The following is a 59598-nucleotide window of genomic DNA, read 5'->3' as shown; positions in this document are numbered from 1 at the left end:
TTTAAATTTGTTCTAATGGTCCCTCAGCTAATTTTTTCAAAATCTCCTCAAGAAAAGGAAGAACTGTAGTTTCTTCATACAAGATATTAGTAAATATTTACATTTCCAATGTCTTTGTCCGAGATAAAATTACAAATTGTAAAAATACTTTATTTCTACATAAATCTACTGGTTCATCGATAGGCGCGGTTAAAAAAAATCACGTGCGGGGCGGGACAAATAGAGACAGAAGCGGGGCTATTAGCACGGGAATTTGCAGAATCAGGAGCATGTAAATACAAGGAATAACTGTCAGATTTTTTGGATTCATGACGATGATCAATCGATTGGCTTGCGTGATAATTTTATGCATAAACGCCTTTGGCGTTTATGCAAATTATCACGCAAGCCACTCGATTGATCACATCATGAATCCAAAAATTAGACAGTTATTCCTTAAATAAACACCCATAGTGCATACATGGTGAAGATTTGTGGGATAACTCTTGCTCTTTTATAAAGACAGCAAATTCCACTGAAAATCTTGAAATATGCTGAAAAACCAGTTGACTGATGAGACAAGATGAATTGGTTGAACTTTGATAACCTAGAAGAACAAGAAACATTTCAGATTACTTATTTATTTTACTTGATAAAAAGGATAATGACATATTCTTGAGTCTATACATTTGCATCTGATTCTTTTCGAATAACAGGAATCGACAAAAAGCTATATGTTTACAAAGTTACAAGTATTTATTTATTCTGTTGATTTTTAATCAGAAAGTGATAAGCAGATATATGTACCTACAATATATACATACTTCTCCTAATCAGGTGAAAAACGTTTTCTTTACAACTCTAAATATGGTGATATTGTTCATTAAATAATTACTTTAAAATTAATTTATATCACATTAAATTTCATGAAGTAATTCATTAGGAGCTAGATATAGTATTTAATACAATTAAACATTTCAGAGGAAAGTAAACATTCAGATGATTGATTCAAATTTCATTTACATACTTGTAAATAAATTGTAGGTAAGTTGATTATACTTCATACATTCAAACTCTTCAAAGAGGCTATAGTACTAGCTTAAAAATTGAATTTAAAGTATAATATTAACTGTTAAAAGTGACAAAAATATGACACATACAGACCAAAAACATTATCTACAGCATCTATTTATATACATAGACCATGTCCTTAACTTAATCAGGCCAAAATCTGAAGGGAGAGTATCATTAATTTGAAAGACAGTAATTCAGAGTTTTATGTCCATGGCAACTCTTCTGTCAAACTTATACATTATACTGATGTAAGTGATTTCTATATTAAACATAGACATCACTTACATCAGTATAATGTATAGCTCAGGTGAGTTAAAAAGTAGTTTCTATCTACAAAAATATAAACACAAATATACATCTCTATTCAAGGTATTTAATTTTCTTAACCTTTCCTCCCCACTCACTAACAAACAATATTTATTCACGCATACACCGTATGGATACTTCAAATCACAGTTATCTATATAACAGAGGAACTACCCATCTTGGTCTAGGATATGGATACAGTTGTTATGAAAGTCTGCTGTCAAGATCTGACTCTGCCTGTCTGTTGTGATGCCATAGGGTTTAAATGGGTTAATCTTTGTAGTAGAAGGATGACCAGTGTATCTATATCGGAGTTTACCAGTCTGGTTGACCACAACTACAGCACCAGCTCCACAGTCAGCCACACAGATATCCAGGTTTCTGTTCTCACTGATGTATTTAATTTTGGCAATTCCTGAATACAGAGATTTGCCCTCATCATCAAACTGGATTGTTTGTTTCTCTGTGGAGCCTGAGTAACGGACAACTTTAGATTGTGTTTTATCATCATCATACATGGTAACCAGGAGATCACCAGAGGAGGTGACACAGAGATTGCCAGGTACCCAGCCCTGAAGTCTGATCACCTCCTCTGTCTTTCCATTCTTTACTTTATTAACAGTCCTTGTTTTCCAGTCAGCATACACTAGACCCCCATCACTTGTTACTGCTATATCATATGGCCATTTCCCTGATTTTGTTTTGATTGCCTTGATAAGTGAGCTTCTAATGTTAAAGCATTTCATACATGTATTACTGACTTCATATCCACTTGTCCAGATTTCCTCTTCATTAATACAGGTAACACTACGGAGTTTTTCATACCCAGTATGTATAGTAGTGATAAGTTCTGGTTCTTCCAGTTGTTCTCTGGTTAGTGTCTCTGGTGTCTTCAGTGTGTAGCCATTTTCTTCTGTTGTGGTAGATAATGGTGAAAGAGATCCAAACAACTTGTAAATTTGTTCTCTATCTACTGGTTTTGGACTAAACATGGGCAGTGACACCTGAACTTTGGGAGGAAGTTTGCACCGCCAGAATTCTGTGTTTCTGGAGCTGTATTTCATGGTCATGGACACTTCATTGGATTCTTCAATTTTCTTCAGGCTCAGCAGAGTTTGTTCAGTAAGGGACTGCATTTGTTTGGCATCCTCTGCATGTTTCTTCAGAATGTTAATGTGTTTTATTTTAAATTCTACTACGATTATTGCCGAGATCAAAGAAATGCCGCGGACATTATTCTCCAATAAATCACGAACGTCATCAAAAAATTATCAGATCAGAAACACATGTCAAATCTGTACAGTTGAAATAAATATTTCACTGTATAATCTAATACTTATTTAGACCACATCGATGTGTCGTCTTCCGCAGTCTAAAAGTGTGTATTGCCTGCACAGCTGATAAATATCCGTTTTTATAGCCAAGTGGGGCTGTTCTACGGACCTCCCCACAACATTTACACTCCCGTGATTTTACTGATAAAGCAATGAAATAGACAGCTGGTTTTGTTATTTTTCACTCATAAAAATTAATCAATATATGTTACAAGCAAATTTATAAATAATTAAAGGATATTTTTAATCCAACAAAAGCTGAAATCGTCTGCATTTTATGCAATCGATTGACCCTCTGGTGTTAAATGGAACAGCGAAATTGCGACATGGTGACCTAATTCGTTTCTCTATAGAGAAAACGATCAACTGTATTTTAGAGCCGTTAGTAGAATAGAAATAAAGTCCTTGTTGTCGTGAATGATGCAGGATAACCTCCTCGGTCTCGAAATGTTGTCTGAAATATTAAAGCCTCGGCTAACGCCTCGGCTTTTATATTTCAGACAACATTTCTCGACCTCGGAGGTTATCCTGCAACATTCACGATAACGCGGACTTTATTTCTTAAATCATCAATTTCTTTTTTCATGGCATTGATGACATTATCAATTTCTCTGTGCCATTGTTCTCCATGTTCTGTCACCGCTGTTGTAAGTTTCTCATATTCTCCATCCAACTTAGCTATCTGTGTTTCTATGTCTTTGGTGATTTCTTTATATGCTGGACAGATAATAATTTGTAATTCTTCTTTATCTTTTGCGATAACTTTTTTCTTTGAGTTGTAAACTTCTGAGAGGACTGCAAATTTATGCCCTTCGTGCTGTTTTGATGCAGAGCATAAGGCGCAAACAGGAATGTCACATTCCTTGCATTGTAATTCACAAGTTTTGGTAGGATGTGTTGCACACTTTGGATAGATCAAGGTTGACTTTCTTTGATCGAATGGGACAATTTTATGCTTGTCATATTCATCAGCAATGTGTTCTCCAATACAGTGTTTACAAAGGTTGACATGACAGAAATCACAGTACATCTGTACTAGAGCTGTCTCACATAGGTCACATCTGATCACATCCTGGGCACTGAGGCGGGGGTCCATGGTTTCTGTAGAAGTTCTATAAATAAAAAAAAGAATTGTTTTGACATTGAAATTAAACGTCCATTTAGTGAATTATGATAAATACTTTTTGTTTGAATAGTGAATTAATACTGACTAACATAATATTACTTCCTTGTTCAAAAAGTTTTTACATTTATTTTTCAACATGCACATGTTACTTAAAAAACATTTGTTTTTAATACATCACAGTTAATTTGGAAAGTTTTTTGCTTAAATGAACTTTAATACGCCGTATTCAATTGGAATGACCTTGTGATAAATCATAAATACAACTAACTGAAAGTAAAATTGCCACAAAAGTTTTCTATTTTATGATAATGAATTTTCAGGATTTTCTACCGAGGTAGGAAACTTGCCTTACAGTGATGGAATGACTTCATCAGTCTTCTTTTGTTTATTCTTTTTTTATTCTGTTAGACCATGTCTCACAACAGAGTGCTCGCAAGTAGCACAGTTCAGCGTTTGTTGTCGTTCTTAAAATTAGAGTTATCTCTCTTGCATCAGTGCATAGCTATGCACTCATGCATTGTATCTAAGTGTATCAGTATGAAAGCCTTTTAGGATCAATCTATGAAGAAAAAAAAATTAAAAGGCGTTATAACACCTTCGAAAAAGCGTTATTAGGCCTTTTCAAAAGGCGTTATTAGGCCTTTCCAAAAGGCGTTATTATACCTTTTGAAGAGCCATTATTATGCCTTTGACAGGCCTTTGCTTTTGAAAGGGGAGAGGGGGCAACCTTCCAAAGAATTGACGAGCAAACAAAAAACGAAACACCCTCCCCCGAAAAAATACTACTAAACTGCCTAAACTTGAGGGGATCTTTTTACAAGTTTTCGGTAAAACTTTTTTAAATGCAATGATTCGCTAGAGTTTAAACACACTGCAACAAAGTGTTCAGGGAGCAAGCAGCCATGCAAAAAAGTAATTTTTATATTTAAACTATAGCATGACTATTCCTTCAAAAAGTGGAGTGAGGGAGCGCCCCCCCCCCCTTTGCACTCGTACTACCGGCCTGTTTGGAAAGGCGTTATATCCAAAAATGGAAATGCGTTATTTTATATAAATGGATACTTGAAAGATTGAATCAAAGCCATCTTTATTTATGCAATATTTAAAAGTATTTTCTTTATTCCTGCACATCTCACAGACAATTGTTTACATGCGTGTTAAGAGAAGTCAACACTCTACTTGTGGAAATCCAGGATAAAGGCAGACTCAGATTAATTGGGACTTTGCTTGCCATGTCTTAAAAATTCATGTCAATTTTGAAAATATTTTTCTCTCCTCTTGGAAAAAAGCAGGCAAACTATTTGCATGGGTATAATGAGCAATTAGCCTTCAACCAAATTTGTGAAATCCATGACCCTTGGTAGAGGTGTCTGGCATCAGAGAAGGACTAAGTTGGTTTAACACTGAAAAAAAACATTACACATTTAAAATTTTTTTTTTTTCTGGAAATCTAACTACAATATGTTTAAATTACTTTTTTTTTTAAAAAGTAGCCCTTTCTTTAATTGTGAAATTCATGTCCCGAAGGTAAGATTTCAGCCCCCGGAGTGGGCTAAGTTAGTCATATATTGAAAATAAAAGGCGTAATAGCCGTTTGGAAAGGCGTAATAACGCCTTTTGAAGAGACGTAATAACGCCTTTTGAAAGGCGTAATTACGCCTTTTGAAAAGGCGTAATAACGCTTTTTTTTTTGCCTTATTACGCCTTTTTGAAAGGCGTTATTACGCCTTTTTGAAAGGCGTTATTACGCCTTTTTGAAAGGCGTTATAACGCTTTTTAAATTTTTTTCTCCATAGATTGATCCTAATAGGCTTTCGTATATCAGAATAGATAGCAATATCATAACTGTAATATACTAGAACAATAAAATGCTTTCTTTGGTTGGTAGTACGGGAATTAATGTTGCAGCTGTTGCAGAAAAAATACATAACCCTCTTACGCGGCAACGTTAATAATTCCAGTACTAGGCATAACAACCAAATAGAGACATTTTATTGTTTATATTCATATCTGTACAAATAATCATGTAAAGTAGGATTAAGTAGGTTAAATATTGTACTGTATTATTGATATGTACATCATTGTAATTTTCATACAGGCGCGGATCCGGGAATTTTCTCCAAGTGGGGGGGGGGGGGGGTCCACCCCCGTCAAAAAAAATTTCCAACCCAGTAATTTCTTGACAATTAAAAAAAATCTTTTTTCCCTTCCCAAACGTATTGAATCAAGAAAATTTCTTGACAAGCAAAAAAAAAAAAAATCATTTTTTTATTTGATTCAGTACATACTTTTAATAACTCTGTAAATTCCAGCCCCCCCCCCCCCCCCCCAGATCCGGGCATGTCTTTGATGGAAGAGCCCTTAAGAAATAAAGGAGATAACATTTAGTGGATGTAAATATATAAAAGTAACTAACACAAAAACTGAATAAAATTTACTTCATTTCATAAAATTACAAGCCTTGAGGATGGTGTATTTTGTGTATTTCTATGTCCGTCTAAACATACTGGCTGTCATTCTTAATGACTACGTAATGAAGCCCCCTTTCCCTCATTAAAGTTGAGGAAATTAATAAAGGCTTTAAATAATGCACAGACTCATTCATTATAAAAGATTATGATCAGTTTAATGAAGCTTTAATCATTCATTAAATATTGATACAACCGAATCCTGATAATAAACATAGGTTAATCAGAGATTACAGAGCTAACCTCAACGAATGTTGTCTTTAAGTAAGGTAAAGTCCCACATTAAACTAATAATCTAGTAGTGTATATCTCAAGATGCAACATTTATGCAATTTTGATCAAATAAGGCTTGCAGTGACTTGGTAATAGAGGTATCCAAAAACTTTGAACTAGTCACTCATTCAGAAAATGTAAATCAAATCCAGCATCTGAAGCAAGTTTGAGAGTGTTCATCCCTTGATGCATCATCTATGCAAATTTGGTGCAGATGGGCCTTATAGTTTCTTAGTAATAGACCTGCATCCAAAGCTTTAACCTGGTCCATTATCTGGAAAATGTATGTCAGATCCAGCATCTGAAGCAAGTCCATTAGTGTGCATCCTTAGATGTATCATCCATGCAAGTTTAATCAACATAGGCTCTATAGTTAATTTAGAATGAAGCTGCTCAAAAAACTTTTACCTGTTCACTCATCCAGAAAATGTAGGTCATATCCAGCATCCGAAGCAAGCCTGGTAGTTTGCATCCTTAGATGTATCATTTATGCAAGTTTGGTCAACATATTCCTTATAGTTACTTGAAAAAGAGACCTGTACCAAAAACTTTAACCTGCACCAAAAACTCAAACCTGCTCTAAAAATATTAACTTGGTCATTCCTTAGCTGAAATTGAAGCATCTGAAACCTTGATTGGTACAATGAAACACACTAGAAGCATCTTCTATGCATCTCTGATTAATGAAGGGCATAGAAGTATTTAAAAAGAAAACTGCACCCAAAACTTTATTCTGGGATGCTGACACCGACGCCGAGGGTATCACATAAGTTCCCCCCAACTTCGTTGATGTGAGCTAATAAAAATCGGAAAATCACTGAAATTGGCGGTTCAAAAAACTCGCATTTCAAACGTACATAAAAAAATATCGAGCTGTAGTACTGAGCTGTCTGTCCAAGAGCTTGTTTGGACCCTTAGTGACTGTGTATCTGTTGAAAAGAATGTTTTCTAGTCAATACATTATGACGTCATGAAATGTGTCATTTTTCCAATATTTACTGAAAATCCCTTCAAAAAGGGCCAAGTTTTAATATTTTTCAATATTTCATATAGAGCACCTCTGATCTGAAATATGCAAAATTCTGAAGGTTATAATAAAAACATTTCATTTTTTTTTTATCAAAGGGTATGCTCATATTTTATTTCTTTGCTGAAGGTACTTAAATACGCCTGTTTTCCACCAAATTCAAAAACATTGCGATCACAAAGCCTGTTTTCCAATACCTGAACTCTCGAAAGAAACTTTGTTATAGGAAATGAAAGCACTAAGTCTCTACTTTATTTTGCTGTAAGAAACGGGACAAAGAGTGATATAAGGACAGGGCTATTTTATGCAAAAGGTGAACCTAGCTCTTTCTAAAAGGAATATGCATGGAACAAGGATTTTAACAAAACTATCTGTCAAAAAGAAGGTCTAATCATAGCCATGATGTTCTTCAACATCAGATTTTTTTCTCGTGTATTTTCATCTCCCATTGTGGCCCCATCCTATCCCTGAGAACCATGATTCAAACTACCTTGAATCTACACTAATCTATGTAAAGAATATTTCCCATGTTTCATCTCTTGATTGTGTTAATTTTTACGAAGTTTTTAATGATTCAACCAAATTTTCAGAAATTCTTTATTATCTCCCCTTGAAAAAGGATGTGGCCCTCTATTTGAATCACCTTTACCAAAGAATACTGTGTGCCAAGTTTGGTTGAATTTGGTCCATTGGTTCAGGAGAAATCAAATACATGTATGTGAAAAGTTAACAGTCACACAGAGGCCAAACAATATGTGATTGAAAAGATCACTTAAGATTTCAGCTCAGGTGAGCTAAGAAAGGTAATTATGCATATGTTGATGTTGTGTACTAGTGTGCCTGGTTACTAAAAGCAGTAAAAAATTGTAGTAGGAGTAGCATTTTGGAATGTTGTTCACAGGCAAGCACAGAAGGGATAAATTCTTCTCATCCTCAAACAGCAGAGCCAAAATTTAGCATTCTACATCAATATGGGCAGCTTTCTAAGGTAGTGGTACTAGTTCTTTGCCAAACAATGGATGGATTGTAACCTCGCATCTTTTCCAAGTTCAATTTATTAAACATACAGGGTACTTTGAAGAAAGTGTGGTCAAGTGGTAAAATTCAGATGACAATGAACAAAATGCTGACATATTCTTTCTCATTGGACCTATTTACTTTAAAGGTAAGAAATGATAAAAGAAAAAATTGTAATGAATTAAACACATTTGAAAATGCTTACCTAATAAATTTTATTGAAACATTTCTCAATAAAACACTTCACAGTATGATGCATACTGGCAATAATTATGTGTAAAATTTACATTCAAGATTGTACAGCCAAGATTCAATCAACATGTTTGATTTAAAATTAATGACAAAGTACTACATATTAAGAAAACTTCGGTATACTGTGTACATTGTAATACTTGAGGTTTACTCCTCTCTGTATTAATAAATAAATCTTCCTTTTATACATTTACCAATATCTCCAGAAATAAAACTTAGAAGACTGGAACACAACATACACTTTTAAATGTTTGCAAACAAAAAAAAATCAATTATTGCACAATCAAGATTACATATATCGTATTCCTAGTGTGTAAAACTTACTTTAAAGTTACTATCAGTAAACAGCAGTTTTGTACATATTGTGTCTGATATCCTACTGTCCTACTCCATTTTGATATCTCATACTCCACACAACAGACAAAAACAGGAATTCATGTATTGATTGTGATATACTAATCCTAGCTCAATAAGCTTATTCTTGTGGGATAACTTTGAGGCATTTGCACTGAAATATAACAACAGGGAATGCTTTTTTTCGGAAACACACAAGCAGTCAAGCCAGATGAATTCCCTAAGTTAGTTGTGCAAGTGAATAAAACAACACAATCATCACATTTATGAAGTAAAGTTATATAAAAATCCATTATACATACATTTTTGAATGATAAAATTATTCTTTTGTATACATTTGTACAGTTTTGTTCAGTTTATTCAGAACTATTCTTCTAAAGTTTTGATGTAAAGTACTTCCTCACAAAATATGGAATGAACATCTTCTTCTAATATTGAGGTCAACTGGAATATGGAGCCTCACATATCACAATAGGGAAATCCATATGAAGTCGCGGAATGGGAAGTTTGACTTCACCCTGAAAAAAAATGTCCAAAACATGGATTGAAACAAATTACTATAGTTATAGATTGAACGTCATCATGCCCTATTTTTGGAGTGTTCTGCTATAAATACTGTAGACAAGTGGTGTAATGATATATACTGGTAATTCACAAAAAGCTGTACTTTATCAAGGTATAAAAACATATACCTGTGTATCACAATATATAACATTTTAAGCAATTTATGCTATTTCTTTTTAAGTTAACCTAATAAAGGTGGGTTTTTTTTTCTTATTTTTAATTATGTGTTTATTGTGTTCAGAGCTTATTAAATGTTATATAATGTATTTGTGAACTGAGAAATAATCATCACCTTTTATCCTTTCACATTATGACAGAGCATTTCTCATTTTAGAACATAGACACACAAATTGAATAAAACATATATATGTGAGTCGCCACGACAAATTACTATTTATGTCTTCATTTTTTAATTTTCTTATAAAATTAGCCGAATTCCCATTATGGCTAAATTTTGAGATTTTGTAAATAAAATATATCATTTTTGCATCATCATAACTTGTGGATTAAAAGGAGATTGACTCAAACATTTTGTATTTTTACTTTTCATACTATAGCTACCTGAAAATGCAAAAATATCAATTTCATGAAAAAAAAATCAATAAACCTGGTTTTCTTGCGGCTTATCACATATATGAAAGGTGAAATATCGTGATACAGTCACAGTGTATCATGATATACTACGATATACTTAAGCCGTATCTTTACACTCCTACTAGACATCTTTTTCCATGTGGGATTAATTTACGCTGTGCACATTGTCACAGATTTTCCACGGAAATTTGCCACAGCATACTTAAGTTCACTTAAGATATACAATGGCAATCCAAGAAACCCGGCTAATATTCTAACCGCTGATTGAACAGAAATTCTGATTTCGTCATGAAGAATTGAACACATACATTATATATTTTACATCTACAAACCGCAGCACAGTTAAGGCTGCAATAAGGAGGCGGGGCCTAATTTTTACGGGAAATGCTTACTATGACATCACACAAAAATACATGTTCTTCAAATTACCACAAAATGAAATGATACGCTATTTTAAACTGTTGGATAGCTTGAAACTACATCAATACTTACTATTGCATGCATTTTTGTCGTTGGATAAATCCCACACAGCAATATATAAACAATTCACTGATCCAAATGCACTTGTCAATGTGACGTCATATCATAAAATTTGACGCAGTTTGTATGCAGTGAGAGGCGGATCAAGTTGTATTTCATACAATGAAAAATGTGTTTTGTAATTAAATAAAATATTATTTGCGGATATATAAGAGGCCTTTAACTTGGATGCGATGTCTATTTTATGATTTTATTCATATACTTCCCGTACATTCCTTAGACAAGTGAAACTGCCGTACATTTGTATGCAGATTCATTGAAGGACCGTAACAGAAGGGTCGTAATAAATCGATCTATTGCAAGGGCATACCCTCAACGAATTACGACAAGCTTTTACACATAAACTTAAGAGGTATGAAGATATTTGAAAAGTCCTGCGAACCTGATGAAATCTTGCAAATGAATTAATTATATCTATATTTAATGTACTTGACCAGCAAAATATTCAACATACGGTCTAACAAATGTAATTTTAGCAATTATATAGTAGAATCTATATAGGTTCGCAGCACTTTTCACAAACTACAAAGAGTGTTGAAAATAATTATAAATTAAACTTACATTTTTAACTTGGTTATGCCCTTGCAATATTGGAATTTATAGATGACCTCAATACTGCAGGTATATTTGCTAATAAAAATCACTTGACTGCCACATTACGTGACAAATCTAAATAAGAAATCTAAACGTCTTCAACATGTAGTTTTCAGCCACATTACATTTGTCCGATAATAGTAAAGGCCTGAAAAGAATCGCCCATCCTTGTAAAGAATGTATTTTCTGTCTAAAAAATTCGCCGGTATTTCCATTTGGCACTGTAGTAGTTTATCAGCCCTGATACAAATGTTTGACTGAGATTATATGCTTCATCCTGTAACCAGACACTGTATTGCTCTTATTTCTCTTGACCAACTTTCTATGAAAGTGTTAAAGTAACATATAACTCCCAACTACATGTATGTTTTCAATCTTTGATAACACAATGTACTTTTGTTATATATTATATATTTTGATATGCTTCTCAATAAATGTATAGAGAGAACCTAGGCATTCACAGAGCCATATCGAACCACACTTATAATGCCTCGGGATTATTTTTGTGTGTGATATCACAATGTATTTTCCCATCTCTCTATTCTTAATGACATTGCAATATATATATTTAACGTAACAAATAATCTGTTGCACTGGCAGATTATTCTCAATACAAAGATAGCCTTGACTAGGAGTTTTGTTCTAACCCTCAACCAAGGTCATGTTGTAAAATATGAAGGTGATAATTAAAGATTTTGCAGAAATTGTATTTTTTCTGCCAAACCAAAGCAATGGACTCAACCAGAATCATTTGATCAAAGAGAAGTGTGAAGTTCTCATGTGCAGGATATGATACACTGTCTTTCCAACTTGCTATTGAGTGTGCTGAGAGCTTTTGATTTTCGCAAGATAGAAGTTTTATCTACTTGTCTCTTAGATTTTCGACTTTAAGCTTGTGTATAACTTACAATGAAAACATCAGAAAGACTTCACATTTTTTGAGATTGTAACATATGATTTGAGTGTTACTCTTGACCTTGAACCAAAAATCATGAGAACAACGGCGGCAAGGCCATGGTTATATTGTAAGTGTATATAGCCATATTCAAGGACGTTCATGTTTCACAAACACAATTATCATGTTACCATTACCATGCATGTGTTATTTTGAGATGGGTTTATTTAACATAAAAATAATAATCTGATTTGTTTAAATTGTCAGGATAGTAAATAACACAAAAAGGGACAATACAGGTCCCTCAAGGTCACTGCTGGGTGGAGGGGGATAATGCAAGGATGAATGAAGATAGCAACAAGTTTGGACCAGTAAATACATTTACATAGCCTCATATGTTGCAAAACAAGAGCCTATTCTGTTATTGTATTTATTTATAAAGGAGAAGGAATATATATGATATGCCTGCTGCCTTATACATTTATGTATTACACATCATAAAATATATATAAAAAGAGGCAATTAATTCCATTAAGTTTTAAAGTGAAAACCTGCAGATGATAAAATCATTAGGTTCAGTATTCTGTCCCTGTATAAGAGCACCGTTTCATTGAAATTATAAATTCCTCTGAGAATATTATGTCATGGTATTGATATATTCTACTCACTTGAAAAAATAAAAATATGAACAAATTTATCATGTTTATACCTAACAAAATGAAACATTTCAATTTTTTTTTTTTTTACAAAAGAGGCGCAATAAAAAAAAATACTAAGAAGTCATGGATCTTGAATAAATATATATAGGCCAAAATCTGAAGGGAGAGTATCATTAATTTGAAAGACAGTAATTCAGAGTTTTATGTCCATGGTGACTCTTCTGTCAAACATAGAAATCACCTACATCAGTATATTGTATAGCTCAGGTGAGTTAAAAAGTAGTTTCAATCTACAAAAAAATATACACAAACATATATCTCTATTCAAGGTATTTAATTTTCTTAACCTTTCCTCCCCACTCAGCAACCAACAAATAATTTTTATTCACGCATACACCGTATGGATACTTCAGATCACAGTTATTTATATAACAGAGGAACTGTCCATCCTGGTCTAGGATGTGGATACAGTGGTTATCACTGTCTGCTGTCAGGATCTGACTCTGCCTGTCTGTTGTGATGCCGCGGGGTTTAAATGGGTTAATCTTTGTAGTAGAAGGATGACCAGTGTATCTAAATCGGAGTTTTCCTGTCTGGTTGACCACAACTACAGCACCAGCTCCACTGTCAGCCACACAGATATCCAGGTTTCTGTTCTCACTGATGTATTTAATTCTGTTATTTCCTGAATACAGAGGTTTACCCTCATCATCAAACTGGATTGTTTGTTTCTCTGTGGAGCCTGAGTATTGTACAACTTTGGATTGTGTTTCATCATCACTGTACATGGTAACCAGGAGATCACCAGAAGAGGTGATGCAGAGATTGATAGGTCTCCAGCCCTGTAATCTGATAACGTCCTCTGTCTGTCCATTCTTTACTTTATTCACAGTCCCTGTTATCCCACCAGAGTACATTAGATCCCCATCACTTGTCACTGCTATATCACTTGGTAATCCCCCTGATTTTGGTTTGATTGCTTTGATAAGTGAGCCTTGAATATTGAAGCATTTCATATCACTGACTAGTGCACATGTCCAGATTTTTTCTTCATTAATACATGTAACACTGCGGAGTGCATTATACCCAGTATTTATAGTAGTGGTAAGTACTGGTTCTTTCAGCAGTTCTCTGGGTGATATCTCTAGTGTCTTCATTGTGTAGCTCTTTTCTTTTGTTGTGGTAGATAATGGGGAAAGAGAACCAAACAACTTGTATATTTGTTCTCTATCTACTGGTTTACGATTGAAAGTGGGCAGTGATACCTGAACTTTGGGAGGAAGTTTGCTGAATTCTGTGTTTCTGGAGCTGTATTCCATGGTTATGGACACTTCATTTGATTCTTCAATTTCCTTCAGGTTGGACAGAGCTTGTTCAATAAAAGACTGTATTTGTTTGACATCCTCTGCATGTTTCTTCAGAATGTTAATGTGTTTTATTTTAAAATCATCAATTTCTTTTTTCATGGCATTGATGACATTATCAATTTCTCTGTGCCATTGTTCTCCATGTTCTGTCACCGCTGTTGTAAGTTTCTCATATTCTCCATCCAACTTAGCTATCTGTGTTTCTATGTCTTTGGTGATTTCTTTATATGCTGGACAGATAATAATTTGTAATTCTTCTTTATCTTTTGCGATAACTTTTTTCTTTGAGTTGTAAACTTCTGAGAGGACTGCAAATTTATGCCCTTCGTGCTGTTTTGATGCAGAGCATAAGGCGCAAACAGGAATGTCACATTCCTTGCATTGTAATTCACAAGTTTTGGTAGGATGTGTTGCACACTTTGGATAGATCAAGGTTGACTTTCTTTGATCGAATGGGACAATTTTATGCTTGTCATATTCATCAGCAATGTGTTCTCCAATACAGTGTTTACAAAGGTTGACATGACAGAAATCACAGTACATCTGTACTAGAGCTGTCTCACATAGGTCACATCTGATCACATCCTGGGCACTGAGGCGGGGGTCCATGGTTTCTGTAGAAGTTCTATAAATAAAAAAAAGAATTGTTTTGACATTGAAATTAAACGTCCATTTAGTGAATTATGATAAATACTTTTTGTTTGAATAGTGAATTAATACTGACTAACATAATATTACTTCCTTGTTCAAAAAGTTTTTACATTTATTTTTCAACATGCACATGTTACTTAAAAAACATTTGTTTTTAATACATCACAGTTAATTTGGAAAGTTTTTTGCTTAAATGAACTTTAATACGCCGTATTCAATTGGAATGACCTTGTGATAAATCATAAATACAACTAACTGAAAGTAAAATTGCCACAAAAGTTTTCTATTTTATGATAATGAATTTTCAGGATTTTCTACCGAGGTAGGAAACTTGCCTTACAGTGATGGAATGACATTCATCAGTCTCCTTCTGTTTATTCTTTTTTTATTCTGTTAGACCATGTCTCGCAAGTAGCACAGTTCAGCGTTTGCTGTCGTTCTCAAAATTAGAGTTATCTCTCTTTCATCAGTGCATAGCTATGTATGGCACGCTAAATTCACAAAAATTAGATAAACATAGTTTAACTTTGTCGATTGTAAACTATAGTTTACGAACTGTAAACAATAGTTAGCGAATCGTTAACGATAGTTTCATCTGTAAACTATATTTAACGGTTGTAAAGTGTATAGTTTACGAATGCTAATCTAAGTTTATCTAGCTGTGTGTAAATAAACGTTAACAGAAGATTTTACTGATAAATATGGCACGCCAATTTCACAAAAATTAGCGAAACTTAGTTTCACAGTTGATAAACTAGGTTTATCGACTGTAAACTATAGTTTACAAACCGTGAACTATAGTTAACGATTCGTTAACTATAGTTTTCATCTGTAAAACTATATTTAACGGTTGTTAACTATAGTTTACGAATGCTAATCTAAGTTTATCTGTCTGTAATTAAACGTTAACAATAGATTTTGTTGATAAACATAGATTCACATCTGTAAACTATAATTTACAATCGTGAACTATAGTTAAGAGTTGTTAATCATAGTTTCACAAATCGTGAAACTAGATTTATCACATCGTCGCAAGCCACGGGTTTTGTGTCCATTCTATTTCCACAAACCCGTGGCTGCCTCCTACCAAATTCTCTCGTTCTCGCGACTGAATCATTGAATATTTATCAAGTGACGCCAGATTTACCTTGACCAATGAAATCACTCTGTAGCAATTTTTGGTACGCTTAAATGGCGGCGCCCATAATGAAATCATGTTTGCTATGCGTGGCATTTTTATTGAAAAAAATACGATAGATCCTGAAGAACAGAGGTGGGTAACGTATATTCTAAAATACTTACAAGGTTTTACATTAAAATACAGGGTTTCGAATGTAGACGTTGTATGAAAACGCTGAATAGCGTTACTGGTTCTGACATGAAGCGTCAGATGTTATTCCATTGGTTGAATGTATGTTATTAATATTCATAAGAACGAGAGAAATTTGTAGGAGGCAGCCACGGGTTTGTGGAAATAGAATGGACACAAAACTCGTGGCTTGCGACGATGGGTTTATCAGATAAACTATGTTTTACATTCGTTAACCATAGATTTCGGTTGTAAACTATAGTTAAATGTCATTTATACTCACAAACTATATTTAACAGACGTAAACTATACTTATCGATCGTAAACTATAGTTTTGAGAGCTAAACTATGATTCACATTTGCCAATCATAGTTTATCGTAATAAACTATAATTCACACTCGTAAACTATAGTTAAGAGTTGTTAAATATAGTTTATGAATCTAAACACCTGTTAACTGTTAACGATAGTTTTCAATTCGAAATTTCGCGGCACCAATCGCGAGAAGCAGTAATGGGGTATAGGTTTTATCAGTGCGGAGAATATTAAGGACACGTGTTGGGCATTATCTAAAGCAAAGACCGAGTTATATATAATCAATATTACTTTCTCTATTTAAACGGGATTAATTGTATTTGTTTTAAAATGCCGTTTATATATACATTTCCTATGGGGAAATTTTTAGAAATATTATAAATTTTAATTTTTTAAAAGACAGAATATTACGAGATTTTTGCTCAAGCAGAGGAGGGTGAAGCGCGTTTTACAATGTGCCAAGCATTTTCCCGCCACATCTCATCACCAAAACAAAGAAACTGAAAGAGAGGAATTGCAGTGGCGGATATAGATAGGGTTGTGGGGGTTTCAACGTCCTCCTTTGAATTTAAGAGAGAGAGAATGAGAGAGAAGTCCCAAATATTTGTTGTGTTTGTTCCGTGAAAGGCCACTTTTATTTATGTATGAAGAAAATTCGGTTGTTGAAAAATAAATTCCGCGCCTGCAATGTTACATGTACTGTGTTATGTCTTTATTTACAGATGAATATAAGATATACATGTATTTTATTAATGACAGATCACGCATTTCGGTCTCTATTTTTCTCTTTTAAATCAAAAAAAAAAAAAAAATTAATCAATAATTTCCCATGCAGTCATTCTTCTTTTTATTTCCAACTAGATTTGCTTTAAAATAATAGAACATTTACTTATAACGCCAACAAGAAATATACATGCATATATATTTAACAACAATTGTCGTTACATAGCAAAATCTTATAATGCTGTAACTAGGATTAGCCGATCTATAATTTACAAAAAAAACTATTGTTAACTATAGTTTTGATCGTAAACTATGGATTAGAGTCGTGAAATCTAGTTTCACAGAAAATTGTGCATCTCCGATACAAAATAAGAGATTCTGTTCCTAAACTGTGTTTCTCAAGTGTAAAACTATGTTTACCGCATTTTTGTGAATTTGGCGCTTTATATGTCTGTAAAGTATACTTTACAAAGCCTAAACTATAATTTACATTTGTTAAGTATAGTTTAGAGTTGTAAATCATAGTTTACAAATCGTGAAACTATATTTATCAGATAAACTATATTTTGCAGTAGCAAATGATTGTTTTCCGTGTTAATTATAGTTTACGCTTGTGAAACATAGATTATCGTGTAAACTATAGTTTACATATGTGAAATATAGATTATCATCGTTAACTATAGTTTACGGTCTGTAAACTATAGTTTACAGTCGATAAACCTAGTTTATCAACTGTGAAACTATGATTAGCTCATTTTTGTGAATTTGGCGTGCCATAGATAAATATAGATTCTCATTTGTAAACCATAATTTACATTCGTTGACCATAGTTAAGAGTTGTTTATCATAGTTTTACAAATCGTGAAACTATATTTATCAGATAAACTATGTTTTACATTCGATAATTATAGATTTAACTAGATCGTAAACCATCTAGTTATCTGTCATTAATATACGTACTCATAAACTGTATTTAACGAGGTTGGATCCTGATATTTAAAGTCTTAAACTTTTTTGTGAAGTATATTTTTAGTTTCTACACACATAGCTTAATTAAAAATCAAAACCAAAATTGAGGGTCAATATGCTTCTTTTGGCGCTACAGTACATTTAATATGACCTTTTTGTACTGAAAATTGTGTCTTAATCAAAAATCACATCTTCGACGTTTTCCCTCCAACGTTTTTATCCAAATAAATCATGGGACAAAAAAACTATTAGTCTATTTAAAATAAGACACATTAAAGTTGTGACTAAGAAAAAGTTTCAAATTGCTTCGCATAATCAATTATTTGACCTTTCTGCACTCACAAAATGTGATTTTTCTGGCATTAAAAATTTCACCACCGAGAAAATTATTTTAAAGTCTTAAACTTTTGCTGAATTTAAGCAGATTGATCAAAGTTATCTTATATATTCAGAAAAGAAAAACAAAAGTGGGGGTCTATGATCTAAATTTTTAGATATTACTAAAAAAGTGTTAATTTTACGTTAAAATTGGCTCAATTTTTTCCTCGACTTTCAGAATATATTTACTATATTTGTCACAATATAATGAAAGAATTCATAAGAAATAATCTAATAGATATTTCAGAACCAGCATAAAACATTTCATTGCAAAAAACAGCTCTATTTGCAACCAGCATGGAAAAATAGGAATCTAAACTTAACAGTATTGTATATATTTCAAAAGGGAAAAAATGATCATTTTCTTCTAAAAAAAACCTTCCGCCACAAAATATAGTTCCTGGCTCAATCCTATTTGAATGGAATTTAAACGCGGTTTTTTCATTGGATATAGTTTAATTTGCATTGTAGAATCCAGATTTAATGTTACAACTTATAAATGACGCAGAATTTTAGAAATAAAGGTCCAGACCAAAATCTGCTCAAATGCTCAGGATCGAACCTCCTTAACAGACGTAAACTATTCTTAACGATCGTAAACTATAGTTTTGAGAGATAAACTATGATTCACATTTGTCAATCATAGTTTATTGTCTTAAACTATAATTCACACTCGTAAACTATAGTTAAGAGTTGTTAAATATAGTTTATGAATCAATTAACCTGTTAACTGTTAACGATAGTTTTCCAATCAAAACCTCGCGGCACCAATCGCTAGAGAAAATACTGAATGTGTGTCATTGCCGTAAGTTCTATATAAAACGAAACAAATAAACAGAATTACTTGAGTAATTTCTCTTGTTGATAATCTTAAATGTATGTCAAGCTTTCAGCACCTATTTTGATACCAGCAATGCTCTGTCATTTTTGTTTGATCAGCGCAAAAGGATGCAAAGACGACAATGATAATTCCGTTGCTGCTGAAGAAAAATTAGATTAAAAACCGTCAAAATGCATTTTTCCCATCTTTCACTTTTGAATGAAACATAAATTTTAATCAATAATTTTCCTGTCATTTTCTTTTTATTTCCAACTAGATTTGCTTTAAAATAAAAGAACATTTACTTTTAATGTCAACAAGAAATATATATATTTAACAAACAATGAAAATAATCGTATAGCTAAATCTTATCATGCTGTAACTAGAATTAACCTATCTATAATTTACGGACAAAACTATTGTTAACTATAGTTTTGATCGTAAACTATACTTTAGAGTCGTGAAATATAGTTTTACAGAAAAATGTGCATCTCCATACAAAATCAGAGATTCTGGAATTAAACTGTGTTTATCAACTGTAAAACTATATTTATCATAATTTTGCGAATTTGGCGCCTCAAATATCTGTAAACTATATAGTTTACAACCGTAAATTGTAATTAACATGTACGTTAACTATAGTTTAGAATTGTAAACCATACTTTACAAATCTTGAAACCGTATTTATAAGATAAACTACGTTTTTCAATCGCAAATGATTGTTTTCGGTGTTAAGTATAGCTTACATTTGTGATTTAGAAATGTGAAAATAGGTAGCAATATCATAACTGTAATATATAAATGTAACTTACACAAAAACTGAATAAAATTTACTTCATTTCATAAAATTACAAGCCTTGAGGATGGTATATTTTGTGTATTGTGTTTATTTCTATGTCTGTCTAAACATACTGGCTGTCATTCTTAATGACCACTTAATGAAGCCCCCTTACCCTAATCAAAGTTATTTTGATTAGGGTAAGGGGGCATAGAAGTACTTAAAAAAGAAAACTGCACCAAAAACTTTAACCTGGGACGCCGACACCGAGGGTATCGCATAAGCTCCCCCCAACTTCGTTGAGGTGAGCTAATAAAAATCAGAAATCACTGAAATTCGCAGTTTTAAAAAAATCGCATTTCAAATGTACATAAAAAAAATTTTGATTAGGGTAAGGGGGCATAGAAGTACTTAAAAAAGAAAACTGCACCAAAAACTTTAACCTGGGACGCCGACACCGAGGGTATCGCATAAGCTCCCCCCAACTTCGTTGAGGTGAGCTAATAAAAATCAGAAATCACTGAAATTCGCAGTTTTAAAAAAATCGCATTTCAAATGTACATAAAAAAAATATCAAGCTGTAGTACTGAGCTGTTTGTCCAAGAGCTTGTTCGGACCCTTAGCGACTGTGTATCTGTTGAAAATGAAGTTTTCTAGTCAATGCATTATGACGTCATGAAATGCGTCATTTTTCCAATATTTACTGAAAATCCCTTCAAAAAGGGCCAAGTTTTAATATTTTTCGACATTTCATGTAGAGTACCTCTGATCCGAAATACGCAAAATTCTGAAGGTTATTATAATCAAAATGTTTCTTTTTTTTATCAAGGGGTATGCTCATATTTTATTTCTTTGCTGAAGGTACTCAAATACGCCTGTTTTCCACCAAATTCAAAAACATTGCAATTTCACAAAGCCTGTTTTCCAATACCTGAACTCTCGAAAGAAACTTTGTTTTAGGAAATAAAAGCACCAAGTCTCTACTTTATTTTGATGTAAGAAATGGGACAAAGAGTGATATAAGGACGGGGCTATTTTATGCCTAAAGTGAACCTAGCTCTTTCTAAAAGGAAAAGAAAGCACTATACTTACAGTTAATAAAAAATGATATGCATGGAACAAGGATTTTAACAAAACTATCTGTCAAAGAGAAGGTCTAATCATGACCACAATGTTCTTCATTATCAGATTTTTAAAGATTTTTTTCTCATCTATTTTCATATCCCATTGTGGCCCCATCCTATCCCTGAGAACCATGATTCGAACAAACTTGAATCAACACTAATCTATGTAAAGACTATTTCACATGTTTTCATCTCTTGATTGTGTTAATTCTTACGAAGAGTTTTTAATGATACCACCAAATTTTCAGAAATTCTTTATTATCTCCCCTTGAAAAAGGATGTGGCCCTTCATTTGAATCACCTTTACCAAAGAATACTGTGTGCAAAGTTTGGTTGAATTTGGCCAATTGGTTCAGGAGAAATCAAATACATGTATGTGAAAAGATAACGGTCACACAGAGGCCAAACAATATGTGATTGAAAAACTCACTTAAGATTTCAGCTCAGGTGAGCTAAGAAAGGTAATTATGCATATGTTGATGTTGTGTACTAGTGTGCCTGGTTACTAAAAGCAGTAAAAAATTGTAGTAGGAGTAGCATTTTGAATGTTGTTCACAGGCAAGCAGAGAAGGGATAAATTCTTCTCATCCTTAAACAGCAGAGCCTAAATTTAGCATTCTACATCAATATGAGCAGCTTTCTAAGGTAGTGGTACTAGTTCTTTGCCAAACAATGGATGGATTGTAACCTCGCATCTTTTCCAAGTTCAATTTATTAAACATACAGGGTACTTTGAAGAAAGTGTGGTCAAGTGGTAAAATTCAGATGACAATGAACAAAATGCTGACATATTCTTTCTCATTGGACCTATTTACTTTAAAGGTAAGAAATGATAAAAGAAAAATTTGTAATGAATTAAACACATTTAAAAATGCTTACCTAATAAATTTTATTGAAACATTTCTCAATAAAACACTTCAGAGTATGATGCATACTGGTAATAATTATATGTAAAATTTACATTCAAAATTGTACAGCCAAGATTCAATCAACATGTTTGATTTAAAATTAATGATAAAGTACTACATATTAAGAAAACTTCGGTATACTGTGTACATTGTAATACTTGAGGTTTACTCCTCTCTGTATTAATAAATAAATCTTCCTTTTATACATTTACCAATATCTCCAGAAATAAAACTTAGAAGACTGGAACACAACATACACTTTTAAATGTTTGCAAACAAAAAAAAATCAATTATTGCACAATCAAGATTACATATATCGTATTCCTAGTGTGTAAAACTTACTTTAAAGTTACTATCAGTAAACAGCAGTTTTGTACATATTGTGTCTGATATCCTACTGTCCTACTCCATTTTGATATCTCATACTCCACACAACAGACAAAAACAGGAATTCATGTATTGATTGTGATATACTAATCCTAGCTCAATAAGCTTATTCTTGTGGGATAACTTTGAGGCATTTGCACTGAAATATAACAACAGGGAATGCTTTTTTTCGGAAACACACAAGCAGTCAAGCCAGATGAATTCCCTAAGTTAGTTGTGCAAGTGAATAAAACAACACAATCATCACATTTATGAAGTAAAGTTATATAAAAATCCATTATACATACATTTTTGAATGATAAAATGTAGACAAGTGGTGTAATGATATATACTGGTAATTCACATAAAGCTGTACTTTATCAAGGTATAAAAACATATACCTGTGTATCACAATATATAACATTTTAAGCAATTTATGCTATTTCTTTTTAAGTTAACCTAATAAAGGTGGGGTTTTTTTTCTTATTTTTAATTATGTGTTTATTGTGTTCAGAGCTTATTAAATGTTATATAATGTATTTGTGAACTGAGAAATAATCATCACCTTTTATCCTTTCACATTATGACAGAGCATTTCTCATTTTAGAACATAGACACACAAATTGAATAAAACATATATATGTGAGTCGCCACGACAAATTACTATTTATGTCTTCATTTTTTAATTTTCTTATAAAATTAGCCGAATTCCCATTATGGCTAAATTTTGAGATTTTGTAAATAAAATATATCATTTTTGCATCATCATAACTTGTGAATTAAAAGGAGATTGACTCAAACATTTTGTATTTTTACTTTTCATACTATAGCTACCTGAAAATGCAAAAATATCAATTTCATGAAAAAAAAAATCAATAAACCTGGTTTTCTTGCGGCTTATCACATATATGAAAGGTGAAATATCGTGATACAGTCACAGTGTATCATGATATACTACGATATACTTAAGCCGTATCTTTACACTCCTACTAGACATCTTTTTCCATGTGGGATTAATTTACGCTGTGCACATTGTCACAGATTTTCCACGGAAATTTGCCACAGCATACTTAAGTTCACTTAAGATATACAATGGCAATCCAAGAAACCCGGCTAATATTCTAACCGCTGATTGAACAGAAATTCTGATTTCGTCATGAAGAATTGAACACATACATTATATATTTTACATCTACAAACCGCAGCACAGTTAAGGCTGCAATAAGGAGGCGGGGCCTAATTTTTACGGGAAATGCTTACTATGACATCACACAAAAATACATGTTCTTCAAATTACCACAAAATGAAATGATACGCTATTTTAAACTGTTGGATAGCTTGAAACTACATCAATACTTACTATTGCATGCATTTTTGTCGTTGGATAAATCCCACACAGCAATATATAAACAATTCACTGATCCAAATGCACTTGTCAATGTGACGTCATATCATAAAATTTGACGCAGTTTGTATGCAGTGAGAGGCGGATCAAGTTGTATTTCATACAATGAAAAATGTGTTTTGTAATTAAATAAAATATTATTTGCGGATATATAAGAGGCCATTAACTTGGATGCGATGTCTATTTTATGATTTTATTCATATACTTCCCGTACATTCCTTAGACAAGTGAAACTGCCGTACATTTGTATGCAGATTCATTGAAGGACCGTAACAGAAGGGTCGTAATAAATCGATCTATTGCAAGGGCATACCCTCAACGAATTACGACAAGCTTTTACACATAAACTTAAGAGGTATGAAGATATTTGAAAAGTCCTGCGAACCTGATGAAATCTTGCAAATGAATTAATTATATCTATATTTAATGTACTTGACCAGCAAAATATTCAACATACGGTCTAACAAATGTAATTTTAGCAATTATATAGTAGAATCTATATAGGTTCGCAGCACTTTTCACAAACTACAAAGAGTGTTGAAAATAATTATAAATTAAACTTACATTTTTAACTTGGTTATGCCCTTGCAATATTGGAATTTATAGATGACCACAATACTGCAGGTATATTTGCTAAAATCACTTGACTGCCACATTACGTGACAAATCTAAATAAGAAATCTAAACGTCTTCAACATGTAGTTTTCAGCCACATTACATTTGTCCGATAATAGTAAAGGCCTGAAAAGAATCGCCCATCCTTGTAAAGAATGTATTTTCTGTCTAAAAAATTCGCCGGTATTTCCATTTGGCACCTAACTGTACTGCGACTGTAGTAGTTTATCAGCCCTAATACAAATGTTTGACTGAGATTATATGCTTCATCCTGTAACCAGACACTGTATTGCTCTTATTTCTCTTGACCAACTTTCTATGAAAGTGTTAAAGTAACATATAACTCCCAACTACATGTATGTTTTCAATCTTTGATAACACAATGTACTTTTGTTATATATTATATATTTTGATATACTTATCAATAAATGTATAGAGAGAACCTAGGCATTTACAGAGCCATATCGGACCACACTTATAATGCCTCGGGATTATTTTTGTGTGTGATATCACAATGTATTTTCCCATCTCTCTATTCTTAATGACATTGCAATATATATATTTAACGTAACAAATAATATGTTGCACTGGCAGATTATTCTCAATACAAAGATAGCCTTGACTAGGAGTTTTGTTCTAACCCTCAACCAAGGTCATGTTGTAAAATATGAAGGTGATAATTAAAGATTTTGCAGAAATTGTATTTTTTTCTGCCAAACCAAAGCAATGGACTCAACCAGAATCATTTGATCAAAGAGAAGTGTGAAGTTCTCATGTGCAGGATATGATACACTGTCTTTCCAACTTGCTATTGAGTGTGCTAAGAGCTTTTGATTTTCGCAAGATAGAAGTTTTATCTACTTGTCTCTTAGATTTTCGACTTTAAGCTTGTGTATAACTTACAATGAAAACATCAGAAAGACTTCACATTTTTTGAGATTGTAACATATGATTTGAGTGTTACTCTTGACCTTGAACCAAAAATCATGAGAACAACGGCGGCAAGGCCATGGTTATATTGTAAGTGTATATAGCCATATTCAGGGACGTTCATGTTTCACAAACACAATTATCATGTTACCATTACCATGCATGTGTTATTTTGAGATGGGTTTATTTAACATAAAAATAATAATCTGATTTGTTTAAATTGTCAGGATAGTAAATAACACAAAAAGGGACAATACAGGTCCCTCAAGGTCACTGCTGGGTGGAGGGGGATAATGCAAGGATGAATGAAGATAGCAACAAGTTTGGACCAGTAAATACATTTACATAGCCTCATATGTTGCAAAACAAGAGCCTAGTATTCTGTTATTGTATTTATTTATAAAGGAGAAGGAATATATATGATATGCCTGCTGCCTTATACATTTATGTATTACACATCATAAAATATATATAAAAAGAGGCAATTAATTCCATTAAGTTTTAAAGTGAAAACCTGCAGATGATAAAATCATTAGGTTCAGTATTCTGTCCCTGTATAAGAGCACCGTTTCATTGAAATTATAAATTCCTCTGAGAATATTATGTCATGGTATTGATATATTCTACTCACTTGAAAAAATAAAAATATGAACAAATTTATCATGTTTATACCTAACAAAATGAAACATTTCAATTTTTTTTTTTTACAAAAGAGGCGCAATAAAAAAAATACTAAGAAGTCATGGATCTTGAATAAATATATATAGGCCAAAATCTGAAGGGAGAGTATCATTAATTTGAAAGACAGTAATTCAGAGTTTTATGTCCATGGTGACTCTTCTGTCAAACATAGAAATCACCTACATCAGTATATTGTATAGCTCAGGTGAGTTAAAAAGTAGTTTCAATCTACAAAAAAATATACACAAACATATATCTCTATTCAAGGTATTTAATTTTCTTAACCTTTCCTCCCCACTCAGCAACCAACAAATAATTTTTATTCACGCATACACCGTATGGATACTTCAGATCACAGTTATTTATATAACAGAGGAACTGTCCATCCTGGTCTAGGATGTGGATACAGTGGTTATCACTGTCTGCTGTCAGGATCTGACTCTGCCTGTCTGTTGTGATGCCGCGGGGTTTAAATGGGTTAATCTTTGTAGTAGAAGGATGACCAGTGTATCTAAATCGGAGTTTTCCTGTCTGGTTGACCACAACTACAGCACCAGCTCCACTGTCAGCCACACAGATATCCAGGTTTCTGTTCTCACTGATGTATTTAATTCTGTTATTTCCTGAATACAGAGGTTTACCCTCATCATCAAACTGGATTGTTTGTTTCTCTGTGGAGCCTGAGTATTGTACAACTTTGGATTGTGTTTCATCATCACTGTACATGGTAACCAGGAGATCACCAGAAGAGGTGATGCAGAGATTGATAGGTCTCCAGCCCTGTAATCTGATAACGTCCTCTGTCTGTCCATTCTTTACTTTATTCACAGTCCCTGTTATCCCACCAGAGTACATTAGATCCCCATCACTTGTCACTGCTATATCACTTGGTAATCCCCCTGATTTTGGTTTGATTGCTTTGATAAGTGAGCCTTGAATATTGAAGCATTTCATATCACTGACTAGTGCACATGTCCAGATTTCTTCTTCACTGAGACAGGTAACACTGCGAAGTGTTTCATACCCAGTGTTTATAGAAGTGATAAGTTCTGGTTCTTCCAGAAATTCTCTGGTTGATGTCTTTGGTTTCTTCAGTTTGTAGCCATTTTCTTCTGTTGTCATAGATAATGGTTCAAAAGATCCAAACAAATTGTAAAGCTGTTCTCTATCTACTGGTTTAGGATTTAAAGTGGGCAGTGATACCTTAACTTTGGGAGGAAGTTTGCTGAATTCTGTACTTCTGGAGCTATATTCCATGGTCATAGACACTTCATTTGATTCTTCAATTTTCTTCAGGCTCAGCAAAATTTGTTCAATAAGGGACTCTATTTGTTTAACTTCCTCTGCATGTTTCTTCAGAATGTCAAGGTGTTTTATTTTAAAATTATCAATTTCTTTTTTCATGGCATTGATCACGTTGTCAATTTCTCTGTGCCATTGTTCTCCATGTTCTGTCACTGCTGTTGTAAGTTTCTCATATTCTCTATCCAAGTTAGCTATCTGTGTTTCTATGTCTTTTGTGATTTCTTTATATGCTGGAGAGATAATGTTTTGTAATTCCTCTGTATCTTTTGCAATGTCATTTTTCTTTGAGTTGTAAATTTCTGAAAGGTCTGAAAAACTGTGTCCTTGATGTTGATTTGATGTAAAACATGAAGAGCAAACGGGAATATCACATTCCTTGCATTGTAGTTCACAGGTTTTTGATGGATGCATATGTGTTGCACACTTTGGATAGATCAAGGTTGACTTTCTTTGATCGAATGGGACAATTTTATGTTTGTCATATTCATCAGCAATGTGTTCTCCAATACAGGGTTTACAAAGGTTGACATGACAGAAATCACAGTACATCTGTACTATAGCTGTCTCACAGAGGTCACATCTGATCACATCCTGGGCACTGTGGTGAGGGTCCATGACTACTTAGTTCTATAAATAAAAAGGATTGTTTTGACATGGAAGTTTAACGCCCATTTAATGAGTTATGATAATGACTTTTGGTTTGAATAATGAATGAATACTCATATACATGTAATATACGTATGCATTACTTCCTTGTACAAAAGTTATTACATGTTACTTAAAAATCATCACAAAAATTTGTATTTCTTTTGTTTTTAATACATCACAGTTAACTTGATAACTTTATTGCATATCCATAGTTTTAATATTCAATTGGAATTATTTACATTTGCAAATATTTTTCTTAGATGAACCTATAGAAGAGAAAATATGTTCAATTCTGTATGAACTTATTAGGGGGTCAGAGGTCATGGCGTGACCGAATCACACAGCGAGACGATATCTTGTCTACATATTTCTGTCACAGTGACACTGGTTTCGGAACTTCTGAACCGTCAAAGCGATGAAAAAGATAAAATTATTGAAACATATATTTTTTTTTCGTTCAACAAATGATTGTTAGATCTTTCTTTGGTGTGAAGAATGTTTCTAATTAGCCTAAAATCACGCTTACCTTTTTAACCCGAAATTCCTTTGAAGGTATGTAAACTGAAGACGATATAGCACCGCTTTTGACTTCATATATAAAGAACTAGTACAATAATAGTAAGATTATTCTCAGTAGCGATCATTGTTTTTTCATTACGAACAGTTATTTCCTGAACTGGACGGCTTAACATCCATGTAAATATTCAAATGTTGGAGCGAGGCGAACTCTGAAGAACAAACAGCTTCTAGGTCATTGCGCGTCACAACATAGCAATACGGCGGGCCGTTTGTGTAATAAATGCAGTTCTACTCAGAATATTCGTCTCAAATGTAAATAAAAGTAATAAACAACAATGTTAAAAAGTTCACTGGGAAATGAACTTGGTTGGTACGTGATCAAATCTTCTGAGAAGCCCTTCGGGCTTCACAGGATTTGATCACGTGACCAACCAAGTTCATTTCCCAGAGAACTTTTTAACATTGTTGTTTATTTCTTAATGACCTTGTCAGGCTTGTGAGGCAAATCATTATAAAAAATATACAAAGTGACAAACTGAAAGTAAATTTGCAACAAAGAGTTTCTATATAATGATGAATTTTCAGACTTTTCTACCGAGGTAGGAAACTTGCCTTACTGTGGTTGAATGACATTCATCAGTTTTCTTCTATTTATCCTTTTCTCATTCTGTTAGACCAGAGATATGTCTCTGGTTAGACCACGTCTCGCAAGAGTCGCTACAGTTCAGCTTTTGCTGTCGTTCTGAAAATTAGAGTTATCCTTCTTGCATTGCTATAAAAATAAACTAACCCCTTCCCCCTATTTATATTTATAATCTAATATATATTGTAATATACACATGATAATGTAACCCTTTTCGTCTCTATGACCTATTGATACAAAACAGAGAGATTTCTTGTCGTCTTTCAATAGGTACTTGAGTTCTTCGACTTTTTATAAAATATTTTTAAAGACACATTTACAAAGTAATACAATTTACAAAGTAATACAATTAAAAATCAAAAATATAACCTAAAACTAACCTTTTATAATATTTCATTAACACTGAAACTTAACAGAAGTAAAAAAAAAAAAACTTCAGAAAGAGAGATTTCCTTGAAGTTCGATAAAATCATACTCTGTATGGACTACACTAGTCTGTCTTCGAAAATTACACTCATGGAAACAAAAGTAAAATTCTTTTTATTTTACTTTATGTTCTAATTTGTTGAAGTTGTCCGATCCAAGGTATGTGTCCGATGCATGGCCAATTCACAAAAAAAGAAAGAAAGGAAGGAAGAAAAGAACAAATGCTAATTTAATTCCAGTGATCATTGATTTCTTTTATTTCAATTTTAATCAATGTATTTAGATAGGCAAAGAAAAACAATAAAATTATACATGCATGCACTTGTAAATACCGACATCATCAACTTTGGTTGACACATGCATGCATCTCACCTTGCTCACAGTCTAAAGATCGACAAACACACCTGCCCCCCCCCCCCCTCCCTTAACATTGATCTTTGAACATAATCCGATACACTGAGAAGACCAAGCATATCCTTATAAGTGGTAATTTTCAAAGATCCTATCAGTAAACGTATTTCAGAATGTTGCAAAACATCCATGTAGTTAAAAAATGTTAAAATCTCACCCAAATCAATAATTTTAGGGAAAAAGTAGGTTTGAAAAAAGTTGAGAGTTACGTTTTCACTTTTAATATTTACTTATGAAGGATTCTACAGAATGCCTTGTTTCTCAGACCGATTAAACAAACAAGAGACTCCCTCTCCTTAATTGTTAAAGTGCTAAATACAAATGAACGCTTTACGCCCAAATTCAGTTATAATTAACTTGTGCTTATTTTAAATTTTCTTGTCAGCAACCCAAAACCCCCCATTATTTTTAAGTGCTTAATATATACATTTTTTTATTTTAAAGAATATACATGTATGTACATGTATATTTAACCCGCAAATAAATTTACATTGTGAAATATATCGACAAGATATGCAAAGCATATCTCTGTTTAAGTTGTTAAACGAATGTTTTTATACAAATGCAAATAAAGGTGAAGCGAGCATATATAGATTCTGCACATTCATTTTTTTTTTTGTTGAAAATCATACGTGGTCAAGCAATGTTGACTGTTGCTAAGTTCTATTGCGCTGGAGGGCGTGGTCCTGAAGGGTGGGTACCATTTACCCTATAATCATGCAAGCTTATCAGTAATGATAAAGTGAAACTTAAGGTTTGTTAAATCATATTGGGATAAAGTAAAGATCAATTTGAGAATAATTGGTGATGAAAAAATCCAGATTCGTGTGAAAGATTTTGTATTTCATGAATTGGAGAAGATTATGCTCATACAAAGGTAGCCTTGACTTTACATAATGTAGGAGTTTTGTTATAATCCCGAAACAAGGTCATTGTGTAAAATATGAAGCTTATAATTTACAAGAAATAAAGGCTTCCTCGCAGAAATTTATTTCTTTTTTTCTCCCCCCCCCCCCAAAAAAAAAGAAAAAAAGCAAAGGACTCAATCAGAATCATTTGATCAAAAGAGAAGTGTAGAATTCTTATATGCAGGATATGTTGTCTTTCAAATTTGCTAGGAGCTTTAACTTTATCTTCAAGATAGAAGTTTTGGCTACCTGTCTTTAATAGTATTTTTCCAAATAAGCCTTCTCCTTCATAAAGGCTTTGCAGAACTTATATAACTTATGAAGGAAACATCATAAAGACTTCATATTTTGTAAGATTGTGAAATATGAACTGAGGGTTAATTTAATTCTACAAGTGGTAATCCAACTTATACTCGTAGTTTCCTTTCTAAGGAAGAAATTCTTCAAAATCATATGTCAATTTTGAATATTTTTAATATTCCAAACAACCAAAATGAATTTGAATTACCATATTTATATTGGATTCCGAAACTTCATAAAAATCCTTACAAACAAAGATACATAGCGGGTTCCAGCAAATGTTCAACTAAGCCTCTTTCTTTAATCCTCACTAAGATATTAACAGTGGTGAAGGAGAAACTTCAAGAGTACTGTGCAACAATATATTCGAGAAGTGGTGTAAATCAGATGTGGATATTTAAAAATTCCAAGGAACTTTTAAAAAATTTGAAATCACAAGAATTTACCAAAATCAACAGCTTAAAAACTTACGACTTTTCTACTTTATACACAACCATTCCCAATGATAAATTAAAGTCCAGGATTTTTGATATAATTGATAGTTGCTTTTTCAATAAAAATGGAACCCGTAAATATACTTACCTTGTCAATGGTCATTTGCAAAATTATTTTGTTTAAAAAACATTCTGATTGTACACACAAGTACTCTGAAGTTGACATTAAAAACATGCTTGAGTTTCTGATTGACAATATCTATGTGGTTTTTGGAGACCAGGTCTTCCAACAATCTATTGGAATTTCCATGGGTACCAATTGCGTCCCGTTATTAGCAGACCTCTTTTGTATTCATATGAAGCAGAATTTGTCCAAAATCTTGTACGTGAAAAGAAGAAAACACTTGCTGTGGCCTTCAATTCGACATTTAGATATATCGACGATGCATTGTCAACTAACAATGGCTATTTCCATTCTTATGTCGATACGATATATCCTGGTGAGCTTGAGATAAAAGATACCACAGAGTCTGACACATCTGTTTCATATTTGGATATTTTACTTGAAAAAGACGTTAATGGTAATCTAACAACCAAGCTTTATGATAAACGTGATGACTTTAACTTTTCAATCGTCAACTTCCCTTACTTATGCAGCAATATACCTTCATCACCTGCGCACGGGGTATATATCTCTCAGTTGATTCGATACGCAAGAGCATGCTCTACGTATGTACAATTTCTAAACGAGATAATTTATTGACAAACAAGTTGAAGAAACAAGAATATCAGCTGTCTCGTTTAAAGTCATCATTTCGTAAGTTCTATGGTCGATACAATGACCTTGTCAGCAAATACAATTTATCATTGAGTCAAATGCTGACTGATGTTTTTCATACTAATTGTTAGGCCATTATTTACACACTGAATTGTCGACGGATTTTTCTGTTATTTCCCGATCATGACAAGGAGCACACGGCGGGTGTGACCGGTCGGCAGGAGATGCTCACTCCTCCATGGCACCTGATCCCACCTCTGATGTTTAGAGGTCCGTGTTTGCTCTGCTCCTATTTTGTATTGTTTAATGGACTTTTGAGCTTGAATACTTATCTCCATATATTTCATCTTGACCTTGAACCAATTCCAAACTCATGAGAACAATGGGAAGGTCATGGTTATTGTAAGTGTATAGGGCCATACTCGAGGGCATTATGTACCACAAATACAATTGTCCTGTTACTATTACTATTTTTTATAATTATTAAGAGATTGTTCTGCTTCACATTGACATAATAATTCAGTTTGCTTATATTGTTAGGACAGTGAATTACACAAAAAAGAAAATACAGGTCTCCCAGGGTCACTGCTGGGTGGAGGGGGATAATGCAAGAATGTGTGAGGATAGCAACAAGTTTGGACCAGTAAGTACATTTACAAAGCCTCATATGTTGCGAAACAAGAGCCTATTCTGTAATTGTATTTATTTATAAAAAGGTGAAGGTTTATATTGGCAATGCCTGCTGCCAGGGACATATATACGCCCATGCTGCTGGATAGTCTATTTATCTGTATTATGTATGAGTTAACTGTACTAGCTCATATTTATATGCAACAGCAGTTTTTACATCATAGTTTGCCACATTTATTAGAACCATTTGGCCAATATCAATTGTCTTGCCATTGGTCCATCTATCCGGGTCATATTTTTTTTACATTGTGAGATATAGAATCATGAAACCTTGTCAGTTGATGTATCTTAAGGGAGGTGTATAATGTCTCAAAAGTAGGTCACTGTAACCTCATTGTTGCAGTTTTTCTGTTGAGCATATCTTGTGCACTTTATTTATTGTCTGGTCAAACTGTCATTAACAATTTTTGTCAGGTTCTTATTAAACAATTTCAACAAAGAACTCAAGATGTTCCTAAGGGAACATTCCAATTTGTGTTGTGTTCCTATCTAGAGAAAGTGCATATCATTTTGATGCCCCACCATCAATACCTTCTGTTTTTTCATCTGTCTTTCTGTCACACTTTGCATTTAGCCAAGTTTCAAAGAAACTTTATTTCTTTATACACTGTAGATAGTTTTTATCAAACTTTGATGAGAACTATTCAACTGCATCAACATTTTTTGACCTTGCCCTCCTCTTTGACCCTTACCTCACTTTTAAAAGTTTTGTGTTTGGCTCAAATTCAAATTTCAAGAAACTGTTCATGATATTTTTATCAAACTTCATATGCTGATACATATTGGAGATAGCTAATTAATTATAATTTCATCAACTTTTGACCTTGACCTCACTTTCCTTAAATTTGTATTTAGGTTAGTTTCAAAGAAACTATTCAAGATATTGTTATCAAACTTCATCTATTGATACATATTGATAAGAACTATTCAACTGCATCAGTCTATTTTGACCTTGTCCTTTCCTTTGAACTTGACCTCACTAATCTTAATTTTGTGTTTTGCTCAGTTTCAAAGATACTATTCAAGATATTTTTATCAAACTTCATATGCTTATACATATTGATGAGAGCTATTTATCTTCATCAATACTTCTAACCTTGGTCTTTCCTTTTACATTGACCTCACTTTTTCCAATTTTGTGTTAAACTCTGTTTCACGCAGCTATAATATGGCTGTCCGAAGGCTCAATATGCATTAAAAATAAACTGTTGTATTGTGAGCTAGGTTTTGATTTCATTGTGTAATTTATGTTTACATGTACATGTACAGTAAATTTATGAAGAGAGTTTAATAAGGTATTAATAAGGTAAAAAAGCATTTTTGTGATGTCACATGACTGTACTGATCACGTGACGGACACATTTTATTAAATTTTCCTAAATGTTGCACAAAAATCGCATCGGCACAGGTGAAAAACAAAATTTTTGTGAACGGTTTGTTACATAAGTCAAATATACGTATTCTTGGTTATTTATAAAGTGCTGGGGGCACGTCTGAATTTCATTTCTTAAGAAAATATTTCACAAGAAATTCAACTTACCCACATATTAGGGAGGAATTTCCACTCTTCAATGCAGTTCATACAAAATGGGATAAATTACATGCAATCCCCCAGTAAAATTCAGTTAGAGGACATACTTCTCTGGTAGATCTATCCTTATAAATCACTTGTGCCAGTATAGTATAATATGTACACGATTTATAAATTCTAACACTGTCTACGGAGGTGTAAGGGGAAGGGGGGATTTCACATTCGTATTTTTGTTATTGTTTGAACATGTTGAATACGTACATATCAGATAAGACAAAGTAATAATGATTTATTTTGCAAATGTTCACTATCATAACAGCACATTGAAGCTTTAAACAACAAATATCAACTTAAAATTAATTCAAGATGTCATGTTAAATGTTATGACACTTTCCCGGTCATGTCAGCTCAAGTTTGCAGTTACTTTACGTCATATGTTATTAAGACATCATATCTATGTTGTACAGAGAAGTTACTACGGCTGGTACACTGTGATATTTTTTAAGCCGCGCAAATTAACTATTCAAAAATATTTCTATGTAAGCTTATGCACTGATACATAATTTGGTGAGAATTTATCAACTGTGTGTCCAATTATATTCTTTTTATTATTTAAATTTCCCAATGACCTTTGACTTTACTATTTATTGAGTTTTAAACTCGGTTTTAAAGAAACTATTTAAAATTTTCCGCTCGGCTATCAAGGCAAGTCAAAAAACTTGCTTTCGATGCCGATGGAATTCTCGCGGCGCTGCCCTACACTACACGGTCATGGAGAATGGAAGTGAGATACAGTTATTTGGACATTAGTTTTGTTAGAGGATTGTTACCAATACACGTTGTAATGAAATTAATTTTTATTTATAAAGCACATTTTACAATAACTCTTAACTCTATGTTAGTTAGGTATAAATTAAATTTTTTTTTTTTTTTTTTTTTTTTTTTTTTATCAGACACTTACATGTAAAAGAAACTATGGCAAGGATAACTCTGTAAAGAAGCAATGTGACGTGTTTTGCGTATTGTTCCCACAAGTAACAAAATAACATCAGATTTATAATTCAATAACTGAACTAGAAATAAAATATCTATGTAGCTTATAAAAAAGGAGTAAAAGTGAATTTTGATTCTTCTATGTTAGTGTTCTGTTATTCTGCATTTCGATTATTTGTATTTTGTCTCTATGTAAATAGAAGTGGGGGGGGGGTGTTACTGATAATCAAGTTATACATGTACTGTAATGAGTACCAATAAAAAAAATATATCAAGAATTTGATTTAAAACTAAATACATCCCTTTCAAATTTCCTTTGGCTCCCCACTCGACGGTGACCGTTGATCGATATCAATGCAAGTGTCTCCTTTTCATGCTGCATTGCTTTGAAGACGACATGCGCATATATTCATAGCTGACGTGGATAAATTCTATATGTAAATCATACACATAATATTATATCCTTATTTTCATAACTTTTAGTTTTAGGGAATTATGCCCGTTAGAGTGTACTACAAGCTTCTGAATCCCTTCCCGAGAATTCGTGTGAATTTCTTGTCGAATTCACTACACAGATTTAGGCATATAATTTTCGATTTTGTTAATCAAATAATGAGTATGTACATGCAAAGTACTGTGTTTGTCTCTAAAATTAAATTATTAGCATTGGCTATATAAAATATTTTGTTCATCGAAAAGTGGATCTAAACAAATCGCACACCCTTTTTCTTAAGCCTTCGGAGATTCACGGTTTTTATTTGAAGCAAAATTTTTCAAGGTCTATAACTCAAGTTATGATAAGGCCATTCCAAGTTTTTTTTCTATGTGCAGTGTATGCGAACGAATTGGTTTTGAGGTTATGAAATTAAAGACAAACACAAATTAAAATTGATAAATACAAAGCTTTGAAACACAAAGTTAACTCAAATTAAAATCAACACATACGAATCTCTGAAATGCATTTTACTCTTTTGGGATTGACATCTCTCTTTTTTAAGTGGAGTATTAAATTTTTTATTTCAATAAACTAGTAGTTTAACTAAGTTTTATGGCGAGGAGAGGTCTCAAATAATAATAAGAAATTCTAGGACTGTTCTGAAAATGCTGCGTTTTTCCCCTTTTGGTTTGTGTGTTTTCTCAGATAGTAAGATAGGTTTTCGAATTTCGGATGGAAGCTAAACAAAGAAAAAACTTGGAATGGCCTCATCAATCAGGACTCTTATAATCGGTCTCATCTTGTGGTTTTAACATAGAAAGTGATTGTGTGTAGGTATATTGGGGATTATTCCTGGAAAGTGTATTTTACATGAACCATGCAGTAAAGTGGATCCACTGGAATGAATAAATAACGATCTATAAAAGAAATCCTAACATCAAAGAAAAAGAATTTAACGCAGTTTAAGACACCTCGTAACCTCGTAATAGTGAGTAATTTATACATTTATCCAAAAAAAAAAAAAAAAAATAAAAAAAAAATAAGAAATTAATAGCGCTGCCATTTAATTTATTGTTTAAAAGGGGAGTGGTGTTGATGGCTTTTTCATTGCCAAAAATCCAATTTTGAGTACTTTATATGGGACGTTCCAATTTTCTTTTTCATATTGATTCATGTATCTTTAAAAAAATTTTAATGTAACTTCATAGACAATGCGGAAAATGATTGAAGAAATCATTTTTACATAAGGGAATGATAAATTTGATACGAGCACAATTTTAAAAGAAGTAGTACCTTGTCTCGTCTGTATGGATGAATCAAGCTCATTACTTGTCTCATGAAATCGTTTGTAATAAAATTTTATTTTCCTCTAAATTATTATACTCCTTCCAGCTATCAAAGATACATTACGATGAATTGAAATAAAAGTTCAAAATTGTTTTCTGGAACATAAGGCAGGTTAAAGTAATTAGTTTCCTGTTCAGAGAATTTACAGATTTCTTTTAACGTAACGTTAAAATCAGTAACGCTGTGATGACGTTATCACGTCAAAATTTGTAATTTCTAAGGAAAACTCCCCATTTTTCGAGACGTCTGACGGAAAAAAGGTTTGTGATAATTAAAAAAAAAAAGATTTTGAAAAGATACATCGTAGGCATGTTTGTAAAAAACTGAAATCAAATTTGGAGACAGGGCCGCTCTGTTATACGTTACGTACCCAGTTCTTTGTTCTAATGGTCCCTCGATCAGTTACCGTAGTTCTTTCAAAATCTTCTCAAGAAAGGAAGAACTGTACTTTGCTAATACAAGATATTAATAAACTAGAGGTATCGTGAGCAATGAGCTCAATAAATGATACCCCCACCTCCCATATAGTTATAATGGCATAGTCCATGTTTTGCTCTGGAAGACCCTAAATAAATGTCAGATCAAAAAGTAAAATAGGAGGTGCACAATGGCATTATGTAATAAAGATTTGTGAAAGTATCATTAAATTTTATTCAGTGGTATAGGAGGAGTTGGGGATAAGAGATGGGTACCCTTCAATATTATAGAAAGAATGGCCATGTCCATATTTTGCTCTGGCAAACCCAAAATATGTATTCGATCCAAAAATAAAATAGGAGGTGCACAATGGCACTATGTAACGAAGACTCTGTGAAATTCTCATTTAATTTCATTCAGTGGTATAAGAGGAGTTACGGATAAGAGATTAGGGACCCCAAAGCGTAACAGACGGATGTACAGACAGAACGGACGGACGGAGGGACGTACAGACGGACGGACATCCCGATCACTATATACCCTCCCACTGTTCAAGCGGGGAGTATAATAAACACCTATAGTGCATACATGGTGAAGATATGTGGGGTTACAATATGGGATAAAATTTTGACATAAGAATAAATAGGGAAACTCAAAATCCTCGTCTCAAAAACAGGACTACTACATTTATCACCATGTAGAGAAAGTTCAGGTTTGTTCAATACATTACCCCCTCCCCCATATTAAGCATGGAAATAAATAGATATATGGGACAGAACAGAAGGACTAGTTATATTAATATACAACCATCCTCCATGTAGTGAAAATTTCTAGTTTATTTTAAATCAAGGTGCCTACCTTTAGCCTTGATATACTTGATAAAATAATTACAATTGCTGAAATAATTTAAAAAGTTGGTGGCTACTTTTAAGCTTTCAGTGATCAACATTTTTATTTGTAAGAAAGGTGACCCAGGTGAGTATTCCTTCCCTTTAGTCATAAAATTACATTAATATTTATTATAAAAGGAATTACTCTCATGCAGATAATTGTCTTGGTGTGTTTGCATGTTTATTTAGATTTTTTATAAGATAACTCTTGCTCTTTTATAAAGATGGCCAGTTCCACTGAAAATCTTGAAATATGCTGAAAAACCAGTTGACTGATGAGACAAGATGAATTGGTTGAACTATAATAACTTAGAAGAACAAGAAACATTTCAGATTCTTTATTTATTTTACTTGATAAAAAGAATAATGACATATTCATGAAGTCTATACATTTGCATATGATTCTTTTCTAGTAATAGGAACTGTAGAAGAAGCATGCAGTATGCTTACAAAGTTACAAGTATTTTTCTAATCTGCTGATTTTAATTCAGAGAGTGGTAAGCGGATATATGTACCTACAAACTTCTCTTAATCAGGTGAAAAATTTTTCTTTATAACTCTTGAATATGACTATATTGTTCATTAAGGTATGTCACTCGTCAGCCTTTTAGAAAATTTCAGTCAGAACCTCTTACTTAAAAACTATTTATTACAATTCAATCTTTAAAACATATTTAAATTAAACAATGTAAAATGTTCAACATTCAATTAAAAAACTGCTCAAAAATTCACAAAGAAGCAAGATTTATAAGGGACTATTTCTTGTGGCGGAAGGATATTTAGCAGAAAATTCTGCAAATCTACACATTTATTAAATTTAATATCTTGGAACTTTAGCCTCACGTACTTTTACTCAGAGAATATTTTCCGTTATGATACGCCTGGAATATTAAATATAGGTCTCAATTTATATTTTTATAACAACATTTACACCTTCGCTCAACAAACATTGCCAAGAAATGAAGATATATTAAGGAAGTCGAGATAAAATTTACACAGTTTTTTGCCTGAAAATCGCATATTTTGACCAATATTTCAAAATTTACATCACTGACCCCAACTTTTTCTTTCATTATTTTAAACTACTCGATACTTTTGACCGATCAGCATTTCAGTCATAAAAAGTTTGATACAAGAAAATATTCCATTGCCTATTTAGATTTTCAATACCCCAAATATGAGACTTTTTTTAGTGCAAAAAGGTCACACAATAAATTACGCGCATTAATTTGCATGATTTGTTCAATGATAAATATTATTCAAACTATTTTACGTAAAATAAGATTATGTTAATTGCCATAGTTACAACTTATAAAATATGATAACGGTTAAAGTGATTAACCAAAGAGTTACAATTTAAATGCAAAAAAGTCAACTTAATTGTACCGTAGCTCAGTTAGATGCACACTGCCCCCCCCCCCCCCCCCATTTTCTCTGCGATTTTGAGTCATACTATATGAGTACTTATCCAAAATATACTTCTCAAAAAATCCTTGATATAACAAATTTCACGAGTGACATACCTTAAATAATTACTTTAAAATTAAAATATCATATTAAATTTAATGAAGTAATTCATACATATATTGCTAATTTTAGTGCTAGATATAGTATTAAATGTAACAAATAAACATTTCAGAAGAAAGTAAACATTCATATCATTGATTTAATTTTCACATACATATACTCAGTAATACAAATAAATTGTAGGTATTAGTTGATTATACTTAATACATGTACATTCAAGCTCTCCAGAGAGGCTAGCTTGAAAATTGATATTAATTAAACTAACAACTGTTAAAAGTGTCAAAAATATGACAGATACAGACCAAAACATTATCTACAGTATCTGTTTATATACAAGTGCATAGACCATGTCCTAAACTTTAAACAAATAGAAGTTATTTCTAAGACAAGAGGCCCAAGGGCCTTAACGGTCACCTGAGTATAATACAACAATTTAGAGATCCATAGAGTAGAAAATGAACTGAAAGGTGAAGCTTTCTTGCCCAAAAGCAAGAAAAATAGGGTGATCAGGATCAACAAAATAATTAGTATTCATTAACAGTTCATAAATTAGATTCTAATCTGTTCCCCATTTATCATTATCACCATACAGTATATTAGCAATCTATCAGTGTTTCTGTATTATTTTAATTCCTTGTTGAAATCTCTTAAATTGGCTTCTCTTGATCTTTGATGAACATTTCAAAAGACAAGTTATTTTTGTCTCATTTTTATTTATCTATTACTTACAAGTATACCTGATCATTAAATCTATGAAAGTACTTTTTGTATTATACAATAAAAATTCTTGCGTAATTCTCTTGTTCTATTAACCTTTCAAGTACATTATTTACAGTGATTAATTATCAAAAGTAAATGGCAAAGGGGAATAACTCCTCTCAGTAGAATACAAATTAATAGAGCCCTGGCCAGGACCAGAACACTTGACCAAATGGTCCAGATGTTCAAAAATCTGGTAAAAATACTCTTCCTTATTAAAACTTTTACTCGTTTTGCCTCTGATATGCCCAGGTGCAGAGACGATTTTTAAAGAAATAATGCATTTTTTATTCCAGATTCACTATATCAACAATACAGCCCCCCCCCCCCCCCCCCCAGCGAGAAACACCGGATCCTCTCACCCTGGGACCAGAAGTTTGCTCATCATAAGTAATCACTTTGTGTTAATCTGCTTAACACTGCAGTGATTTTTTTAGGGCCGATTTGGGGCCGATATTCGGCCCCAGTCCCAACTGAAAATATGCCTGTATTTCCAAAAATGTAGTGGAAGTTTTCCCAAAGAAAAACTTACAAAATATTTGATCAAATTCAGTTTGTTTATTGCATGTTTTTCAGTGAAGTTAAAGCAGGTTTTGTTGTTCAGCCATGTTGGATTTCTTCATAATTAGATAATTCATACCACTATTGTTCTTGATGCAAGTAATTAGATAATTCATACCAAGAATAGTCTTGGTTTGTTATAACAATTGTTTGTTAAATTAATGCAAAGACAAAAGCAAAGCTTTTTGACAAGCTTTTTAAGTGACTGGGTTTTCTGGGAGATTCCCAATTTAGCCTAAATGACGCTGAAATTCCCAATTCTGAGGGCCTCAGCCCCCAGTCCCAAAGTACTGAAAAAAAACACTGTAACACTAAGAGTAGACAGGATTATTTAATAGAATTAATGCATTTTCACTATATTATCAAGAGCCTCACCATTACACCAGCACATCTGACCCAGGGGTCATGCAATTCACTACTCTGGAAGAAGCACTCTTGCTCATCATAACTATACACTTAGCTTCTTTGCTTTTTAACCAGGAGCAGAAAAGAATATTTTCAAAGAAATTTTGCTTTTTCACTATATAATCAATAGAGCCCCCCCCCCCTTTTCACCAGAACCGCTGACCATTCGGGCTATGAATTTCACAATTTTGGTAGAGTCACCTTTGCTTATCATAACTATGTATTTAATTTGTTTCAATAATACCCAGGAGTAGAGTAGAAGATTTTCAAAGAAATAATTCACCTTCACTATAGGATCTATATGCCCCACCCTAACACCAGAACCCCTGATCCTTGGGTCATGAATTTCACAATTTTGGAAGAGGCATCCTTGCTTATCATAACTATCTATTTAATTTGTTTAAATAATACCCAGGTGTAGAGAAGAAAATTTTCAAAGAAATAATGCACTTTCACTATATGATCTATATAGCCCCATCCTAGCACTAGAACCCCTGACCCTGGGGCTATGAATTTCACAATTTTGGTAGAGTCACTCTTGCTCATCATAACTATGTATTTAATTTGTTTAAATAATACCCAGGAGTAGAGAAGAAGATTTTCAAAGAAATAATGCACTTTCACTATATGATCTATATAGCCCCACCCTAGCACTAGAACCCCTGACCCTGGGGCTATGAATTTCACAATTTTGGTAGAGTCACCCTTGCTTATCATAACTATGTATTTAATTTGTTTCAATAATACCCAGGAGTAGCGAAGAAGATTTTCAAAGAAATAATTCACCTTCACTATAGGATCTATATGCCCCACCCTAACACCAGAACCCCTGATCCTTGGGTCATGAATTTCACAATTTTGGAAGAGGCATCCTTGCTTATCATAACTATCTATTTAATTTGTTTAAATAATACCCAGGTGTAGAGAAGAAAATTTTCAAAGAAATAATGCACTTTCACTATATAATATGATCTATATAGCCCCATCCTAGCACTAGAACCCCTGACCCTGGGGCTATGAATTTCACAATTTTGGTAGAGTCACTCTTGCTTATCATAACTATGTATTTAATTTGTTTAAATAATACCCAGGAGTAGAGAAGAAGACTTTCAAAGAAATAATTCACCTTCACTATAGGATCTATATGCCCCACCCTAACACCAGAACCCCTGATCCTTGGGCCATGAATTTCACAATTTTGGAAGAGGCATCCTTGCTTATCATAACTATCTATTTAATTTGTTTAAATAATACCCAGGTGTAGAGAAGAAAATTTTCAAAGAAATAATGCACTTTCACTATATAATATGATCTATATAGCCCCATCCTAGCACTAGAACCCCTGACCCTGGGGCTATGAATTTCACAATTTTGGTAGAGTCACTCTTGCTTATCATAACTATGTATTTAATTTGTTTAAATAATACCCAGGAGTAGAGAAGAAGATTTTCAAAGAAATAATGCACTTTCACTATATGATCTATATAGCCCCACCCTAGCACCAGAACCCCTGACCCTGGGGCTATGAATTTCACAATTTTGGTAGAGTCACCCTTGCTTATCATAACTATGTATTTAATTTGTTTAAATAATACCCAGGAGTAGAGAAGAAGATTTTCAAAGAAATAATGCACTTTCACTATATGATCTATATAGCCCCGCCCTAGCACCAGAACACCTGACCCTGGGGCCATGAATTTCACAATTTTGGTAGAGGGCTCAATGCTTATTACAATAATGCCAACAGTTTGACTGCTTGATGTCCAGGAGTAAAGAAGAAGATTTTTAAAGATAGCACTAATTTTGATAGTTTTAGCCCCAACCCTCAGGCCCCAAGGGGGCAGGGACCATGAAATTCACAATTTTTGTACCACTTCACCCATTGATGCTATATGCCAAAATTGGTTGAAATTGGTTCAGTGATTCAAGAGGAGAAGCTGAAAATGTTCAAAAGTTTACGACCGACGGACGACTGACGACGCACGACGACGGACGAAAACAGATAGCAATAGGTCACCTGAGTGACTCAGGTGACCTAAAAACCTGCAGATGGTAAAATCATTAGGTTCATTATTTTGTCCCTATATAATAATGAAACACCGTTTCATTGAAATTATACATTGCTCTGAGAATATTATGTCATGGTATTGATATATTCTATATCTGTGTGATAAGTTCACTGGAAAGAGAAAAATATGAATATATATATATATACCTTACAAAAATATGTATTATGGATTACAACAAAACAATTCTTCTGTTTTTTTTATTTTTACTAAATTAAATAGAGTCAAAGAAAGGCAAAAATCATGGACCTCGAATGATACATCAGGCCAAAAACTGAAGGGAGAGTATCATTTATATTGAAGGACAATTTAATGTCCATGGCAACTCTTTCGTCAAACATAGAAATCACCTACATCAGTATAATGTATAGCTCAGGTGAGTTTAAAAGTAGTCTCTATTTATAAAAACATATACACAAATATACATCTTTATTCAAGGTATTTAATTTTCTTAACCTTTCCTCCCCACTCAGCAACAAACAAATTATTTTCCATCACACATAAACCATATGGATTCTTCAGATCACAGTTATCTATATAACGGAGGAACTGTCCATCCTGGTCTAGGATGTGGATACAGTTGTTATCACCGTCTGCTGTCAGAATCTGACTCTGACTGTCTGTTGTGATGCCACGGAGTTTAAATGGTTTAATCTTTGTAGTAGAAGGATGTCCAGTGTATCTAAATCGGAGTTTTCCAGTCTGGTTAACCACAACTACAGCACCAGCTCCGCAGTCTGCCACACAGATATCCAGGTTTCTGTTCTCACTGATGTACTTAATTTTGCTATTTCCTGAATACAGAGGTTTACCCTCATCATCAAACTGGATTGTTTGTTTCTCTGTGGAGCCTGAGTAATGGACAACTTTGGATTGTGTTTGATCATCACTGTGCATGGTAACCAGGAGATCACCAGAGGAGGTGACACAGAGTTGTTGGGGTACCCAGTCCTGTAGTCTGATCACCTCCTCTGTCTGTACATTCTTTACTTTATTCACAGTCCTTGCTTTCCAGTCAGAGTACACTAGATCCCCATCATTTGTCACTGCTATATCATTTGGTGCTCCCCCTGATTTTGATTTGATTGTCTTGTTAAGTGAGCCTTGAATGTTGAAGCATTTCATTTCAATGACTTCATGTCCACTTGTCCAGATTTCTTCTTCACTGGGACAGGTAACACTGCGGAGTTTTTTATTCCCAGTGTTTATAATAGTGACAAGTTCTGGTTCTTCCAGAAATTCTCTGGTTGATGTCTCTGGTTTCTTCATTTTGTAGCCATTTTCTTCTGTTGTCGTAGATAATGGTTCAATAGTTCCAAACAACTTGTAAAGCTGTTCTCTGTCTACTGGTTTTGTACTAAACATAGGCAGTGATACCTGAACTTTGGAAGGAAGTTTGCTGAATTCTTTATTTCTAGAGCTGTATTCCATGGTCATGGACACTTCATTTGATTCTTCAATTTTCTTCAAGTTGGACAGAGTTTGTTCAATAAGGGACTGTATTCGTTTGACATCCTCTGCATGTTTCTTCAGAATGTCAATGTGTTTTATTTTAAAATCCTCAATTTCTTTTTTCATGGCATTAATGACATTGTCAATTTCTCTGTGCCATTGTTCCCCATGTTCTGTCACTGTTGCTGTAAGTTTCTCATATTCTCCATCCAAGTCAGCTATCTGGGTTTCTATGTCTTTGGTGATTTCTTCATATGATGGCGAGATAATATTTTGTACTTCCTCTGTATCTTTTGCAATAACATTTTTCTTTGAGTTGTAAATTTCTGAAAGGTCTGAAAAACTGTGTCCTTTATGTTGATTTGATGTAAAACATGAAGAGCAAACAGGAATATCACATTCCTTGCATTGTAATTCACAGGTTTTTGATGGATGTGTTGCACACTTTGGATAGATCAAGGTTGCCTTTCTTTGATCGAATGGGACAATTTTATGCTTGTCATATTCATCAGCAATGTGTTCTCCAATACAGTGTTTACAAAGGTTGACATGACAGAAATCACAGTACATCTGTACTAGAGCTGTCTCACATAGGTCACATCTGACCACATCCTGGGCATTGAGGTGAGGGTCCATGGTTTCTGTAGAAGTTCTATCAATAAAAAAAAGAATTGTTTTGACATTGAAATTAAATGTCCATTTAGTAAATTATAATAAATACTTTTTCTTTGAATTATAGTGAATGAATACTAACATAATATTACTTCCTTGTTCAAAAAGTTATTACATTTATATTTTAACGTGTAGGCCCTACATGTTACTTAAAAATCATTTGTTCTTAATTCATCACAGTTAATTTGGAAAGTTTTTTGCATATCCATAGTTTAATGAACTTTGGCCTTGTCGTGATAAATCATAAATACACAAACTGAAAGTAAAATTTGCCACAAACGTTTTCTATATAATGATAATGAATTTTCCGAATTTTCTACCGAGGTAGGAAACTTGCCTTACAGTGATGGAATGACATTCATCAGTCTTCTTCTGTTTATTCTTTTTTTATTCTGTTAGACCATGTCTCGCAACTAGCACAGTTACGCGTTTGCTGTCGTTCTCAAAATTAGAGTTATCTCTCTTGCATCAGTGCATAGCTATGTATGGCTCGCCAAATACACAAAAATTAGATAAACATGATTTTCCAGTTGATAAACTAGGTTTGTCGATTGTAGACTTTAGTATACGAACTGTAAACTATAGTTAGCGATTCGTTAACTGGGTCATTTTCAAAAAATGTCCAGTTTTTGAATGGCACATTTTTGAAAAATGAAAGTGGTTTTCTATGATTTTTTTCCCCACCTTTATTTGAATAATACAGTATTAAACTACAAAACTCCATCAAATTGCAGAAAAGAAAATATATTATTTGTTTGTTTTTTTTATTTTATCTTTGACATTCAAAATTTAATGTCCTTCCTGTTACTTTCTTCAAAAGATTTGTAAATTTCTTTCTTTCAAAATATCTACAATTAATTTTTTTGTATATTGTCAAAAAATTGAAAATTCATAATTGAATGCAAGGATGCTTGACATAAATCCAGTATATGAGTGTTTGAAAGCATGGCAACGTACCATATACTAAACAGAAACAAAATCTAAGGGTTTCTTTTTATGACAGTCTTATGAAAGAATATTTATAGTTGAGAAAAACATACTTGTATATTATTTTGGTGAATAAATCAACAATTACAGTAATTTGATTACATAGGTGCTTTGTCAAACCAAATTAACTAAGATATTGTACTGGTAACAGTAAGGACTCGGGGTAACAGGAAGGACAAAACTGTAACAGGATTGACAAAGAAATCGAGAATTAAGAAAAAAAATCATCTTTTCTAACTCATATGGCTTAGAGAAGAGAAAGACATGTTAGATAAAAAACATTATATTGCTAAATGTGGTAAATTCAAGACATTGGAAGACAGTAATGTCATTACTGTTACCAAAATTTAACTGTAAAATGCTATTAAAATATATATAACAGTTAATTATTTTTTCATGATAGGCACTCCATGCTGTTGCATAACTAAGAGATTTTCATAATTATAGGTAAAACAAATGATAAAACCAAAATAGGTATACATGTATATATATACAACTTTTATAAGGATAATTTGTCCTTCCTTTTACAATTTTTGTCCACTCTGTTACCAAAGTGCATGTTTCTGAAGTAATGGCACTATTTGAAGCACAAACATTTTTCAATATGATTTACATCATTTTTTGACAAAGGAAATTAAACTTTAAGGTATGAGGTTCAGTTGTCCTTACTGTTACCATTTTAAAGGTAACAGGAATGACAGTAACAGGGATGACTTTTCTTATATAAATCCCATGTTTCTTAGTATAATGGACTCTTTCTGCGTCATCGAGATATTGAAACCATTTATTTGTAACTTGGTTCATCTAATTGTTCTAGCAGATGAAAAAAATAGAAGAGTTCTTCATTATTATGAAGGTAACAGATGGGACATGTTTTCTTTAAACATTTCCAATGAGACAAACCTATCGACCACTGTACCCTTTCATTTTTCACTTTCAAATCATTGCGTTCATAAATTTGATACAACAGAAAATAATGAAATATTTAAGGTCACGAGAAGAGTTCTTGTGAAAGGGGGGTCACTTTTGTTTTAGCATTTTCTTTTTGGTAACAGGAATGACTTAACTGGTAGGACATGTCATTCCTGAATGTTTCATGCACAATACAAGTACATGTATTTAGTGGGAAACATAAGTAATTTATCATTATTAAATTAATCTATAAATGAATTCAATATGTTGTACAAAATTTGTACATATTAGCAAAAAATAACGTTTTTCCTTTTATATTACCGAGCACATTATAAAATTCCTGATAATGTGACACGGCTTATCTATATATTTTGAATGAGAATACATACGATAATTTCACTAAAATGCTTGGGAGATGATTAAAACATAAATTGTAAGCTGTATGATCATGAACATTAATCGACGAGAAAAAGAAATTCCTTCAAATGAATATTTTTTCTGATTAGAAAAAACAAATGTGGACCTTTTTTGAAAATGACCCAGCTATACTTTTCATCTGTAAACTATATTTAACGGTTGTAAAGTGTAGTTTATGAGTGCTATTCTAAGTTTATCTGTTTGTAAATAAACGTAAACAAAAGATTTTACTGATAAATATAGATTCTCATTTGTAAATCATAATTTACATTCGTTAGCCGTAGTTCAGAGTTGTTTATCATAGTTTTTACAAATTGTGAAGCTATATTTATCAGATAAACTATGTTTTACATTCTTTAATTATAGATTAAGGAGGGATTCTTGTCTGGATTCTGATTAGATGAAATATTCAAATTATATTTGCTTATATGTTATTTATTCAAATCCGGACTATATAATAAAACAATTATGGACGACCGGTCACACCCGCCGTGTGCTCCTTGTCATGATCGGGAAATACCGGAAAAATCCGTCGACAATTTACTGTGTAAATAATACCCTAACAATTAGTATGAAAAACGTCAGTCAGCATTTGACTCAATGATAAATTGTATTTGCTGACAAGGTCACTGTATCGACCATAGAACTTACGAAATGATGACGTTAAACGAGACAGCTGATATTCTTGTTTCATCAACTTGTTTGTCAATAATTTACCTCGTTTTAGAAATTGTACATACGTAGAGCATGAAAAATATGTGATTGAAAAGCTCACTTAAGATTTCAGCTCAGATGGCTAAGAAAGGTAAATTATGCATATGTTGATCTTGTGTACTAGTATGCCCGTATATACTCGCCTATTAGTCGGTTTTTTTGAGAGTGAAACTTTGGGCCAAAACTCTTTGTCCGACTTATAGGCGAGTAATAAAAATGCTGGTATTATAGAGAACCACTCCTTCTGATTTAAGCTTACAAAATACAACTGACTTATAGGCGGACCGACTTATTCGCGAGTATATACGGTACTAAAAGCGGATCAAAACTGTAGTAGGAGTAGCATTTTGGAATGTTGTTCACAGGCAAGCAGAGAAGGGATAAATTCTTCTCAACCTTAAAGAGCAGAGCCTAGATTTAGCATTCTACATCAATATGAGCAGCTTTCTAAGGTAGTGGTACTAGTTCTTTGCCAAACAATGGATGGATCGTAACATCACATATTTTCCAAGTTCAATTTATTAAACATACAGAGTACTTTGAAGAAAGTGTGGTCAAGTGGTAAAACTCAGAAGACAATGAACCAAATGCTGAAATACTGGTTTTCATTGGACCTATTTACTTTAGAGGTAAGAAATGATAAAAGAAAAATTTGTAATGAATTAAACACATCTAAAAATGCTTACCTAATACATTTTATTGAAACATTTCTCATTGAAACACTTCACAGTATGATGCATACTCGTAATAATTATATGTAAAATTTACATACAAAATTGTACAGCCAAGATTCAATCAACATGTTGGATTTAAAATTAATGATAAAGTACTACATATTAAGAAAACTTGGGTATACTGTGTACATTATAATACTTGAGGTTTACTCTTCTCTGTATTAATAAATAAATTTTCATTTTATACATCTACCAATATCTCCAGAAATAAAACTCGCAAGACTGGAACACAACATACACTTTTAAATGTTTGCAAACAAAAAAAATCCATTATTGCACAATCACAGATTACATACATCGTAGTCCTAGCAAGTAAAACTTCAGTAATTATCAGTATACAGCAGTTTTGTACATATTGTGTCTGATACCCTACTGTCCTACTCCATTTTTATATCTCATATCCACATACCAGAGAAAACAGGAATTCATACTGATTGTAATATACAAATCCTAACTCAATAAATTCATCCTTATGGAGTAACTTTAAAGCATGTGTACTGCAAACGTTATAACAGGGGATGCTCTTTTTTTTAGGAAACACAACAGTCATTTAAGCAAATGAATTTTTAAGTAAGTCCATATGTTGTGCAAGTGAACAAAACAATACAATATTCACATTTATGAAGTATGTTACGTATATATGCATATCCATTACACAAATGATTTTGCATGATAGAAATTTGTTGAATTTTGTTTAATGTTTATTCGGAAGCATTCTTGTTTTGTTTTTATTTAAAGTAATTCCTTACAAAATGTGGAGTGAACATTTCCATCGTCGGAGATGAGGTCCACATGTTCACGACTATTAATATTGAGGTCAACTGGAATATGGAGCCTCACATATTACAACAGGGAAATCGATATTAAGTCTTGGAATAGGAAGTTTAACTTCACCCGAAAAAAAATCAAGACAAAGATTGAAACAAATTACTGGTGTTATAGATCGAAAATGAACAGACCCCAATTTTTTTTTTTTTTTTTTTTTTTTTTTTGGGGGGGGGGGGTGTTCTGCTATAAATACTGTAGACTAGTGGTGTAGCGATATTCACAAAAAGTTGTACTGTATCAAGGTACAAAACATATACCTATATATCACAATAAATAACATTTTAAGCAATTCATGCTATTTCTTTTTAATTTAACCTTATAAAGGTGATTTTCTTATTTTTACTATGTGTTTATCGTGTTCATGGGTATTAAATGTTACATAATATATTTGTGAATTGAGAAATGATTTTTACATTTTATCCTTTCACATTATGACAGAAAATTTCTCAATTTAGAACACAGACACACACATTATATAAAATAATGAAAGGTGAAATATCGTGATACAATCCAAATGCATCATGATACACCACGATATCCTTTAGTCGTTTCGTTACTCATACTACATATATTTTTTCCATGTATGATTAATTAACGCTATTTACATGGTCACAGATTTTCCACGGAAATTTGCCACAGCATAGTGTAAGTGCATTTAAGACATACAATGGCAATCCAAGAAATCCGGGTTATATTCTAACTGCTGATTGAACAGAAATTCTGATTTTGCGGGAATTATGACCCCATGGAAAAAATATGTTTACAGTGCTAATACACTGAAAGGTTTAATTATGAAAAATTGAACACACACATTATATATCTTACACTTAGTAATGTATCAGCCCTCATACAAATGTTGACTAAGGTTTCTCTGCTTCATTCTGTAACCAGAAATTGTATTGCTCTAGTATTGATTATAGGTCTTTTGGCCAAACTTTGTATGAAATTGATAAAGCAACATGTTATATACTACATGTACGTATGTCTTAAATCTTTGATAACACAATGCACTATTTTGATATTCTTCTCAATAAATGTATAGAGATATCCTAGAGATAACCTAGGCTTGGCCCGCACTTAGAATACCAAGGTTTGGACCAGTAAGTACATTTTTATAGCCAGAAAACAGCTTATTCTAGAACTGTATTTATTCATGAAGGAGAAGGCTTACATTGGCAATGCCTGCTGCCAGGGACATTTATACGTCCCTGCTGCTGCCTAATCCATTTATGTATTGTTTACACATAAATTAAATACGCATGAATTAAATGTACATATATTTATATGCAACAACAGTTTTTATTTATGTTTGTTTGAGTCATTCACGTAACCTAATGATGTCTATGTATAACATGCCTCATGTATAAAGTAATAATGTTTTACCACATTTGTAAAAACCATTTGGCCAATTTTCCATCTATCTGGGTCATATCCTTTACATTGTGAGATCTAGAAACATCAAACCTTGTCAGTTGATGCATCTTGAGGGAGGTGTATAATGTCTCAAAAGTAGGTCCCTGTAACCTCACTGTTGAAGTTTTTCTGTTGGGCAAATCTTGTGCACTTTATCCACTGCATGTCTGGTCAAACTGTCGTTAGTAATTTCTTGTTAGGTTGTTATTTAACAGTTTCAATAAAGAACTCAAGATGTTCCTAAGGGAACATTCCACTATGTATTTTGTTTCTATTTCGAGGAAGTGCATTTCATTTTTTTATTATGAAGTGTTACGTACTTCTTCCATTAACAGGTCCTAGTAGGCATTGGGAAATGTTCTTGCTAAAGTCACACACATTTTTTTGCCTATGGAAAGATGGACAAAACTTGGATCCGCCATACAAAATAAAGGAGGCTCCATGGTCAAGAAATGTCTCTTGTGTGAAATACTAAATATTTAAATGAAGTACAAGTAATTCATTGTTTCTTAACAGCAAGAATTAAAAATATTAGCAGTTTTTTTTTTTTAAATAAAATATTAAGTTTTTGATAAAACACCGAAAACACCGAAAATGTTATATCCCACAAAGAACTATTCATTTTCAGGGGGCTTTGGTGGCCTAAAAGTAATGATGATTGGACTCTCTTAAGATAATCAATAATTTCTTCTATGAATTTATCAACAGTGTCATCTTTCTAATATTTACAGATCTCATTAGGACTTATCACTTCCAAAGCAACACACGTGGTGTGGCCACCAAAAACGTTTGGAGTACATCGAATCTCTCCCAAAACGAGTCATCAAAGAGTGGCAACAACTAAATTATGTAAGGAATTCATTTTATTAAACAAAAAAAACCACTGTGATTTGCATATACATGTATGACAAAGTTCTGTGCTGCTGTGTGTGATAGGTTTTTGTAATGTAAATTTCTGTGTGTGTAAATTAAAAAAAAGAAAGAATGTGTACGTGTGTAAGAGGATTGTCATGTGTAAATATACAGTGAAACCTGTGTAACCAAACTTACACTTGAGGACAAATTTCGTGTCGAAGTATACAGGTTGTCGGATTGCATAGTGTTAATGTTAATGTGGGTGGGAATTCATAGTGAAATTGATTGCACAGGTGTCTGATAATGATATACGAAGTAGATTGCCTGACGGTGTAGGCTTGCCACACAAAATTAGTAGTATTGTGTTAATACTGCAAAGTACAATATCGTGACTAACCACTGAGTGGCCGACCATAAAGAGAAAACTACCCTCTTAGAGGCTTGATTTGTATGCCTTTAAGGGAAACGATGTAAATCTCTGGTTGTAGTGGATGACTGTTTGTCCTGAATAAGGGCAGCTAAGTATACCTTCTGTTGTCGGATGCTGATCACATGTGTAAAATAGGGCTTGCTATCGTGAATGACACTACGCGCCTGAATAAAGCATAACTGGTGTCTGTGACATTAGTGAACCCCAACATTTTTTTTTGTTTACATAATAGGCCAACCATCAAGTGTAATTTTTCCTTAGGCTTGTGAAGGGCCATATCTATATGTTTGCAGGTCAATCGGATCCCAAGGGAAATCACTGCCTCTGTCATAGGGTGGGATGCCACAATAGGGAGTAAAATGCTGATATGGTAATAAATAGGAAATTCTTTTAAAATCCTCCTCTCAAGAAGAAAAGAACTACTACATTTATCAATTATTAAAACAAAAATATCACCATGTAGTGAAAGTTCAAGTTTTACAAAATATTGACCCCCCAGCCTATAGTGGTTCTACAATATGGAGTCAAATGCAGACAAGGGGATATATATATATATATATATATATATATATATATATATATATATATATATATATATATATATATATATATATATATATATATATATATATATATATATATATATATATATGGGAAAGAACAGAAGGAATACCATTTGTTATATTAAAATACAAATTTAAACATCTTCCATGTAGTAAAATATCTATTTTATTTAATCAAGGAGCTTAACTTCAGCCTAAGTATACAAGTACTTGATTAAAAAAAATAATAATTACAATTGCTGCAATAATTAATTTAAATTTTTATTTATGAGAAGTTGGTGGCTACTTTAAGTGTTTCAATGATCTACATATTTTTTAAGAGAAAGGTTTGTGACTCGGGTGAGTATTTTGGTCCTTGCCTTTAGCCATAAAATTACATTAACATTTATTATAGTTATAAGGATTTACTCTCATGCAGATGTTTGTTTCTTTGTGTATTGTTGTTTAAACGTCCCCCTCGAGAATTTTTCACTCATATGGAGACGCCATCACATGCCGGTGGAGAGCTGCAAATTTTGACCTATACTTGGCACTCAGGGCCATTTAGAAGTGAGGGATGTGACGGTACATATTGTCGTTTTGTACATATTGTCGTCGGCGACAATATGTACCTACCGTCACTGCACATATTGTCGTCCATCGGTACATATTGTCGCCGGCGACAATATGTACCGAGACGAGCCTTATTTTCTTCCTGCATAATGGACGACAAAATGTACAGTCAAGCACCAGCACATATTGTCGTCGGCGACAATATGTACAGTCAAGGTCGGTATATATTGTCGTCGATATATTGTTTTGACGAATAGAAAGAGAAATTGACAAACACACACACGCACGGAGGGAGACAGACAGCATTACTCGCAATACTGTAGGGAGAAAACTTTTTGGTCAGAAAATTGTGTCCAGGATTGATGTACATCACTATAACATATCAAGATACCGTAATTCTAGAGATATCTGATAAATCAGCATGTCTTTTTTTCTTGTAATATATACTTGGAGATTGAATACAGGGTTTTTTTTGTTCAGTAGTAATATTATTTGGAAATAATTCTTATATACGATCATGTGCCGATATATAATATAATACATATAATTTATTGTTAATAATAATGTAAGAATAACGCAAAAAATAACATTTTTAGATCACCTGAACTGTAAGTTCAAGTGAGCTTTACTGATCACTTTTTGTCTGACCGTCCGTCTGTCTGTTAACTATTCATAATTTCAGCTTCTTTTCAAGAACTACTGGGTCAATTTCAACACATTTTTACAACAAACAAACAAAAACAAAATCAATTTTGTTCAAGTCATGACCCCAGGGGTAATGTGAGCCACAATGGGTGATCAAAGTTTTACATAGGAATATATACAGAAAATCTTTAAGGCAGATGTAGTACCCCCCCCCCCCCCCCGCTTGGTGGTTTGATTATTTTTTTTTTTTTGGCTTTGGTAAATTCTGTTTGTTTAACTTGTATATACTTAGTCCACAGGTAAAATTTCATAATTAAATAATTAAGTTAACATATACAATAACACTGATGGACGACAATATGCGCAGTGAGGGAAGGTACACATTGTCGCCGGCGACAATATGAACAGGACGACAAAATGTACCGTCACAATCACGCTGCAAGAAATAGCAAACGAGACACGTCAGTGTGATTCTCACACCAATTACATTCACAAAACTACCAAAAAACAGCAAAAGACATCTTTAAACAACAATATCTTTGGGAAGACAATATGTACAGTGAGGGTGAGGCACATACTGTCGCCAACGACAATATGTACATATGTAACTTTTCAGTCGGCGACAATATGTACAGATGGACGACAATATGTGCAGTGACGGTAGGTACATATTGTCGCCGACGACAATATGTACAGAACGACAATATGTACCGTCACAAGGGATCTTTTTTGTGCCAGCACCTAATACGACACGGGACCGCGGTTTATACGGTCTCATCCGAAGGACCGGTCTCCACGTCCCACATTGGAATTCGAACCCGCGACGCAAGGATCAACTCCTTACTCTGCGACTCTAGAGCAAACGCTCTAACCACTACACCACGCAGGCAACTCTCATGCAGATAATTCTCTAGATGTGTTTGAATGTTCATTTATATTTTTGGAGAAAGATAGCTCTTGCTCTTTTATAAAGACAGCAAGTTCTACTGTAAATCTGGATAGCTGTTGAAACAAGAGGCCCATGGGCCTTAACGCTCACCTGAGTAACTTTGGCCTTGCTGTTTTTCACCTGATTTCTCCTCCCCCCCCCCTTGTAGTACTTATTGTGGCCCCACCCTTCCCCCAGGGGTCATGATTTAAATAATTAAAATCTACACTACCCCAGAATGCTTCCACATGAGTTTCAGCTTTTCTAGCCCAATGGTTCTTGAGAAGAAGATTTTTAAAGATTTTTACTACATATTTCAATGTAAAACTTGGATTCCCTATTGTGGCCCTGCCCTACCCCCGGGGGTCATGATTTGAACAATTTAGAATCTACACTACTCAAAGATGCTTTCACATAAGTTTCAGCCTTTCTGGCCCACTGGTTCTTGAAAAGAAGATTTTTAAAGATTTTTACTACCTATTTCAATGTAAAACTTGGATTCCCTCTTGTGGCCCCGCCCTACCCCCGGGGGTCATGATTTGAACAATTTAGAATCTACACTACTCAAAGATGCTTTCACATAAGTTTCAGCTTTTTTGGCCCAGTGGTTCTTGGGAAGAAGGTTTTTTAATGACCCCACCCAATTTTTGTATTTTATTGATTATCTCCCCTTTGAAGGGGACTTGGCCCTTCATTTTAACAATTTAAACTTCCCTTCCCCCAAGAATGCTTTGTACCAAGTTTGGTTAAAATTGACCCAGTGGTTCTTGAGAAGAAGTTGAAAATGTGAAAAGTTTACAGACGGACGGACAGACGGACGGACGGACGGACGACGGACAATGGGTGATCAGAAAAGCTCACTTGAGCTTTCAGCTCAGGTGAGCTAAAAACCAGTTGACTCTGATGAGACGAGATGAACTGGTTGAATTTTGATAACCTAGAAGAAAAAAAAAACAGTTCAGATTCTTTATTTACTTGATAAAAAGAATAATAGCATATTGATGAGGTCTATCAGTATATACATTTGCATCTGATTCTTTTCTAATAACAGGAATTGTAGAAGAAGCTATATGTTACAAAGTTACAAGTATTTTTCTGTTCTGCTGATTTTTAATCAGAAAGTGGTAAGCGGATATATGTATACAATATATACATACTTCTCTTAATCTGGTGAAAAAGTTTTCTTTATAACTCTTTAATATTAATATATTGTTCATTAAATAATTACTTCAAAAATGAAATATCGCATTAAATTTAATGAAGTAACTCATATATTGCTAAATATAGTCTTAAATACAATTCAACATTTCAAAGGAAAGTAAACATTCAGGTCATTGACTCAATTTTCAACTAAATACACCTGTACTAATAAATAAATTGTAGGTTAATTGATCATACTTAATACATTCAAACTCTTCAAAGAGGCTAGCTTAAAAATTGAATTTAAAGTGATAACTGTTAAAAGTGTCAAAAATATGACACATACAGACCAAAAACATTATCTACAACATCTATTTACATACATAGACCATGTCCTTACAGGTAACTTAAAGCTAGAAGAAGTTATTTCTAAGAAAAAGTGGCTATAAATTCCATTATTAAAGTTTTAAAGTGAAAACTTGTTTATTAGTTTGTCCCTTTATAAGAATATAACACAATTTCATTGACAATATAAATTGATCTGAGAACATTATGTCAGGATATTTATGTATTCTACATTTGTGTGATAAGTTCACTTAAAAGAAAAAAAAAATATGAAAAAATTTATAACTGACAAAATAAAACAACATTGCAATTTTTTTTTTTTTTTTTTTACAAAATAGACCCAATCAAAAAAGGGTAACAAGTCATAGACCATTATAAATAAGGCCAAAATCTGAAGGAAGAGTATCATTAATTTGAAAAACAGTAACTTAGAGTTTAATGTCCTTGGCTACTATTTCGTCAAACATAGAAATCACTTACATCAGTATAATCATGATAATGTATATCCCAGTCGAGTTAAAAAGTAGTTTCTATCTATAAAAACATATACACTCACACAAATATACATCCCTATTCAAGGTATTCAATTTTCTTAACCTTTCCTCCAAACTCAGCAACAAACAAATTATTTTTATTCACACATAATCCAAATGGATCCTTCAGATCACAGTTATCTATATAACAGAGGAACTGTCCATCCTGGTCTAGGATGTGGATACGGTGGTTATCTCGGTCTGCTGTCAGGATCTGACTCTGGCTGTCTGTTGTGATTCCACGGGGTTTAAATGGGTTAATCTTTGTAGTAGAAGGATGACCAGTGTATCTAAATCGGAGTTTTCCTGTCTGGTTGACCACAACTACAGCACCAGCTCCACTGTCAGCCACACAGATATCCAGGTTTCTGTTCTCACGGATATACTTAATTGTGTTATTTCCTGAATACAGAGGTTTACCCTCATCATCAAACTGGATTGTTTGTTTCTCCGAGGAGCCTGAGTAACGGACAACTTTGGATTGTGTTTTATCATCACTGTGCATGGTAACCAGGAGATCACCAGAGGAGGTGACACAGAGATTAACAGGTTTCCAGTCCTGTAGTCTGATCACCTCCTCTGTCCGTCCATTCTTTACTTCATTCACAGTCCTTGTTTTCCAGTCAGTATACACTAGATCCCCATCACTTGTCACTGCTATATCACGTGGCCATGCCTCTGATTTTGTTTTGACTGTCTTGATAAGTGATCCTTTAATGTTGAAGCATTTCATATCACCGACTTCATATCCACTTGTCCAGATTTCTTCTTCATTAAGACAGGTAACACTGCGGAGTTTTTCATACCCAGTATCTATATTAGTGATAAGTTCTGGTTCTTCCAGAAATTCTCTGGTTGATGTCTCTGGTTTCTTCATTTTGTACCCATTTTCTTCTGCTGTGGTAGATAATGGTGCAAAAGATCCAAATAACTTGTAAATTTGTTCTTTGTCTACTGGTTTTGGATTAAATATGGGCATTGATGCCTGGACTTTGGGAGGGAGTTTGCTGAATTCTGTGTTTCTGGAGCTGTATTCCATGGTCATGAACACTTCATTTGATTCTTCAATTTTCTTCGGGTTGAGCCGAGT

At 33.2% G+C, this 59598-nt stretch overlaps 1 protein-coding gene and 2 pseudogenes across 1 annotated transcript; all 3 read right to left on the bottom strand.

The window, feature by feature from the left end:
* Positions 1-1398: 1398 nt before the first annotated feature.
* LOC133184809 (uncharacterized) lies at positions 1399-15057 on the bottom strand (annotated as a pseudogene).
* An 11590-nt stretch (positions 15058-26647) lies between these two features.
* LOC133184806 (uncharacterized) lies at positions 26648-46485 on the bottom strand. The gene is made up of 3 exons (XM_061319885.1): positions 44858-46485; positions 39827-39831; positions 26648-28316 (listed from the first exon to the last, which is right to left on the bottom strand). The coding sequence occupies exons 1-3, from the start codon at positions 46474-46476 to the stop codon at positions 26653-26655; spliced, it is 3288 nt and encodes a 1095-aa protein (XP_061175869.1). The 5' UTR covers positions 46477-46485; the 3' UTR covers positions 26648-26652.
* A 12026-nt stretch (positions 46486-58511) lies between these two features.
* Positions 58512-59598, bottom strand: part of LOC133184807 (uncharacterized) — a 14268-nt pseudogene continuing 13181 nt past the window's right edge.

The sequence above is a fragment of the Saccostrea echinata genome, unplaced genomic scaffold (genome assembly GCF_033153115.1).
Source record: "Saccostrea echinata isolate AGI-Se365-2 ecotype Australia unplaced genomic scaffold, CSIRO_AGI_Sech_v1 ptg000011l, whole genome shotgun sequence".
Lineage (NCBI taxonomy): Eukaryota > Metazoa > Mollusca > Bivalvia > Ostreida > Ostreidae > Saccostrea > Saccostrea echinata.
Note: the sequence above shows the minus strand (reverse complement) of the source record. Positions and strands in the feature narration are given on the sequence as shown.

Coding starts and splice junctions, on each gene's coding strand:
- LOC133184806 (XM_061319885.1), bottom strand. CDS start 46,476: ATGGACCCTCACCTCAATGCCCAGGATGTGGTCAGATGTGACCTATGT.